The sequence below is a fragment of the Sarcophilus harrisii genome, chromosome 4 (genome assembly GCF_902635505.1).
Source record: "Sarcophilus harrisii chromosome 4, mSarHar1.11, whole genome shotgun sequence".
In the NCBI taxonomy this organism is placed as follows: Eukaryota; Metazoa; Chordata; class Mammalia; order Dasyuromorphia; family Dasyuridae; genus Sarcophilus; species Sarcophilus harrisii.
Genome location: NC_045429.1, coordinates 104697077 through 104769165, shown reverse-complemented (window position 1 = coordinate 104769165; position 72089 = coordinate 104697077). Strand labels below are relative to the sequence as shown.

The 72089-nt window shown below is 37.7% G+C and overlaps 3 protein-coding genes across 7 annotated transcripts in view; 2 read left to right on the top strand and 1 right to left on the bottom strand.

The window, feature by feature from the left end:
* Nucleotides 1-8670, top strand: part of IRF6 (interferon regulatory factor 6) — a 25158-nt gene extending 16488 nt beyond the window's left edge. For all 3 annotated transcript variants that reach the window (XM_031937295.1, XM_031937293.1, XM_031937294.1), the window contains exons 6-8: nt 1074-1463; nt 2335-2453; nt 3462-8670. In XM_031937295.1, the coding sequence (XP_031793155.1) occupies nt 1074-1463; nt 2335-2453; nt 3462-3686 (734 nt within the window). In that variant the 3' untranslated portion in view covers nt 3687-8670. The remainder of the gene's footprint in view (nt 1-1073; nt 1464-2334; nt 2454-3461) is intronic.
* Nucleotides 8671-23866: 15196 nt separating this feature from the next.
* C4H1orf74 (chromosome 4 C1orf74 homolog) lies at nt 23867-29191 on the top strand. The gene is made up of 2 exons (XM_031937292.1): nt 23867-23925; nt 27865-29191. Exon 2 carries the CDS (start codon nt 27951-27953, stop codon nt 28746-28748), a length of 798 nt encoding a protein of 265 aa, XP_031793152.1. The 5' UTR covers nt 23867-23925; nt 27865-27950; the 3' UTR covers nt 28749-29191.
* Nucleotides 29192-29664: 473 nt separating this feature from the next.
* Nucleotides 29665-65799, bottom strand: TRAF3IP3 (TRAF3 interacting protein 3). Of its 3 annotated transcripts, XM_003767665.4 has the most exons (16): nt 65569-65799; nt 61112-61506; nt 58120-58261; nt 57858-57921; nt 57488-57512; nt 56982-57011; nt 56795-56890; nt 44940-45011; nt 43274-43414; nt 43047-43184; nt 41400-41535; nt 39960-40022; nt 34576-34635; nt 32885-33021; nt 31283-31396; nt 29665-29936 (listed from the first exon to the last, which is right to left on the bottom strand). In XM_003767665.4, exons 2-16 carry the CDS (start codon nt 61448-61450, stop codon nt 29844-29846), a joined length of 1650 nt encoding a protein of 549 aa, XP_003767713.1. In that variant the 5' UTR covers nt 61451-61506; nt 65569-65799; the 3' UTR covers nt 29665-29843. The 3 variants fall into 3 exon arrangements, with proteins under 3 accessions (XP_003767713.1, XP_023357711.1, XP_023357712.1); XM_023501943.2 differs by lacking the exon at nt 34576-34635; XM_023501944.2 differs by lacking the exon at nt 29665-29936 and having other exon boundaries at nt 31308-31396; nt 32831-33021.
* Between the last annotated feature and the right edge of the window lie 6290 nt (nt 65800-72089).

The following is a 72089-nucleotide window of genomic DNA, read 5'->3' as shown; positions in this document are numbered from 1 at the left end:
ATATTAGACTGATTAGTAGGTGTCTATCTGTATTGGTAGAAGGAGTTTATTTACTGGGAGTTCCCTGCAACAATGACATCATAGATCTAATTTAAAAAAATACAGCAGTTAGATGCTTAGATGTGTATGTTAGCACATGCGTGTCTGGACAAATGTGTGAGCTTGTTAATTTGATCTCCGTAGTCTCTACAATGTGCTTAAAGTGAAATAGTATGTGCAAGTTTATATAAACTAACTTCCTAGTCCAAGTCTGTTAGTAAAAGAACCCAGTATATATGAGGCAGAGATAACAGGATAGAGCTAAGAAGAGGTCCAAGCTTTTAGGATTTGAGCTTCAGAGTAGTCTTTAAAAATTGTTTTAAATATTATTTTTCAGTTGACAAGCATTTATTTTTTCCTTGCTCGCCCATTCCCCTTACCCCTAACTGAACAATAACAAAAAAGAAAGAAAACTCTTAAATAAGATTACAAAGTGAAACAAACTCTTACACTGGCCCATGTTCAAAGGTGGATGTCTTCCTCCCCCTCCCCCCATAATTATAACTTTTTATTGACAGAACCCATGCCTAGGTAATTTTTTACATTATCCCTTGCACTCACTTCTGTCCCAACTTTTCCCCTCCCTCCCTCTGTCCCCTCCCCAAGATGGCAAGCAGTCTTATACATGTTAAATATGTTATAGTAGATCCTAGATACAATATATTTGTGCAGAACCGAACAGTTCTCCTTTTGCACAGGAAGAATTAGATTCAGAAGGTAAAAATAACCCAGGAAGAAAAAGAAAAATGCAAACAGTCTACATTCGTTTCCCAGTGTTCTTTCTTTGGGTGTAGCTACTTCTGTCCATCATTGATCAATTGAAACTGAGTTAGATCAATAGAGCCTTTTTAAAGTCAATATCCAAGGATAATCTTAATTCCTTTTTTTATTCATGGTACAGAGGAATGGGAAGGTAAGTTATTGATGCCAGCCTGGGATAAAATTCTTGACCCTGCTGGTTTTGCATAGTCTCTCTGGTAAGGGGGTGGAGCAGTCGGTAATATTTTCCTAACCATACCCTCTCTATCTTTTAGTGACTGATTTGGACATTAAATTCCAGTACCGTGGGAAGGAATTGGGGCAGACAACGGTGAGCAACCCTCAGGGCTGCCGACTCTATTATGGTGATCTGGGGCCCATGCCAGACCAGGAGGAGCTTTTTGGTCCTGTTAGCCTGGAGCAGGTGAAGTTCCCTGGGCCAGATCAGATCACTAATGAGAAGCAGAAGCTGTTTACCAGCAGGTTGCTGGATGTCATGGACAGGGGACTGATTTTGGAAGTCAGTGGCCATGCCATTTATGCTATCAGATTATGCCAGTGCAAGGTATACTGGTCTGGGCCATGTGCCCCTTCACTTGTAGCCCCCAACTTGATTGAACGGCAAAAGAAGGTCAAGCTATTCTGTCTGGAAACCTTCCTCAGCGGTGAGTTTTTCTAAGCAGTCAAAAACTCCCTAGAGATTTCTGTCCCTGAGCTTCTTCTCTCCTCACTAATTTGAGAATGTTGGTAGGAGTGGGAAAGAACATGAAATTTTATTAAGAAGGCTTGTGTCAGAGGTAGAGAATGGAGAAGAATGGAGGGATAAAAAGCAAAAATAAAAAGAGAGAGAAACATAAATGATAATTTTGTCTTAAATGTCAGAGGGAAACACAGGCTAGTTGAAAACTCCTAAATCTCACCCCAGGTCAAGTGACTGGGAATGTCTATGCTTCTATGGAATGATGGAAGCAAATGGATTGGAGGGGTGGGAAAGGCTTGTGATCCTAGTATAGAGAATGAATCAATTAATGACTACATGGGAGATTGCTAAATACCCCATGCAATTTCATTATGATCAGTTCTTCTCTCTTCCCTTGGACTTCTCTGTCCTAAAGGAGAAAAAGAAACTGAAATCTCTTTTTAAAATTCTGTCCAGGTCTAAAGTGTCGGGGCTTTGTATCTCTGCATCTGTAATGGGGAGGGAAATCCTCATTCTGATTAATAAAAGTAATTTAGTCACTCAGGTAACTTAGCTTATAAATTCCGATTGGGATCTGACTTGTGTCTTGACTTTCTGTCACATCCCTGACTGTACTAAAGAGGTTAGAATGACCTTTTTGCCAATATGCTACCCAAAGCTATGATTTATTTCATTCTTAGGAATTTGATATAAGTGGTAAAAATGGCTGGTTTTTTTTTTTTAAATTCTACTAGGATTCTCTTAATTTGAATTTAAAGCCCCATCCCCTACCTTTTCCCCCAGTCTTCTCTTCTTTTCCCTAAAATGCTGAATTTGTTTTATTTTACTTTGTGTAGAACTCATTGCCCGCCAGAAAGGACAAATAGAGAAACAACCTCCTTTTGAGATCTACTTGTGCTTTGGGGAAGAATGGCCTGATGGGAAACCTCGAGAGAGAAAGCTCATTGTGGTTCAGGTGAGGAAATTTGAGCAATTGTTTGGGTCCTCTCTCTAAACTCTGAGCCTGGGAAGACAATTTGGGCATTCCATTAAATCTTCTGAATTGGTCTTGTCAGGGCCCAAAAAGGCCCAGCCATGCCAATTAATTTAACGCCACTATATAGTAGCAGATTGAGAGTAACAGACAAGGGGTTAAACTTTTGGACTGCAGGAATCTGAAAATAAGTAAGATCAGAAAGTAAGAACTGCTCAGAAAAGACCAGTTTTACCTTCATCAACACTAAAAATAACATCTAATGAGTTCTGAGCTTGCCTTCTGGTACTGTAAGAGAGCTTAAAACAAAGGTTTCTGAATTGTTTTAAGGAGCAGGGAATACTGAGGATAAATTCAGAGATAGGTGACAGAATTATCCCCCAAGAGTTGATAGGCAAATACTTAATTAGTAAAAATTAGTTTAAAAATAGTAAAATTAGTAAACTAATTCATAGCATGTCCTAATTTTAGCCTTTAGCATTATTTGATTCCTTCTAGGGCTGAATGTTTTCTTAAAGTCCTTTGCTTCTAGGCAGGATAACACTGAATTAAGCTCAAATACTTGGCAGCATCTCTGCCTTGAAGGTGATCTGTATAAACGAGGCCAACTGTTAGCTAGTCTTTCCTAGTGGAAATAAAGTTCTTCCTTTAAATCTTCCTACTATAATTTAAAAAATATTAATAAAATTTTTCTAGTTATGAGCTTAAATATTAAACATAAATGTTTCAATAAGAAAGGCTAGAAAAGAGTGTATATGAACTAGTGAACTTCTCTTGCACACAGTTTTTTTTAAAGTTACATATTAAATTAAATAACAACAAAACTATCCTGGTTGAGACACCTCCATTTCCAATTTTCCAGATGCTGTCTTCTCTGTAGTTGAGGCGCTTTCTTTTCTTATATCGCTATCATTAATTCTCTCCTTCTCCCCTTTTTGCATTTAAAAAGCCCATTTCCTCAAAAGACATGGTCTTCTGTTTCCTGAGCAGGTTATTCCAGTGGTTGCAAGGATGATCTACGAGATGTTTTCTGGCGATTTCACCCGGTCCTTTGACAGTGGCAGCGTCCGCCTGCAGATCTCAACTCCAGATATCAAAGATAATATTGTTGCCCACTTGAAACAGCTATACCGCCTCCTCCAAACCCAGGAAAGCTGGCCTCCCATGAACCCTCCCCCCAACATGCACATGACCCCAGCCCTACCAGCTCAGTGAACTTGGTTGCTGCAGCCCTCACCCCTTTTTCTAAATATTGTACATAAGGATATTTTTTATTATTCAGATTTGTTAACTGGCTTTTAACTCTATTCCCCTCTCTATAACAATGTTAATAGTTTCTGTATGTTTCTTACTCTGCCTAGCTTTTTAAAAAACTCGATTTTAATTTATATCAAAAATCAGATTGTATAAATTTCCTATTTCTTATTTTTGAAACATCCATTGGAGTTAACTGTAATGGCCTAATATAAGGGAAAGAACCTAGAATGGAAATCAGGAAATCTACCTTCTAGAGTAAGCTCAAGTTATTGACTTGTTATTATGTGACTTTGACCATGCCCCTGGGCCTCTATGAAAAAGGAGGTGATTGATCTCAATCATCTTTGTGTTCCCTCCAACTCAAACATTCCATGACTCAGTGACTGAATTCCCCCTTGTAAAAATATCTCAGAACAGAATGCCCTCCCTTACATTCTCTCCCCACCCCCGCCCCCACCAGTGGTTTAGTAGAATTGGGATTGGGAGTTATTGAACCTCTATTTGAATATCTGGCTCTGTCACTTAACTGCTTGTGTATGGAACCCAGGGAAAATTATTTGATCTCTCCACATCTCAATTTTCTTATTTAAAAAGAAAAGGATTTGGAATACATGCCATACAAAGTCTTCCAACTCTAAACCTGTTTCCCTACATTGCTTTGTCCTTGGACCACCAAAATCGTCTTTCATTAAATTTCCCTCAAGTGCTAATTGTTCAGGATGGAGCTCTGTTTGACCTGCTCATCTAGAAAGCAAATTGCCAAGTTGGGGGGAGCTAGAGGGAGGGACTAGCTGTGGTTGCTTAGAAACCTGGCTCAATATTTAAATAGAAGTGGGTGCCAAAGTCTGAAAGTCACCTGTGTGTAAAGTCTCATAAATTGAACCTCTAAAGGGAAGCTGTCGACAATAGCTAGCTCAAGGATTTGGTGGAAGAATGGGTTATGTTTACCCTGTCATCACTCAAATGTATGTGTGTGTATATGTGTGTTGTTGATATATAGATGGCTCAGGGTTATTCTTTCTAGAAGAAGGATGGAGGTTTTGTCTTTTTGTCCAAGGCCACCTTGGGAGTGGGTGGGTTAGGTTGGGCTTCTGCTATTTGAGGATTAAATTCCCATGGTAACAGAGGGGCCCTTTAGAATTCCTAGTATTCTTTATAGTAGGAGGCTTAATGTTAAACCAACAAACATTTCTAAGGCATCTATTATTGTCAAAGCATTGTGTAAGGGATGCTATAATTGAAAAATAACAGTCCTTGCCTTCAAGAAGGTTTTTGTCTTCTGAGTATATACAACATTTTGGGTTAACTAAATGGGCCAGGGACACAAAGGCATAACAGTATTTTAGGGTTTTCAAATGGTTTTATATGTAATATCACTTGATTCTTACCATGTGAGGTAGGTGCTATTATTATACTCATTTTATATATGAAGAAACTGAAGTTGAAAGGATATTTATGTGACTTACTGATCTGACATAGAATTCAGACTCAGGGTTTCCTAACTAATGCCAGTGCTATTCAATGTGACACCTAGCTGCCTTCCTTGAAGAGGATGAAAGACAGAATGTAATGGCTTCCAGGTGAAATCATCCTAATGGTGATTTGAACTGTATGCAGATGGGAGCTAGCATATATTTTATGAAAAGTATTAAATGCCAAAGAGAAAGCTTTACATTTGATCCTAGAGGCAAAAGGAAACCACTGAGTTTAATGAGTAAGGCAGGGTAACATAGTTGAACCTATAAATTAGAAAATTTTCCCTACTGAGTGGAAGATGTATTGAGATAAGTATAGACTTAAGGCAGAAAGATCAATAAGAAGGCTAGAGCAGGAGTCTGTATTTGAAGTGATGAGGACCCAAGATCATCCCCGTATACCTGGAAGAAAAGGGTTGCATGCAATGGATGTTGTGGAGGGGAAGACAAGAAGATTTGGCTGTGGATTGAATTTGAGGGGTAACAAAAGGGGAGGGTTAGGAATGACACCAAAGTGGAGTTTGAGTGACTTGGGTGTTTCTCTTACCAGATTTCCTAAATATGTAAGCTTTGGAGTGGGCACAGTTTGGAGGAAAAGATAGTGACATATTTTGGACATATTGATTTTGAGACAACTTTAGGATATGCAGTTGGAGATGTCCAGCAAAGGAGCTGATGCTGAAAGAAAGGAAGTAGCATGGAATAGGACTGGGCCATCTTTGACAATCATCTTCATAGAGATGATCATTGGACCCATGGAAGCTGAAAAGCTGAAAAAAAGAGGACCCAGGATGTTAGGAGGATTTAACACCTAAAAACCAGGAAAGGCCACTGGGAAGGAATGGTCAAACAAATAGGAGAACCAGGAGAGAGCAGCATTATGAAAACCTAGTGATGAGAAAGTATCCCGAAGGTGATTGACAATGGTAGAAGTTGCAGGGATATCAAAGGTTAGAAATAAAGTAAAGGCCACTAAATGTGGCAATTAGGAAAGGACTGATAATTTTGGAGAGATCAATTTTGTTTGAATTATGAGAGAAGTCAGAGAAAGGAGACACTTATTCTAGGTGACTTTCCCAAGTTGTTTAGCTGATAAAGGAAAGGAAATATAGGATGATAGCTAGCAGGGATAGTAGGATCAAGAGAGATTTTAATGATGGAGAGATTTGAGCATGTGGAGAAAATGGGGAATATAGTAGATAGTATATAGATCAGGAGTAATTGAAGGTAAGAGAAGATAATAAAATTCCTCCATTTACTGGAGAAATCGAACAAGGAGATTGTGTGTGTGTGTATCTGTAGAAGGATCACACACACATATATATGAAGGAAGAAAGGAGAGTGAGCTCTTAGTTAAAGGTCTTTCCTTTTTTTCAGTAAAGTATATAGAAATCATTGGCTGAGAGGATGGGCAAGGGGTGTGGTGGAAGGCTTTTGGAAAGGTAAGAGTTTGAAATGGCCACTGTCAGAGAGTGAAATATAGAGAGTCAAAGCGTAGAATTGAATGTTTACTTAATTGCAGTAAGGATCCAGTTGAGGACTGTTTTTTAAGCTTTTACAAAGGGATATTTAATGAGATATAGCAAGAATAGGAGTGTTAATGTCCTCCCCAGACTAGGGGGGGTATACTCTAAACTGGTCAGAGGGGGAAGAGTGGGCTCAAATTTAAAGTAGATGAAACAATTGTCTCATCAAGTTCACTTTAAAATGTGACATGGATTAACAATAGATGAATTGTTATTACCACTTCTTGACTGTCTTTACTTCACTGGGTCAAGCAAATTCCTTGGAGCTTTATTCCATATTATTTATTCCTATTCCATATATTTATTCCTTATTAGGCTTTCCAAATTCTGATTACTCACTCCCTTGACCTTTCAAAGTTCACTCAGTCTGATATCCCTTCACTAAGAAGAGTAAGAAAGAAATAAAGACTAGAGACTTTTATTTCTTGGTTATTTGTTGACCTGAATAGAACAGCTCTAGGGCCCTCCCTATACAGAAGCTTACAGAATCTTTCTCATTCAAACCAGCCAGACTGGAAAAGAAGGCCCAGTTGAGATTAGATAACATAAATTGTAATGGGCCCAGTCCACCAGGTTTTGTGATTTCTTCCAGCTCTATTCAGCAGTATATGAATAGGATTAAAAGAGACAGATGGTGAGAGCAATCTGGATTTGATACTTGCCAGGCTTGATCGATGATAGGAAAAGTAGGCAAGGGAAATAAGCATGAGAGCTGAGATGGTTCACTAAAGGGTCCAGATAAAAGAGAGCAAAAAATAGCCAATGCAGGGAAGGAGGTTTAATAGCTTGGAAAGATCTGAGGGCTGGAAGGAATGGAAATCATGGTAAGCAGAGTTAGGAGTCAAAAAACTTGGGGAAAGATGGAATAATAATAGATTATGATGAGATGAAGTGATTTCTGAATTTGTGAACAATGAAGCATTTTTGGATCATGACTGACCATCCCAGGGTACTTGAGGTAAAGTAAAGGAGTAGATTATAGGGATCAAATAGATTGTGGTATGAGTATCTTGAGGCAGTGTCAATATGTGTTATATGGATATCAGTGGATATGTTGAATTCTCTTTATGTAAGGGCAAGCATAGGGGAGGAGAAAATGACCTTGAGTCAGTTGATGAACTCACTGAAGAAGGAAGAAAAAAGTTATAGGAGTCAATAGATAACATCTGGACCACAAAGGAGAGATTACTTGATGGTCAAGGTGAAGGGGAGTCTGGAAGTAGCAACAAAGAAGTAAGGAACATTCCTCACATCCAGTGGAGGCAGGGGAATAATGTAAGAGAAAGTGTCACCAGCCATGGAAAGGGTGGCAAGGGAAGCAGTGTCATCAGGAAGGAGCTACATCTCATTGAGGGCTAGAAAATGGGAAGGCTGAAAAAGAGATTTGAGATAAAATGAAGTTTATTAATTACGCAACAGGCACTGGAGCGGCACTTTGTGAGGGCAGGGTTGAGGCAGACTGAGGAAGCAATGAGTAGATGAAGAACAAGGTTTATACCTCAGCTACTAGAAGTTCAGGATTGCAGGGATGGGGTGTGAGTGTAAGGGGATGTGAGTATGATAACCAGCAAGCAGTGAGTTTAGGTGGAGTAACAGTGGTTGTAGAGAAGGGTGGAGAACCAATGGGTATAGAGAAATTTCTTGAGGGCAAGACAAGATTACAATGTTCAGGGTCCTTTAAGATTCATCCCCCGGCTGATGAAGATGTAGGATTTTTTTAAGACCTAAGGAGCTCTAGCTCTTAACAGGCAGGAGTGAGAGAAGCTATAGCAGCCCAGGGAGAAGGCTAAGGTGTTTTGCTTGTCAGGGTATAGGCCCTGGGGATGGGATGGGGCAAGAAATGGAAGAGGTCCTGTTGAAAGGGAGCAACCCTATGCTGGAGAATGTCCTCGGGCAGTGACCTGCCTCCCATTTATGATGAAAAATAAGATCCAGGATCTGGCAAGGTTTCTTTTTTTTTTTTTTTTTTTTTTTAATTTAATAGCCTTTTATTTACAGGATATATGCATGGGTAACTTTACATCATTAACAATTGCCAAACCTCTTGTTCCAATTTTTCACCTCTTACCCTCCCACCCCCTCCCCCAGATGGCAGGATGACCAGTAGATGTTAAGTACATTAAAATATAAATTAGATACACAATAAGTATACATGACCAAACCGTTATTTTGCTGTACAAAAATAATCAGACTCTGAAATATCGTACAATTAGCTTGTGAAGGAAATCAAAAATGCAGGTGGGCATAAATATAGGGATTGGGAATTCAGTGTAATGGTTTTTAGTCATCTCCCAGAGTTCTTTCTCTGGGCATAGCTGGTTCAGTTCATTACTGCTCCACTGGAAATGATTTGGTTGATCTTGTTGCTGAGGATGGCCAGGTCCATCAGAACTAGTCATCATATAGTATTGTTGTTGACGTATATAATGATCTCCTGGTCCTGCTCATTTCACTCAGCATCAGTTCGTGTAAGTCTCTCCAGGCCTTTCTGAAATCATCCTGTTGGTCTTTTCTTACAGAACAGTAATATTCCATAATATGCATATACCACAATTTATTCAGCCATTCTCCAACTGATGGACATCCATTCAGTTTCCAGTTTCTAACCACTACAAAAAGGGCTGTCTGGCAAGGTTTCTGAGGCGTCCTTTGTCTAGTATTTCTGTCCTGTCGTTGCTTAAAGCGGCTCTGGCTCTGGGACCAATGAAACAATGTCAATAGTACTCTGGGAGCCTCAGTGACACACTTCTCCATAATCCCTGCACCCGGCTCGCTCTGTTGGAGCCAGAATTTCCCACTGAAATTGCTTCAGGGCAGGGCTAGCAACTGGCATCTGATTGGCATGGAATATGCTACTACCAAAAGTGCCCATTGCCTTTTTGTAACAAAGTCCTGGCTCTTCACAAAGGAGTAAAGAGTCAGGTCTATGCCTAAAACATCTGGCATAAGGAGCAGAAAAGGCAAGGCTCATCATCATATTCCCTCCAGCAAGAGTTGGAGTGAATTTACTGAATGGGTCTCCTGTGAGCTTTGATTATAATTGTATCTGTGTAATATAAAGCAGTTAAAAAAAGGCAATTACAGGGAAAGCCCAAGAAAACTACCCCGTGATGCTGGTTTTCTCCCCATTTTCTTAATCTTTCCTTTACAGATCTGACAATCACAGGTATCTACAGATACCCATATCTAGATGCTTAAATCTTGTAGTATAGTGCTTTGAACTTATAATAAGAAAGACTTTGGTTCAAAGCTTGCCTTGTGGATTGTATGAATGTGGGAAAATTAACCTCCCTAAGCTTCATTTTCTTCATCTGTCAAATAGGTATTAATAATAATACCAAAGTTTCCTGTCTTTTAGGGTTGTATTGAGGCTCAAATGAGAAAATATATGTAAAATACTTTGCAATCTGTATAAAATTTAGTTATTATTTGTATTTGAGATGGCATAGTATGCATGGAACATTGTGCTCTGCAAGTGCCCCCAAACACCGATCTGTAGTACGTGACTGGAATTGAAAACGTAAAGAAAGGCTGGAGTTCTGCATGAATGGTTTTATGTAGCCTTAAGTAGATAAAACTAGAATTCTTTCCTCCTCTTGTGTTTTTTGGCAATATTCGGAATTTTTTTTTTTTTTTTCAAAAAACTTGAAGCAGGAACGCTGATGTTTTTAAGAGGCTAAGAATAGTTTTCCCTCTCTCCTTGACTCTTGGGTTCCCAATTCCTGCTTAAGCCAAATCATTAGTGACTGACAAATTATCCCCCAAACCCCAGCAGCAAGTGTAAATGCCTCACATTTCTTTTGTTTCTTCTGCTTGAGGATGGAAGCTAAAAGGGTTTTCCCAGGATCAATTAGTCAACAAATACTTGTTAAGTCTATACTACTTCCTAAGCACTGGGTTAAGCATAGAGGATACAAAAACAGGGGGGAAAAAAAACAACCCAATCCCAAACCCAAAAAATACTACTACAAAAACCCAAATAAACAAAAACCAGTCCCTGCCCCTGAGGAGATAATATGTAAATAAATTCAAATGGAGGAGACAAAGTGTAAATAACTAGGTACATACAAGCTACATACTATGGATAGTATCCTTAGATGGGAATGGCATTACCTAGCACCTGGGGAAACCAAGAAAAGCTCCCTGTAGAAGGGAGTATTTGAATCGAGCTTTGAAAGAAACTAAGGATTCTAAGAAAGAGAAATGAAGAGGGATACCATTCCAGATTGGGGGTCTGGAGGGCTAGCCTTTGCAAAGATATAGAGAGGGGAGATATATTTGAGTGAGGACAAATAGGACAAAATGTCTGGATTGTAGAATGGGTGGAGAAGAGAAATGTATAAAAATACTGGGAAAATAGGCAAGTCCCAAAGTTGTGAAGATCTTTAATTGCTTAACAAGGAAGTTTGTGTTTGAACCTAGAGGTAACTGAGACCCACACTAGAGTGTACTGAGCAAGGGACAGGGAAGTGACATCAGCCTCTCCTTTACTTTAAGAAAATCCCCAGGAGCTGTGTGGAGAATGGATTGGAATGGAAAGAGATTTAAGGCAGGAAAACCAATTAGGAAGCTGTTGCCCAAGTCCAGATGAGGGATAAGAGCCTGAATGAGTGTAGTGGCTATGTGAATAGCCTCAGGAACTTTAGAGACCATCTAATCCAACTGTTTCATTTCATTTTATTTTTTTTAATTTGAAGCACCAGACTTTAATCAAATAGAATAGCAAATTCAGAAATAAGAAAAGATCCTCCCCCCTTTCTCCTATACCTACAGGGGTACAGTTTCTCATAGGTTTTTTCCCACCACCTGTCGCAACTGTCTGCACACAATAAACACAAGTAAAAACAGCAAGATGGTGCAGTGGTCAGAGTGCCTGATTTGGGGTCACACAACTCTTCCTGAATACAAATCTGGCCGTAGGTACTTACTGACTTTGTGATTCTGGGTAAATCACTTAACCCAGTTTGCCTTAGTTTCCCCATCTGTAAAATGAGCTGGAGAAGGAAATGACAAACAACTTTAGTATCCCTGCTAAGAAAACCCCAAGTGAATCACAAAAAGTTGGACATGACTAAAAAACGACTAAACAACAACCAAAAAAACACGGATAAAAGGGATAGATGGGGCACAAATGTAAGGAACAAGGGTGGCCAAGAGCACATATCTGTCTGGGGCACTTGTAGAGCTGCTGACATTCTTTGGTGGTATTAACATGCTGCTCCCTTCTGCATACCAAGCCATCTTTTTGGGGGGCCTCTGGTTTTGCTCTTCATTGTATACCTTTCGGGGCACTACATCCAGGACATTTCCAGTCGCTCTGATCTATGTATGGCCAATGGACCCAGATGGCTCTGGAGGAGAAAGTGAGCAGGTGATCACCCTCCCTTAAATCCAACTTACTTGCATATCATGGCATCCCTGAAGTCCAGGTCCTCTTTGAGAAGGAAGGGCAAACAACAATCACTGTTGGGCATCTTGGCTGCTCTCTGCTGCCCTCTGCTGTGGTGCAGCTGCTGCTAAGTCACTCCCCTGTGAAGAGGTTTTAATTTCATTTTGTCCGTATCACAGCTGGGCATGTTTGGTAAGTCAACAAAAGCCAAGAGAAGCCTGGAGGCTAAAATTTATATATATATATATATATTTTTTTTTTTCCTTGACGGCCTCTTCTCTAGCAATTGTTTAGTCCCAAGCCCACCATCTAACTTGGAGCTCCTTAAATTTAGAACTGAGGAAACTGATGGTGAACATTATTAAATGACTTAACATTACCCAGGTGTTAAGGATCTGAAGTAGGGTGCCAATTCTAAGGTCAATGATCTTTATACTATGTCTCCTGTGTTCTCAGTTTCTTAGAATAGATATTACTTTTTTATTTTTTTGCATCGTTGATACAATACAACAAAATAGCCAATTCAAATATTCCTTGCCCTTACAATTTTGGTAAAGTGGAACCTTGCTTCAAATCCCAGAGAGAGGTTTATTTGCTCAAAAAACAATTTTTAAGTACTTATGGTATAAAGAGAATTTCTAGGCACTAGGAAAGGGAATTCAGTTATTGCTTCTGGGATAAAATACTAATATTATTGCTTGACACCAAAAACTTTTTGCAATTTGGCTCCAAACTACTCCTATTATTTTCCTTTTTATACCCTAAGATCCAGCTACATTAGTCTTCTTGCTATTCCCCAAACACAGTGTAGACCACGTATAAGGAGACTGTTCATTCTTAATCTTTGGGCTAGTTCATTCATCTAGCTAAAGTTCATGTCAGCAGGTTTGGGGTTCTCAGAGAAGAAAAAACACGGGGCTCAAACTTTCTCAGAGGAACTCTATTGAGGTGCAAGAAAAGGGGAAGTGTTGGAATACACTCATACTACCCGCTGTTGTAGCTCTTGAGCCTCTATCAATGCACTTCCCATTTTCATAAAATCAGTCATTCACAGTGACACCATTAACCTTTACTTAATGATAAGGTAAAAGCAAGAATAATCATAATATCATAGTTATTCAAGGTAAAACAAATATAAGAATAACTAAAACATAACCAATAATCTGGGTCACGCTTTCCTACCCACATGCACAGTGTTCATGGGAGAGACTGGGTACACCCTTATTGGAACCTAAGAGGATGATATATGAATGGAACACACCTGTACCTTGGCACAACTCACAACTTTGCGGTATAAGGCCTTGATTTTCTTGGGCTTTTCAGGAACAATATGCATCAAACATAACTACTCTTCTGTTAACTGCTCCTCCTTTGGTTCTCAACCTCTCTACTGTTGCACAAATCTGAACACCTTTTGCCCTAAAACTGAGGAAGCAGTGTGTGGTAGGAGGAATATCCTAACTCTTGCTCTCATCCAAGTTAGGCTAGCCTTTCCTTACATGGTATTGAAACCATTATTGTGACTTGATTGGCTCAGGGCACTGACAACTGATTAGTACAGATGGTAAGAATACTAGATTTGGAGTCAAGAAGAATTGGGTTCTGACTCTTCTCTTTTCTGACTCTTCTTAGCCATATGACTCTGAGCAAACCATTTAATCTTTCTCAGCCTCAGCTTCCTCCTCTGTAAATAGAGATAATATTATTTGCTTCATGGTGTTGTAAGCATGAAATGAGATAACATTATCTCAAAGAAAGAGCACTTTGCAAACCATAACTCACTATATAAAGGTTAGCTATTATTATTATTATTACTATTCATCATTATTCACCGAAGTACAAAACAGTTATCAGGAGCTTAAGGATTTTTCTCAGATGCTTGGCTAGAGTTAAAAAAAAAGACAACTCAGGCAAGCAGCTTCAATCAACTGGGTCAGTACAATGTCACTCAAGGTTGATTGATGTTTGTTCCTAAATATCCTTCTCTTGCTATGGCTAAGGGGATTTCTTTTATTATTGATAATTATTATTAACTACTGAATGACCTATGAGTGTCTCATTTTGTTACAAATATCCAAAATAAAATACCTCTTTTATACCCATCAGGTGTGTCTTCCTGGGTCTTCAAGCTTGATAACTTTGGTCTTTTCCAAGTTCTGTTAGAGGTTTGGATTCTCCTCAGAACTCGATTTACTTTCATAGAATTTAGGAGGAATTTAATTTTAATTTTTTTTTTTTTAGAATTAAAAGTAATTTTTCCATAATAGAAAAGGATAAATACAGAAGAATAAGTTGTGTGCTGCCTTTGTCTTGTTAATGGTCATCATTTAATTACCTTTAGAAGACTCTGTGGAAAGAATGCCCCTCCCAATTTCAAGAGAGTTTAGTCATCTTTTATGTGTGAATGAGGAAATAACTGTTTGCTTTTGAAGGCTTTTTGCAAATGACATTACAGAAGAACAAGCAATCTTCAGTCCAATCATCACATACAGACATGTACTGCCTTTGAACAGTGCCATAATGTACCTGACAGGAAAAGAATGCAAACAAAGGCAGATCCCTGGAATTTTCAGATTGTCTAACTACTGTGCTAAAGGAACTGTTTGAACTTTCTTTCTTTCTTTCTTGAACTCTCTGTCTCTGTCTCTCCCTCCCTCCCCTGGGCTCAGGCTACTATGGCAGAATTGGGTATTATTTATATAATGTAATTAGGACTCGAGCAGTGTTTTGCTATTGAGCACTCCCTCATTCACTATGCCCTCTCTTTTAATCACCCTTCCCCCTTTCCCATATTCTATTCCTCACCTATTTTCCTGCAGGGTAAGATAAATTTCTATACCCCTATTTATTATGTATGTTATTCCTATTTGAGCCAATTCTGATGAGAGTAAGGTGTACTTACTCCCTCTTGTAAAAGCCTTTTCTTGCCTCTTTTTTTAATGGCAGATAATTTGCAGCATTCCATTTCTCCCTTTCCCTTTCTCTCAGTACATTCCTCTCACCCTTTAATTTCATCATTAAAAGAAAAGATATCACTTCATATTCAACTCACACATGTGCCCTCTGTCTATACATACTTCTAACTACCATAATAATGAGAATGTTCTGAGTTACAAGTATTATTTTCCCATGTAGGAATGTAAACAGATAAACCTTATTAAGTCCCTTATGATACCACTTTCCTAAATCCCTTCTTATGCTTCTCCAGAGTCCTGTATTTGAAAATCAAATTTTCCATTCAGCTCTGGTCTTTTCATCATGCTTGAAAATCCTCTGTTTAATTGAATGACCACCTTTTCCTCTGAAGGATTATACTCAATTTGGTTGGGCAGGTAATTCTTGGTTGCAATTCTAGCTCTATTGTTTTCCAGAATATCCTATTCCAAGCCCTTTTATCCTTTAATGTAGAAGCTGCTGAATCTTGTGTTATCCTGACTGTGGCTCCATTTTACTTGAATTGCTTCTTTCTGGATGCTTGCAATATTTTCTCCTTGATGGGAGTTCTGGAATTTGGCCATAATATTTCTAAGAGTTTTCATTTTGGGATCTCTTTCAGGAGGTGATCTGTGGGTTCTTTCAGTTTCTATTTTACCCTCTGGTTCTAGACTATCAGGACAGTTTTCCTTGATAATTTCCTGAAAGATGATGTCCAAGCTCTTTTTTTTTTCTTTTTTCTTTTTTGATCATGACTTTCATGTAGATCACTAAATTTTAAATTATCTCTCCTGGATCTATTTTCCAGGTCAGCTGTTTTTCCAATGAGACGTTTCACATTTTCCCTTTTTTTTTTTTTTGGTTTTGCTTTAATGTATCTTGATTTCTCACAAAGTTATTAGCTTTCATTTGCTCAATTCTATTTTTCAAGGAATTATTTTCCTCAGTGAGTTTTTGTACCTCCTTTCCCAATTGAACAAATTTGCTTTTTAAGGCATTTTTCTCATTAGCTTTTTTGTATTTCCTTTTGCATCTCTCTCAATTCTTTTTCTAATTTTTCTTTTATCTTTCTTACTTGATTTTTTTTATTATACTTTTTATTTACAAGTTATATGCATGAGTAATTTTACAGTATTGACAATTGCCAAACCTTTTGTTCCAATTTTTCCCCTCCTTCCTCTCACCCCCTCCCCCAGATGGCAGGTTGACCAATACATGTTAAATATGTTAAAGTATAAATTAAATACAATATAAGTATACATATCCAAACAGTTATTTTGCTGTACAAAAAGAATTGGACTTTGAAATAGTGTACAATTAACTCATGAAGGAAATCAAAAATGCAGGCAGACAAAGATAGAGGGATTGGGAATTCTATGTAGTGGTTCATACTCATTTCTCAGAGTTCTTTCGCTGGGTATAGCTGGTTTAATTCATTACTGCTCTATTGGAATTGATTTGGTTCATCTCATTGCTGGAGATGGCCACGTCCATCAGAATTGATCATCATATAGTATTGTTGTTGAATTATATAATGATCTCCTGGTTCTGCTCATTTCACTCAGCATCAGTTCATGTAAGTCTCTCCAGGCCTTTCTGAAATCATCCTGCTGGTCATTTCTTTCTTTCTTTCTTTTTTTTTTTTTTTTTAAATTTTATTTAATAGCCTTTTATTTACAGGTTATATGCATGGGTAACTTTACAGCATTAACAATTGCCAAACTTCTTGTTCCAATTTTTCACCTCTTACCCCCCCCACCCCCTCCCCCAGATGGCAGGATGACCAGTAGATGTTAAATATATTAAAATATAAATTAAATACACAATAAGTATACATGACCAAACCGTTATTTTGCTGTACAAAAAGAAACAGACTCTGAAATATTGTACAATTAGCTTGTGAAGAAAATCAAAAATGCAGGTGGGCATAAATATAGGGATTGGGAATTCAATGTAATGGTTCTTAGTCATCTCCCAGAGTTCTTTCTCTGGGCGTAGCTGGTTCAGTTCATTACTGCTCCATTGGAAATGATTTGGTTGATCTCGTTGCTGAGGATGGCCAGGTCCATCAGAACTGGTCATCATATAGTATTGTTGTTGAAGTATATAATGATCTCCTGGCCCTGCTCATTTCACTCAGCATCAGTTCGTGTAAGTCTCTCCAGGCCTTTCTGAAATCACCCTGTTGGTCATTTCTTACAGAACAATAATATTCCATAATATTCATATACCACAATTTATTCAGCCATTCTCCAACTGATGGGCATCCATTCAGTTTCCAGTTTCTGGCCACTACAAAGAGATGTGCCACAAACATTTTTGCGCATACAGGTCCCTTTCCCTTCTTTAAGGTTTCTTTGGGATATAAGCCTAGTAGTAGCACTGCTGAATCAGGGTATGCACTCATAACTTTTTGAGCATAGTTCCAAATTGCTCTCCAGAATGGCTAGATGCGTTCACAATTCCACCACCAATGTATTAGTGTCCCTGTTTTCCCACATCCTCTCCAACATTCCACATTATCTTTCCCTATCATTCTAGCCAATCTGACAGGTCTTACTTGATTTTTCAAAGTTCCTTTTGAGCTCTTCCAAGGCCTGAGGCCAATTCTTATTTTTCTTGGAGGCTTTGGATATAGGATCTTTGATTTTATTCTGAGTGTGTGTTTTGATCTTCCTTGTCACCATAATAACTTCTAATAGTCAGAAACTTTTTTTTTTTTGTTCATTTTCTTAGCCTATTACTCTGCTTTTAACATTTTGTTAAAGTAGGGCTATGTTTCTGGGATGGAGGGTGCCCTCTTCCAACACTCAAAGGTTTTGTGCTGCTGTTTTCAGAAATCCTTCTAGGAATCTGATTACGAGCACTCTTTTTTTTTTTTAATGTTATTATTGTTATTATAGCTTTTTAGTTACAAGACATATACATGGGTAATTTTTCAGCACTGACCCTTGCAAAACCTTCTGTTCCAACTTTTCCCTTCCTTCCTCTTACCTCCTCCCCCAGATGGCAGGTTGACCAATACATGTTAAATATGTTAAAGTATATGTTAAACACAATATATGTATACATATCCATACAGTTACTTTGATGCACAAGAAAAATCAAACTTAGAAATAAGGTAAAAATAACCTGAGAAGGAAAACAAAAATGCAAGCATACAAAAATGGAAGGGTCAGGGCTGGGGCTGGGCCTGTTCTGGGACGGGCTTCCAGGAACCCTTTTTAGGATTCTGCTCAGGTTCCACAGACCTTTTCTGCTGACCTTCAAGATCCTCTTTGCTGTCTCTGAGTTGAGAGATCTTGAAGTCACCAGTACTGCTGCTGATTCAGAGGTCAGGCCCCAAATTTCTAACTTTTTAAACTAACACTTGTAGTAAAATTTCTTTGCTATACAGTTTATTTCCAGTTTCTTTCCTTGCTTTAAATAAATGTGAAACACTTTTACAAATGGCTGCCCATCAGAATATTCTGCTAAGAGTAATGCATATTGAATTGCCTTTAATTTAGATAGTTAAAAGATTGGTCATTTCTATTACTGTAATGTGTCCAATCCTTGTAGTTGTTTGCAATCACAAAAAATTGGACACAACTTTTTATTTCATCTGTGTATCTTATAATATTTGTACTCTAGATTCAGATTCTCTGACATTTCATTCTATTTTTGAATGAATAATAACAATAATAATAAAGACAGAAACTAGAATTTATTTAACAGCTACTATGTGCCAGGCACTGTGCTAACCGCTTTATAAAATACCTCATTTGAGCCTTACTGTGTGGGAAAAACACAGTTACTGTGACCATGTTCATGTTTTTCAATTACAACAGATTTTTATTCTAATGTAATATTTTTTCGTTGTGGTATTGTTTCTACCTTAAATATTCTTGCCTTTGTCTATTTTGTTTTTATTGTTGTTCACTCATTTAGTCATCTTTGATTTTTGCAACCCCATGTATAGCATACCAGGCCCTTCTACCATCTCCTGAAGTATGTCCAAACTCATGTTTGTTCCTTCCACGATACTATCCATCCATCTTATTTTCTGCAGTCTCTTTTTCCCTTTGCCTTCAATATTTACCCAAATCAGAGTCTTTTCTAATGAGTCCTGACTTCTCATTAGGTGTTCAAAGTATTTAAGTTTCAATTTCAGTATTTAACCTTCTAGTAAATGGTTTAATTAATTTCTTTAAATTATCTCCTTACTGTCCAAAGGAATCTCAAAAGTCTTCTCTAGTGATACAATTCTAGAGTGCTCAGATTTCTATAGTACAACTCTCACAGCCATATATAATAAGACGTGGGCTCAGGCCTTGGAAGATAAAAGATAAAAGTGTGTTTTGATCTTCCTTGTCACCATAATAACTTTCAATGGTCAGAAACTTTTTGTGTTTTCTGCTCATTTTCTTACCCTATGCTTTTAACATTTGTGGATATTTCTAGGTTTTAGTATCCAGTCAGGCTCTTAAAAAACATGACACAACTTGGTAATATTGTATGCAGCAACACATCACAATCACACACACAATAAACAAGTGCAGACTTTCAACATAGCATGTTAAAATCTTGACTGGCTTGCATGCTTCACATGAATTTAATTTTGGCTGTATTAAATACAACCTTATAAATCTACACTAAATCAAATTTCACATTATTGGAATTTACACTAAGACCTAACAGCAAATCTTTTTTTTTTTTTTAAACTGCCGAGTGACTTATCTTATTTTGTTTCAGCATTAACCCCAAACTACTGAGGTATTGGCTTGATTCAGGCATAGTAAGAAAATAGTGACAAGCTCCTTTTTCATCATTTTTCTGTGTACCAAAATTCTTTTTCTAACCCTTTCAGCAGCTAAACTGTTCATAGAGGAAAGTGCTAAAGTTAGTAGTAGCTCATTTCCTGATTCAGTGTCTTTGCATACATCATCTATGTTTAGAAAACACCTCCTTTTCACTTCTGCCTCTTAGAATCCTGTTTCTTTCAAAAAACCAGCTTACTAACCACATCCTCTATGAGGCTCTACTTTTTAAAGCTCTCTCCTTCTCCAAATTGCTTTGTGTTTATTTACATATTTAGTAACTACACTTTGTATGCCTTAGTAGAATGTAAGCTCTTTGATGGCACAGCCTGAAATCTTCCCTCCTCCCCCCTTTTGTATTGCCAGCTGGTATCACAGTGTCTTGTTCATAGTAGGTGCTTAATTGAATAGATCATAGATTATAGTGAGGTGATTAAAGAAATCCTTGTTGTTTTTCTTTTCAAAGACACTTCTTGATATGCTACTGAATCAGTAGAAATAGCTGCATCTCAGTACCATTGGGACATTCAGGGGTTGATAGCCTCTAGCCCACAACATCAGTTTAAACAAACATTTTAGTTCCCTTCCAGCAACAAGTTCCTTAATGGCAGGAGGCTTTTTCAGCTCCTTTGTATTCTCCACCATCTTGAATATATCTAAGAATAGAGGGCTAAGAATAGAGTTAAGCAATAAAATTACCCCATCCTACTTAACTCAAATAATAAAATAGCATGCCCCAGTATCTTAAACTGGTGGGAATTCAGCTTGATTGAATCAGAGCAAACAAAGGCATTCCAACTAAGTGTGTAAAGGCTTTAACTAATTTAGATGTTTTCAGCCATTATATAAGCAGGAAGTGATGTTGCGTGGGGAGAGTTCAATTTGGTTAAGGAAATTTTTAAATCACTTTTTAGGAGAGTCTTCTATAAAATATCAAGACAGTTTAGACAGAGGGAAATTTGACATATAGCAAAAAGTAGAATTGTGAAAGTGCCACTTCTAAGAAGAATTTTTTTTGGGAGGGTGAGGAGAAAAACATCTCAGGATTTAGTTTTAACCTTCTTCCTTCATTCCTTCCACTTTCTTGGTCAGAGGAGAATTTTGTGAACTTTGGAGGTCTGAAGGAATTCCCATCCTTTCATCAGCATCCTAGCAGCATCTTTGTTAGAGTTTGGCACTGAAAGCCAAGGACAGACTGGACAAAGATTTTCAACTCAATAAGGAGGCATATTATGCCTAAAGAGAACTTCTTGAGCATTCAGTAAAAGGGAGGACCCTCACCCTCCTTTTCAGTCTAGTAATGATGAGGACAATACAGCCTCGCCCAGAAGAGCATCTACATTCCCTGGGAAAGACTCTCTTCCCACACATTATCTCAAGTATGCACCTTTTGGATGCAAAAACTACATTCCCTAAGAAAGACTCTTTTCTCACACCCTATCTCAAGTACGCTCCTTTCGCATGCAAAACCCAAATTGTTTTGTTTCTGTATATAAGTAAACCCTGAGAAAATGTCTCTTTGCAATTCTTTGACTTTGCCCACTAAGAGAACATCTTGGTGTCTCTCTCTTATATAATAAAGTGCCTTTTCTTATCACAGTCTTTTGTGTAGGTTTTGATGTGAACCCGCCCTAACTTGATGTTTTGGAGAACTAGGTGACCAACCCATATTCCTGCCACGATCCATACCTCATCATTAACATTGGCTTCCTCACTGTTTCACTGGTCATTTTTTCCTGGCTGTGTCTCATGCCTGGAACTCTCTCATCTCAGCCTCCTGCCTTCCCATAAGTCTTCACTAAAATCCTACCTTTTACAGGAAACCTTTCCTGATATCCTTTAATTCTAATACCTTTCTTTGTTCATTATCCTAAGTCCTATTTATCCCATCTTTATGTTGTTCTAACATTACTGTTTACATGTTGTGTCCCCCATTAAAATGAGAGGTCCTTGAAAATAGGCACTTTTACCTTTTTTGTTGTTGTTGTTGATTGGTTGGTTGTTGTCCTTTGTTTTCCAAGAGGACCAAAATATCATCATCATGTTAGAATTTGAACCAGATGAGGTGAGATCTTTCAAGACAGTTTTGGAAATCGAGTAAGGCTTCATCCATTTCTAAGTTTTGAGTAGGTCTGAAGGACTTTAAGCATTAAATCAAGGGCATACTTAAGTCCCCTCCCTGCTATCACCCTAAGGGCATACTTAAGTCCCCTTCTTGTTATCCTCCTATGACATCAGTGTCTTTCTGTTTCGGTCAAATATGGGTAACTATGTACTTATTGGTCAAGTTCAGTTTCTTGGGTAGCTCCCGAGTTTAGAATGTAAGATCCTTGGCCAATAAGGATGAGGGTCAGTGGTGGGAGGGGGTATTTGCTTTAGGGATAAAAAGTGTTGACCCTGCCCCCTACGGTGCCTCCTCCCTTCGATTGTCTGCTCCATGAGTGGGACTAGAGATCTCTCCAGCTTTTTATTAAATGGTGTCTGAACCACACAAATTGAGTTACAATGTGTCTTAACTATAGTTGAAACAGATCAATGTGAGCTCTGCCACAGGTCTAACACAAAAAGTCCCAATGAACATTTGGAGTGGATTCTTTAACTTTGTTTCTTTTGAGCTAATTCAAATCTGCTTTGCTCACAGGACCTTCTCTGTTGAGGACAGGCCACACCTAGGCCGTCCTGTGTCCCTGTCCCAAAGCATACAATCAATTCTAAAGTTCTCAAGAAACACATTGAGTATTCTTTTCAGAGCTATCCAAGGTAAATGAACTTATCCACCTTTCCTGTAAATACTGAGGCAGTTAGGGGATACAGTGGATACATCGCCTGGCCTGTAGTCAGGAAGATGTGAGTTCAAACCCAGTCTTAGATTCTGACTAGCTGTATGTTCCTGGGCAATTCACTTTACCTGTTTATCTCGGATTACTCTTCTATAAAATGGGAATAATAGCATCTACCTTTTAGAGTTATTGTGATTATCAAATGAGATAGTATTGTTGTAATGCCGAAGAAACTGAGCAAGACAGAGATCAGAGACCAATTCAATAATTTATTAAATGGAGAGAAATACTGGGACCAATGGATCCCAGGGCTGGACGAGACTGTCATCTCATAGAGTCTAGTCCCGAGTAGGGGCAGCAAGCTTTTTATGGAATAACAAGAACAATGACATTACTGATATTCTAATGACATCTGAAATGGATAAACCTTTATCTTGTCGAACATTAAGGAATGTCTATACCACCTTTATCTCAACCATTAAGAGGGGATGGTTATAACCTAGGGCAGAATTATGAAATAGGACAAATGGAGGAACTGGTCACCCCATTAAAAGGGAACTTTGGCATAACATTGTATAGTACTTAGCACAGTGCCTAGTACAGGTAGCTGCTCTATGTTTCCCATTTTATATGGAAAAATATTTTGCATGACTTTGCATGTTTAAATAACACTATATTACTTGCTTCCTCAGTGGCTGAAGGAGAGGGAGAAAGGAAAAGTATTTGGAAAATAAAAAAATGTTTTAAATGAATGTTAAAAATAAATAATAAAAATTTTAAGTCAGAAAAAAATTAAAAAATGCATTAGCTATTATTATTTAGCCTAATAAAACTTGATTGATTTTCTTGAAGCAATCATTGCCATTCTAACGCAAATTTCCTCCTTCTTTATCTTTCAAAAAACGGAGAAATAAAGGCTGCTAGAATAAAAATAAAAATAATGAAAATAGCCTTTTTGTAGGTTCGCAAGGGGCTTTGTAAATATGATTAAATTATTTTACATCCATTTTATGCCCCGGTAATCGCACCTTTCCAAAAAAAAAAAAGGGGGGGGTGGGAGGAAGCTTCGTAATTCTGCAGGAACTTAATAAAAATACGCTTCATTTCCTCAGTTTTACTAAATTTCATAATTTTCATTGGGAGCGGGTGGAACGGCCGCATTTTAAAGGCCGAAGGAGTAGCAGTGGGGAAGCCTGGCGCGGAGGCGGGGGCGGGGCCCGGGACGGGGAGGAAGGGGCGGGATCACGCGGCCGCCAGTACTTCCGGCGAGCCGAGCGTGATGCTCCGGTACCAGGTGTGTGAGCTGGGAAGTGGGGGAAGGGCGCGGGAGGGAGAAGCGGGCAGCCCGTTGGTACCCGCGCGTTGGCCCATGCGCGCATGCGCGCTGCAAGGCTCCGGCTCCCCGGTTGAGCGGGAGGGGGGAGGGGAGGGGAGGGGAGGGAGGAGAGTGCCGCCCAGCCTGGAAGCGGGGCTGGATCCGGGAAGCTAGGGGTGGGGGAGGAGCATAGTTACAGGGATCCCAGGCTTAGAGCGGGGGGAGGGCAGCCTTCTACAATCCTGGTACTCCGCGTACGATAGACTGGATTCTAACCCTAGTTTTCAGCCGTTTTTGGTGACCCCAATGGGCGTTTTCTTGGCAAAGATTCCGGGGAAATTTGCCATTTCCTTCTCCAGCCCATTTTACAGATGAGGAAACTGAGGCGAGCATAGTTACGTGACTTAGCCAGGGTCACGCAGGAAGCATCTCTAGGAATAGGAGACTTCCAGATTCCCTGTCCCTAATCCCGAATCTGATGTTATTTTTCGGTTGTACCTGACCTTTGGCGATCCCATTTGGGGGTTTCTTTCCAAAGGCACTGGTGCTTTGCCATTTCCTTCTCCAGCCCATTTTACAGATGAGGAAACTGAGGCGAGCATAGTTACGTGACTTAGCCAGGGTCACGCAGGAAGCATCTCTAGGAATAGGAGTCTTCCAGATTCCCTGTCCCTAATCCCGAATCTGATGTTATTTTTCGGTTGTACCTGACCTTTGGCGATCCCATTTGGGGGTTTCTTTCCAAAGGCACTGATGCTTTGACATTTCCTTCTCCAGCCCATTTTACAGATGAAGAAACACATGGGATTAAGTGACTTGCCCAGGATCATCCCGCTAATAAATATCTGAGGCTGTATTGGAACATAGGAAAGTGAGTCTCTGACTCCAGGCTCTGCCTGTATCCACCAAAGTACCTAGCTGTCCCCTTTTCATAGTTTCCAATGAATAGATTTGATCAGATTATCTCCTGAGACCTGGTTGAAACCTGAATTTTGATCTGGGAGAAGGAAATTTGGGTATAATGACTAGGGAGCTGGTTTTGTTAGTCTAGAAGATCTGGGACAAAGGAGTCCCTTCTTTGACAATGAGTCACCAGCCATGACCTCTGCTCTGTTACTTCTCAGTTTCCCCAGACCATTCTCTAAAACTGTAAATTACAGAGAAGTGGCCAATCCTGAGAAAAATCTAACTAGGAATGTTAGCAATGAAGCCTCAGGCTAGTGTACACAAGTGTGTGTGTGTGTGTGTGTGTGTATTTTTGTTCCTTTGCATTATTATTATTATTATTATTATTATAGCTTTTTATTTACAAGATATATGCATGGGCAATTTTTCAGTATTGACAATTGCAAAACCTTTTGTTTCAATTTTTCCCCTCCTTCCCCCCACCCCTTCCCCTAGATGGCAGGTTAACCAATGCATGTTAAATATGTTAAAAGTATATGTTAAATACAATATATGTATATATGTCCATACAGTTATTTTGCTGTACAAAAAAATCGGACTTTGAACCAGTGCACAATTAACCTGTAAAGGAAATCAAAAATGCAGGTGGACAAAAATAGAAGGATTGGGAATTCTATGTAATGGTTCTTAGTCATCTCCCAGAGTTCTTTCTCTGGACGTAGCTGGTTCAATTCATTACTGCTCTATTGGAGCTGATTTGTTTCATCTCATTGTTGAAGAGGGCCACGTCCATAAGAATTGATCATCATATAGTATTGTTGTTGAAGTGTATAATGATCTCCTGGTCCTGTTCGTTTCACTCAGCATCAGTTCATGTAACTCTCTCCAAGTCTTTATGAAATCATCCTATTGGTCGTTTCTTACAGAACAATAATATTCCATAACATTCATATACTGCAATTTATTCAGCCATTCTCCAATTGATGGGCATCCACTCAGTTTCCAGTTTCTGGTCGCTACAAAGAGGGCTGCCACAAACATTCGTGCACATACAGGTCCCTTTCCCTTCTTTATGATCTCTTTGGAATATAAGCCCAGTAGAAACACTGCTGGGTCAAAGGGTATGCACAGTTTGATAGCTTTTTGAGCATAGTTCCAAATTGCTCTCCAGAATGGTTGGATGTATTCACAATTCCACCAACAATGTATCAGTGTCCCAGTTTTCCCACATACCCTCCAATTCCGCATTATCTTTCCCTGTCATTCTAGCCAATCTGACAGGTATGTAGTGGTATCTCAGAGTTGTCTTAATTTGCATTTCTCTGATTAATAATGATTTGGAACATATTTTCATATGGCTAGAAATAGTTTCAATTTCTTTATCTGAGAATCGTCTGTTCATATTCTTTGGCCATTTATCAATTGGAGAATGGCTTGATTTCTTATAAATTAGAGTCAATTCTCTATATATTTTGGAAATGAGGCCTTTATCAGAACCTTTGATTGTAAAAATGTTTTCCCAGTTTATTGCTTCCCTTCTAATCTTGTCTGCATTAGTTTTGTTTGTACAAAAACTTTTCAATTTGATATAATCAAATTGTATTTTGATTAGTATTTTCTATTTTGTGATTAGTAATGATTTCTAGTTCTTTTTTGGTCATAAATTCCTTCCTCTTCCACAGGTCTGAGAAGTAAACTATCCTGTGTTCTTCTAATTTATTTATAATCTCATTCTTTATGCCTAGGTCATAAATCCATTTTGACCTTATCTTGGTGTATGGTGTTAAGTATGGGTCAATGCCTAGTTTCTGCCATATTAGTTTCCAATTTTCCCAGCAGTTTTTGTCAAACAGTAAATTCTTATCCCAAAAGCTGGGGTCGTGTGTGTATATTTTTAAGAGTCATGGCAAAGGTAATGGGTAAATTTTGAGTTTGGTCTGTTTTGGAGATTTAGCTTGGGGTGGTTGGCCCAAGTGGAGAGCAGCTCAGAGGGCATCTTGGTAGCTAGCAGAGTAGGTTGAGAAAGGGAGGTTGGTATACAAGATAACAGCACCTTTGAGGCATCTTGTACACCTCTCATTTTATAGGTGATAAAACTAAAGCCAGCGAGATCAGGTAACTTCCTTAGGGTCACCTAAGTCATATTGTCAGCAGAATACATTAAGATTGGTAAGCACTTCAAATTGGGGAATGGTTGAACAAGTTGTGGCATGTGATTGTGATGGATCACAATTGTTCTGAAAACACCTGGAAAGACTTACATGAAACTATGCAAAGTAAAGTGAGCAGACCCAGGAGAAGAAATAGATGTGAAAATTAGATAAAAGCCGATTCCTTCTAGCCCTCTGACATTGGGATATTTAACTCAATCTTCCTGTGTACTCTCTCCTATCTGGGTTTTTAATACACAGTTCTTTCCTTGTTCTCCTTTTTCATTTCAGTCTCCTTTGTTTTGTCTTTACCTGCATTCTGCCTCCTATGGAGCAGATGTTATTTCAGGGCTCCATTTTGGTCTTTCTCTTTACAGTTTTTCTCAGAGGTTTTATCAAAAATTCTGAATCTAATTATCATTTAAATATGTAGAAAAATAACATACACACATCCAGTCCCATTTTCTCTCATAAGCTCCATTTCCTCAATCACTGTTTAACCAGGACATATTTCCATTACATATGTCTTTTGCCTATTTATTTTTTTCCTTAAACCCACCCCTCTTTTCTTGACATCTTGGTTTCCAACAAGGGCAACTCTTTCCCCCTTTGATGCTACTCAGTCAGTTGACTAATCTTGTCATTACTTCCACAGCATATCTAGTATCTATTTTTCTCTACTCATATTTCCTAGACAACTGCAATATCCTTCTTAAGTTTTTCTGCCATTATTTTCACCCTTCTTAAATACATCTTCTATATAGCTATCAAAATAATGTTAAGCCAATGAGAATACTATTAGAACAGTACTCAAGTGTTTTATTGGTTCTCCATAATTATCTTCTGTTCATTTGTTTTTCAGGTACTTCCTCCAGTGCCCAATTGAATTGTTAGAGCTTGGCCCAGGGAAATTATATCAAATCATTTTAGATTTTGTCCAAGGCCCTGATGTCAGCACTGAATCCTCAAACTTTGGTGTCAGTAGCTCAGAAGACCCTGGGTGTGGGGAAAAAAAGAGGTCCACCCCGCACAGTCTGCCTACACCTAGCTGGAGAGGTCAGAGCTGTGGCTGGGGGACTGAAGCCAGCAGTATTATATGATTGCAATGCTGCAGGGGCTGATCAGGTTCAGAGATATGTGGGAGAGCTACAGACACTGGGCTTCTTACCGCAGACACTACACATTCTGGAGCTGGGGGAAAACATCCTGATTGTCAATCCTAGGCAAGTGTGTCAGCATATACAGCACGTGCTGCTCAGCCCTATGACCTTCGTGGATATTTCAAGCTTCAGATCTCACCCTGCCCTCTGCCTACTCGATGAGCTTGGAGATTTGAAGGACCACTTGGTTGAGATCTTGACCCACTTACAGAGTCTGGACGGGAATCCCCTCTTGCCCATCTCTCGAAGTGAACTCTCTTCTGATGGCTGGAATCTTTGCACAGTATTTGGGATTCTCCTGGGCTATCCTGTTCCCTATTTTTTCCATCCAGCCCAAGGAGACAGCAACTGCTTGGCCCTGATCCCACTGCATGTATTTACTGCTCAGACTTCATGCTGTTGGCTCACAGGCCTTCCCCAGATTCAGCTCTATTCTTTCAGCGTCCCAGAGAGTTTGTACCCAGCCTTGAAAGACATACTGGACATGTGGGGGGAGGACCTCAGGGCCCGATGTGGGGCTCAGGGCGACTTTACTGATCTTACCATTTCTACTGATATTGTCACATTGCCTTCAGTGGTACTGTGATTCCTACCCACTTTCACTTGGTGGGCACTCAGTAAATGGTGATGATTAGCTGTGGGATCATAGACAAGTTATCATTTCAAACTATTAGTCCTTATGTGTAAAATGGGAATAATAATACTTGTGCTTCCTACCTCACAAAGTAGTTGTCGGGGAAAATGTGGTGTTATGATTATGAAGTATAGACACTTTAAGGGGACCAGGTGATGATGGCAGGTACTGTCTTTCCTTTGGTGACTTGTTTCTTGTCCAATAGAAAGAAGGCAGGAGTGATGAGATTGTGGGGAGAACAATTTTTGACCCAAAATATTTTGCTTTTTTTATAGTAACTTGGCAAATTAGGTTGCTTTTTGGTGTAATCTTTGGGGCAAAAAGGCATAAATCTAAATTTTTTTTTTTTTTTTGGCTGAGGCAATTGGTCTTAAGTGACTTGCCCATAAGTGTTAAGTGTCTTGAAGTCAGATTTGAACTCTGGTCCTCCTGACTTCAAGACTGGTGCTCTATCTACTATGCCATCTAGCTGCCCCTTTATCTAAATTTTTTTTACTATGGAACTGCGCCAATGTCTACCCTTACTGGTCTCTCCCTTTCCTTCTTTCCCTCTCCCCTCATCACTCCAGTATTTTCTTCTCTTTTTTTTCTATTTTATTCTTTAATTTATTTTTTTTGGGGGGGGGTATTTTCTTCTTTAGGGTAAATATCTCCAGTTCTTTTGACTAATTCTTATTTGGTATGAATCCAAGGACCTTCACCATCCTAGTATCCCTTTGGATACTTTCCAGCTCATCATTATCCTTAAAATGTGGTTCCCAGTCATGGACACAGTACCACAGATGTGGTCTGATCACATCTAGTGAAGTTACTGGTTGAATGTTATCTGAGAGTCAGCAGTACATATCAGACCCCCAAAAACTGAGGATATACAGTCTGGTTGAATTTATTGATATATCCCACAATTAGCCCCCAAAGTAAAACAAATCAGGATCTTGCCCTCAGCAGCATGAAAAGGAACAATAATAAAAAAACCTCTTTGAATCTTCTGATGCTTCACTGTCTCTCATCTCAAGGCAATTTTCCTTTCCAGATGTTGCAGGTCACTCAAACCACTGGGGTGTTTGTGTTCATCAGAAATGCTGCTAGTGCTATAGCAATCATCGCTGTTAGCACAGGGAGCCAACAACCGCATTGTCTCTGAAATGAGGAAAAGAGATAAATTAGCTGGAACTTGGATCTTCCTCTCCTTTGGCACAAGGCAATCTTGGCCCCATCCTGTTACCCAACACATTGCAGTCTGACTTGTATTTAAAAAAGAAAGTCTTGCAGATGGCCACCAGCCCACAGGCCTGGGCAGGAGCAGAGCTGGGCTCAGTTGATAGAATACTCATGTGATTTATCTCATTAAAGCTATGCAACATTTTATAAAAAATAGACCAGTAGCATTTACTTCATTCTCATTCACATTTCCCACTTTTTCTTACTTCTATTCATTTCCATCTCCTTCTGGTTAACACTTCCTGTAGAGGACCGCAGATATTGGGGAACTCTGGATAAAGTATACTTGAAGCAAAGATATTTAGAGCAGGCTGTTAACTCAGTGTGATTGATGAGATAATGGATTTCTAGTTCACATATACTTAGTCCTTAGTGTGATATAATGGTTCTACAGTTGTCACATGCTCGGTGTGCTGTAGTGATGCAATTATACTAAGGTATTTAAGGGCTGAGAGGACTAGAAATAAGCAGACTCGAGAGATTCAAGTGAGAGTGTGCTTGAGCTCGATCTCAGAGTCTGCTTATTTCAACTCCTCTGAGCCCTTAAATATCTTAGTACAATTACATCACTACAGCACACTGAGCATGTGCCAGGTATAGAACCATTATATCACCATACTAAGTATATGTGAACTAGCGAAACATTATCTCATCAATAAACATCCTGTTGTAAGTATCCTTGTTTCCAGTATACTTCTCCAGAGTTCCGGCCCTCTACAACTTCTCATGTTATTGGTCTCAGAATATGAACTTAAACCTGCTGTGGGTAGGGACTGAGCCTGTGATCTTACTGGTAGAGGCAATTTATAGGTGAAGAAACTCCTTTGACTAATGCAGTTTGGCCCCTTCAATGCATTTTGAAATCTGAGAGTGCTGCTTAGAACACTGAGGCATTTAGCAACTTGCTGACAGTCACACAACCACTATATTAGTGGTAGAACTAGAACTCGGGTTATAACTTCAAAGCCAGGAGATATGATGGCTTTCATGACTGTAATCTTTTCTTTTCTTCTAGTTTTGGAGTCTCAAGAAATTTAAATGCAGAAGAAACAGAAAGGACCAGTCAGTGAGATTTTAAACTTAATTTATTATCTAATTCTTTTAGTCTCTTGGTACCTGGGCCAGCCTTACTCTTTACGTAACACATGGTAGAGATAGTGGGGCAAAGTAGTTAGATAGTGTGGGCTGCTAAGTTCTATCTGCAGGGGGTTACAGCAGGCATACTAGGGCTGGAAGGTCAGTGGGAGAGGGGTCCTTAGGCTTACTCTGTGGGTTGGCTGTTGTCCCCGGTTCAGCTCCTCCCGACATTGCTGGAGCTTCCGCTGGCAGGAAAGGTACTCATCACTCAGGCTGTCCAGCTCCAAATGTAACTCTCTACACTGAAGGCAATAACATGACCATAGTCATTGTTACTTCCTTTGCCACCCTCCCGGATGTAATTCACATAGTTTTCCTCATAAATGGCAGCTACGTCATGACTTTAAAAAAGGATCTGTCTAAATTTGAGTCTGGTAATAATGAGAACAACATGGAGCCTTAAGACCTGTGCATTAGATATTACTTTTAAGATTTATTATTTTCTCTAGCTGTGAGGGGTGTGTGTGTATACACATATACATATGTGAGAAACACACCAAGGCATCGCAGCATAGGGAAAGAAAACTGGACTTGGTGTTCTAATATAGAGGTTTATGTTCCAGCTTTGCCACATAGTACCTATGTGACCTTTGATTCAATTCAGCAAGAACTTATTAGATGCTTGTTGTATACTATGATTAAAGGATACAGATAGGACCAGAATCTGTAATTTCATTGCTATAGGGACTACCCAGTGATGAACTTGTAATATTACAATATCAAGTTAAGTGAGCTGTCTCTGGTCATTCAGCCAGTCAGCATTAGAGGGGCATATCTTGAACTCAGGTCTTCTTGGCTCCAAGTACATCCTGCCAGGTTGCCTGGTGTTGGGATGCAGAAACAAAACAAATGCCAGTTTCTGTTCTTGAGGAGCTTATGTTCAACTGGGGGGAGAATTGCTTAATCTCATTGACCTTGTTTTTTCCTTGGTAAAATGAGGATAATACTCATTCTGCCTACCTCACAAAGTTGCTGTGAGAATCAAAAAAAATCAAAATCAATAACTAATTTATATAGAGACTTATAATTTATAAAGTGTTTTCCTTACTGGCAGGTGGTTAGGGCAAGGAATATTACCAACATCATTTCGAACATCTAAAATAAGTGGCCCTCATTAAAATAACTTACCATGATCACACTGTTAGCAAGGGTCAGAGTAAGAACTAACCATATTCTGTCCAGGACACCATAACTGCCTCTTAATGGATCTTGAAGCTTCTTGGAAAACTGTTACTATGCAAATGTGAGGCATTCAATGACTTAAAGCAAAGGTGTCCAAATTTGTTAACAAAATAAATGAAAATACAATAAAACGTGGGTAACATTACATCAAAAAAACTAAGTCAAGATGAGGCTTGCAGGGATCATTATATATGATTTAGTGGTCTTTGTTTTTATTAGGAATTAAAGAACCACCCATACAATATAGAGACTTTTATTAGATTAAGACATATATTTTTGGTCAAGTGGGAAATTAACCTACTTCTGAATTTGGCTGTGAAGAGCCAAAAGTTATTGTTGAGAAAAGTCTGAGCAATGTATCTTGTGTCCTGACAAGGATATGATTCAGGAAAATGTTAAGATGTTCATAATCCAAGCAAAATATGTCTTAAATGACCATCTTTGGGAAGATGTGGGTATGATATTTGAGTTTGAGAATTGTTCTTTTGACTTACATTGTTACAGAATTAGCTGAATCTCCTCCCACACAATAGGAACCCTCTTCTCACCTCCTCTTCTTTGGCTTGGAGCTGCAAAGTCTTCTCTTGCAGCTGGTCCCTGAGATTCTTTTCTCTCTCCTCCCCTGAACCCTTGGATTTCTCTTCCAGATGGGTGGGAGTTGAATTCCAAGTAGGACAAATCTGACCTAAAAAATCAGCCAGACTATCTATGAACATGCAGTTCATGCTTTAGAGCAGGAGAGGGCTGATTTGGGGGCAAGAAGAGCCACAAACTTTGTGACTTGTTCTCATCAGGATTCATCTAATAGACACTTCTATATTCAAAGATATCTACGAAGGAGACGCCGCGTCCTTTATGGTGTCTAGCTGGAGTTTTGATGCTTTTGCTTGAACCCATTCCTTTTTGTTCTAAATTTAGCAATGATGGCAAATAACTGGTTACCTCTAAGAGGCAACAACTAGTTGGCAAGTCATTTGTGCCCCTTGGACTTGTGTTTTCTCAGGAGGTAGCCAAGATAATTTATAAAGTCTTTTCTAGTTCTGACTCTCATGGTTCTCAAAACAAATCTCCACATATAGGAAGATAGTTATTCTAACATCTCTCTGCCTTCTCTTTAGTTAATTTCAAAAACAAAACAAAACAAAACAAAACAAACAAACAAACAAAAAAAAAACAACTCTCAAGATTACAGCATAACATGGTAGAAAGAAGTTTCGGTGTCTGGTTGATTTCTTATACACAGGTTTTGCCACCAATAATCACTTGATTAGAAACAAGTTATTCTTTTCCTCAGTTTCCTAATTTGTAAAATAGCTGTACTTTCTAGCTGTCTGCCTTTACACAGGTCATTTAACCTTTTATGCCACTGAGATATGAAAGCAACTGGAAAAAAGTTAGTGCCATATGGATTTAGAGAAAGGTCCTGTGACTTTCTTGGTCTAGAGACTCCCTCTACCAATGCACTTGGGTACTTTCTCTGCAAACAGAGTATTAGAGTAGCTTAGAGCATTGAGAGAAAAGTTAAATGATTTGCACAGGATCACACAAGCTAGGATGTGTGAGAGGCAGAACTTGAACCAAAATCTTCATGACTGAGGACAATTTGCTCTCTACCACACCATCTTGGATATCTGGCTGTGAGACCTAGTAATTGATTTCTACTCCTTCCTTATCTTTGCCAAAGAACACATACTTCACTTTCCAATTAAGTGGTAATGGGGAACAGAGTACACGGATTGATCCATGAGGATTCTGTTGCCGATCCCTAGGAATATTTTAGGTATTCCTGGGAAGCAAATATCAGCAAATCCTTTAAGATAAGGGAAGGGTTGCTGTGGAGGGTTTCCTGGTGTTGCTTGGTAATATGGGGGCAGAGAAGCAGAATTATGGAAGTGGTTTAAGGAATCACAATCACGACTTTGGTCAAGGGTGTAAGAACTGACATAGGAATCCTGAGTTCAAAATCAATTTATTTTGCATGTTCACCATCACAGATACAAGTATTTGTTTTTGTTTTTACAGAGAACGGATATATCATTTCACATTCTCATTTAGCAACAAAAGGCTTCCTGAAGAGCACACTAGCTCACTGATGCACAAGTATAGTTTGGAAATTCTGTTTGTTTAGAATCCCAGGGGTGGGTAGGGACCTTAAGTAGTCTTCTAGTCCATACTAATGCCTCTAAGCAAACAAGACAAGTGCAGAAGTCTTAGACTTGGGTGTAAGAAATTGGCTGACCTTTCTTTAGCATAAGTTCCTCTTGGATGTGAAGCTGGGTGGATTGGCTCTGGAGAAGACCTGTAAAAAAAATCAGGATGCTCTGATCTTTCCTACACTGAGTGTGCTTGCCCCACTGAGTTTCATTCAGGCATTTTCCTTTGTCACGAATAAAATTCTTTTATTTCTAAATGAAATCTCTAGATGACACTAGAAGCCATCTAGTCCAACCTCTTCTCTTTATAATTGAGAAAGTAATCGTCCAGATTTGGTCTTCTGGCCTTGCAGAAAACTACAAGGTCCTGTTCCTAAAATGTTTATAATTAATAGCACAGCTCTTTGCAAGTGATGCATTTGATCAAGCTCCTTTTAAGCATCTTGACTTTTTTTTTTCTTTTTTAAAATCTTTTTTTTTTTTTAATTTTTTCATCATATCCTCACTGAACATATCACCAGTATAGTTTTTTCTAGATGAGTAGATCTTCTGCCTCTACTCCCAAGGAAGCCTCTAAATATCTCCCATCTTTTTTCTTGTGTCAGCCCTATCTCTATTTGATTCATTGGAAATGGGATCAAAAATGGTAATGGGGGAGGAATACTGATTTACACATGTTCTCCAGTTGCTGCTCAGGGGCATCTTGTACTCACAGCCTTAGAAAAGTACTTCATAAGGGAAAATATACATATGTAATCAATTAGTAAGAGGAATCTATTTTATCCAACAGGAAAGAAAGAAGGGAAGGTGATAAAAGAAAGGGGGAAGTAATAACAGGGAAGACAGATAAAAGAAGGTAGTGATCAGAAGCAAAACAGACTAGAGAAGGGATAGGACAAAAAGAGAGAGAAAGATAAGCAGAAGATGGATAAAAATGCACAATTAGTAATCATAACTATGAATGTGAATGGGATGAATTCACCTGTTAAATGGAAGTAGATAGAATGTCTTAGAAACCAAAATCTAACAATTTGCTGTTTACAAGAAATAAAAATGAAACAGAGAGACACACACAGAGTTAAAATAAGAGGCTGGAGAAGAATCTATTACTCATCAGCTGAAGTAAAAAGGCAGGTATGGTGATCCTGATCTCAAACAAAGTAAAAGCAAAACAGACCAAATTAAAAGGAATAAGCAGGGAAACTACATCTTGCTAAAAGGAACAATAGACAGTGAATTAATATCAATATTAAACTAATATGCACCAAATTGCCTAGCATTCATATTATTAAAGGAAAAGAAAAATGAATCACAAGAGGAAATAGTAAAACTGTACTAGTGGGGAGCAAGATAATTCTAAGTAAAATAAATAAGAAAGAAGTTAAGGAAATAAATTGAATTTTAGAAAAATTAGATATGATAGGCCTCTGGAGAAGAGAAGGGGTTATACCTTTTTCCCAGTTGTACATGGTACCTTCACACACACAAAAAAAAACTGATTGTGTATCAGTGCATAAAAACCTTACAATCAAATTCAGAAAAGCAGAACCATTAAATGCACCCTTTTCACCCTTTCACATTCTTTTTTTTAAACAATAATAAACATTTAATAACATTTAATAAACATTTAATAAAGTACCATTGAAACATAGATTAAAAATTAATTGGAAACTAAACAATCCTAAAGAATGAATGGGTTAAAGAACAAATTGTAGGAACAATCAATAATTTGTTGAGACAGACAACATTCCAAAATTTGTGGGATATAGTAAAAATAGTACTTAGGGAAACATTTATATTTCTAAATGTATATATCAGTAAAGAATTGGGCATGCAACTAAAAGAATTAGAAAAAGAACAAATTAAAAAACTCCAATTCAAAACCAAAATAGAAATCCTGAAAATCAAAGGAGAGATTAATAAAACTGAAAGAAAAAACCAAATTATTGGATTAATAAAATTAAGATATAATTTTATGAAAAACAACAGCAAACCAATAAAATAGATAAACCATTGGTTAGTTTGACTGAAAAAAAAAAGAAAACCAATTTACTAATATCAAAAAATGAAAAGAGTAAACAATACCAATGGAAATAAAAGTAGAGCAATTATTAGGGGTTATTTTGCCCAATTACATGACAGTAAAACTGCCAATCTAAGTAAAACAGATATTTATAAAAACATTAACATTCCAGATAAATAGAAGAGGAAATATAGTTATGAAATAATCCTATTTTAGAAACAGTATCAATTAGCTCCCTAACAACCACTACCAACAAAATCCAACAGAAAAAAATAGAAAAATGAATTTCATGTAAACTAACTGCAGACAATATAAAACACTTGTGAGTCAAAGCAAATCCTGGAATTATATAAATACAACTTTGAAACACTTTTCACACAAAGACAAATCTAAACCATTATAGAAATATGAATTACTTAGAGGTAGACAAGCCAATATATTAAAAATGACAATCCTACTTAAGTTAATTTACTTATTCAGTGCAATACCAATCATACTACCAAAGAATGATTTCATAGAGCTAGAAAAACAAAATTCATCTGGAAGGACAGAAGATCAAGAATCACAAAGGAATCAATGAAAAAAAATGTGAAGGAAGACAGCCTAACAGTTCCAGATTTTAAAACAATCATGTAGTGGCTAAGAAATAGTATGGTGGATTAGTGGAATAGATTAGGTACATAATATATAGTAGTAAATAACTACAGTAATCTAGAATTTAAAAAACCAAAGACTCCAGCTTTGGGGGTAAAAGCTCATCATTTGTCAAAAATTTCTGGGAAAACTGGAAAGCAGTTGACAGAAACTAGATATAGTACAATATTCATACACATATACTAGATAAGGTCAAAATGGATAAATAATTTAGACATAAAGGGTAACATAGGGGAGTGTAAAAAACTGTATCTATCAGATCTATTGACAAGGGAAGAGTACAATACCAAAGAATAGATAATTTTGATTACATGAAATATAAAATTTTTACACAAACAAAGCTAATGCAGCCAAAATTAGAAGGAAAACAGGAAACTGGAGAAATTTTTTTTACAGGAAATTTCTCTGATAAAGGGTTTATTTTTCAAATATATAAGGAACTGAGCCAAATTTATAAAAATGAGAGCCATTATTGAGTTGGCAAGTGGTTAAAGGATACAAAAAGTTACTTTTCAGAAGAAGAAATTAAGGCTATCAATAGTCACATAAAATTCTCTAAATCTGATTAGAAGAAATACAAATGAAAGCAATTTGGATACTACTTCACATCTGTCAGATTGAATAACTATAGAAAATGCTGAAGGGGATGTGGAGAAATTGAGATATTAATGCACTCTTAGTAGAGTTGTAAATTAGTACAAGCATTCTGGAAAACAATTTCAAACTGTGCCCAAAAGGCTATAAAATTGTGCATACCATTTGACTCATACTACTAGATCTATATCCCAAAGAAAAGAGAAAAAAGACTTATTTGTACAAAAATATTTATAACAGCTCTTTTTGTGATGATGAAGAATTGGAAATGGAGAGGAAGCCCATTGTGGAATGGCTGAACAAGTTGTGATATGATTGTGATGGAATACTATTGTGCTATAAAGAATGACAAAGAGGATAGTTCCAGAAAAACCTGGGAAGATGTCTAAGAACTCATGCAAAATAAAATAAGCAGAACTAGGATGACATTGTACATAATAACAGCAATATTGTGATAATAATCAACTGTGAAAGATTCAACTGCTCCCATCAAGACAATAATCCAAGACAATTCCAAAGGTCCCATGATAAAAAAAATGTTATCACCTACAGAGAAAAAACTGATAAACTCTGAATGCAGATTAAAGCATACTTTAAAAAAAAAAACTTTATTTTTATTGTTTTATTTTATTTGTGTTTTCTTTTGCAAAATGAATAATATGGAAATGTATTTCGTACTTTACATGTATAATCACTATTGAGTTGCTTAGCTTTTCAAGGAAGGGAGTGGGGCAGAAGGGAATGAGAGAATTTAGTACTCAAGATTTAAACAAAGATTGTTAAATTTTTTCATTTAATTGGGAAATATTTAATGAAATAAATCAAAACTTTTTTTTTTTTTTTTTTTTTTTTTTTTTAAGAAAAGTACTCTCTAGATGTGAATGAAGTTATCAGGAGAAGCAAAAAACTGAACTCATGTTTTTTTTTTTGTTTTTTTTTGTTTGTTTGTTTGTTTGTTTTTCCTCTGAGATTTCAGGAGAATGCAAGTGAGGCAATGAGGTGAATAGAGTGCCAGGCCTGGAGTCAGGAAGACTCATCTTCCTGAGTTAAAATTTGGCCTCAGACATTTACTAGCTGTATGATCTTGGATAAATCACGCAATCCTATTTGTCTCAGTTTTCCTCATGAGTAAAATGAAGTGGAGAAGGAAATGGCAAACTACTACAGGATCTTTGCCAAGACAATCTCAAATAAGATCATGAAGAGTCAGAACTGAAAAATGACTGAACCACAACAAAGGGAGAGTATGGGAGAGAAGAGGGATAGGGACAGGGACTGGATTTGTGATTTCTTTGGTCTGAAGAATTGAAATCTGGATGAAGAAATTTGTCTTCTCTGCAGTTTGCCTGGAATACTTAGAAGTGAAACTACTTGTAGGTGTCAGAGATAGCACTTAAACCGAAGTTTTTCTAGTGAGAAGGCCAGCTCTCTACTAATGGGCTTGGGCAGTAGATTTAAAAAGCAGTCAAATGTATCACTTGTGAAAACCTGTGCCATTAATTATAGGGGAAGGATCTGGTAGCTTTCTGTTATGACAGAAGGCCTAATTCTTGAGCTCAACTTTTTCTCTTTAAAGCTAAGAAGCTGGACTAGAGCCGAGCTGCTTAATTTTTTTTTTCTACCCAGGATTTCTTTTTGCCTGCGAAATTTTTATGCAACCCCAAGGATACAAGCATATAAAATAGCATACAAACTAAACACTTGCTGATTATAAATCATACTTTTGCAAAAGCCCAGGTGAAGTTGCCACCCACATAAGCTTTGTACTAAAGGACCTCTGTTAGATGATATCTCTTATCCCAACATTCTAGTTGGGACCCTGAGGTTGGTGGAATCTATAAGCCTCTGCTTATTTGGGGCTACCCCTACCTTATCAATAGTAAATCTTCCAATTCAGTTGTCATTCTCCTGCATCCCTGGTTTCTTATTCCTGTCCACTAATACCTGCCCAGGCACAAAATCTATTTTCTAGCTACTTCTCCCAAAAATGATCCCACCCATGCCATTCCTTTTCTCCTAGTTGTCTTTTGTTTCCTTTTTTGTTAAGGCCACAAACTCTCTCCTACCCTCTTAAAGTGGGAAGCTCCTGATTACTTTCCAGATTGTTCCAGCATGTATGGGTTCCCATCAAGGAACCAGTTGAAACCTTGCTTTAAAGGAAATCATTTTGTACAGGAATGGGAATCAAGAAGGACTTACTGTGCAAGTGTTCAATTGTTGCCTTCAGGGCAAGTTTTTCCTCTTCTGACCTTTGTAGTTGACCTGGAAGTAGAAAAGCATAAGCAAAAAGAGAAACATCTTCAGGGCCAATATATTCAGTTTATGAAGTTAGATTTGCTGGAGTATAACCTTCTTGTGAGCAGGGACCAAGGCCTTTTTTCCTCAATCTTCCCCCAAAGTTGAGCACCATGTACATGTATTAGGTACTTAGTAAATATCTGATGAATTGAATTGAGAATTTACAACAGTATCTTTCCTGTTTGGGAAGTGTTGCACTAACTAAATTTAATAGATGCTGGCTTTCTCATTCTCTTGTCACAATGTAAGGGATAAAAGAATCTGAATAACTCAGATTTAATAAATAATAACTAACATTTATATAGAATTTAAGATTTTCAAAGTGCTAGTGTTTTCTTATTTAATTTAGCAGCTTCACACTGGGCTAGTTTTATGAATTACTGTATATATATATATATATATATATATATATATATATATCACTCAGAGTTTGGTTCTCACAGCTAGCATAGCTGGAGTGGGTTCTGAAACTTCATGGTAAGGACTTTAAAGGACATTTTATTCAACTTCTCCATCAGTATAGAAATCTCTTCTAAACTGAGGGCCCTTATAGCTTCTATGTCTTATTCTTTCCTTTTTATGCTGAGATTATAGGTAGTCGTAGGAAGTCATGACAAGTTAAGCAAGCTACTACAACAGGGCATCCAAAAAGGTGATTGGGAAATGGGTGGAGAAGAGTGAGGGGAGCAAAGGTGAGAACTATGGGGGAGGGAAGGCAAAAGAAGGATAAGACTTCAAGATTGTTCAATATAGTGAAACTGCTTTTAAAACTGAGAAAATAGCCCCACTGTTTTTCCCTAATAAAGTTCTGGAACAATAACAATTTAGATTTATATAGCAGCAGTGATATAGTGAATAGAGTGCTGTTCTGGTGATGATGACTTTAAGATCTGAGTTCAAATCCTTTCTCTGACATGTAGTTACTCTGCTTACATTAAGTAACTTGACCTCTCTGAGCCTCAGTTTCTTCATCTGTAAAATGGGGGATAATGATAACTGTAGTATCTACCTTACAAAGTTGTTGTGAGGGTCAAATGATATAATATATTTTTATAAACTTTATAATCATACATTAAATCTCATAACTATTCACAATGACTTTTGAAGTAGATAGTATAGTATAGGTATTATTATCCCAACTGCACATGTGGAAAAACTGAACCTTGGAGAAGTGATCTGTCCAGCATTAAAGTGTCAGAGATAGGATTCCAATGCAGCTTGTGTAATTTCCAATATTAGAGTTCAAATGTTATAGTATGTTGCCCTCCTATCACAAAGTACACAAAACTAATGAATGGTAAGTAGTCAGTCATGACTCTCAGCTCTGGACTGGAATGGTACCTTGCAGGTCACTGATGTTAGAACAGCCCAGTTCTTTGTCCCCCTGCAGTCGGTCGATCTGCGTCTGGAGGTCTTGGTGTTCACGCTCCAAAAGATGCAGGGCCTGATTTAACTGAAAATCTCGGCTGTCTGCTCCCTGCAAGGAGGAGGGACCCCCTCCCAGAGATGATGGTCAGTGCTGGGAGAGGATGAAAAGCTCTGCCTTGACCTGTTCTCATGTTAGATAATCAAAGACTCTTACAGATGGAAGAAGTTTTAGCAAAATTAGCAATTCTTATACTTAGAGCAAAGATAAAATCTTTTGAGAGTGGTGTGGAGAGACTAATGAAAAGATATTATACTTCAGCTCATAAGGGTCTTTGGAAGAGAGATCCTGGATGCTGAGGAGGAGACAGACTTCAACACACTATAAAGCTATAGGCCTATGACTATGGGGAGTGAGAAGGATGGGGTACAGCTCTAAGGGCTAAATATATTTACTAACTTGGTATTAAAGTGGACGATTTTTACCTCCTGTAGGATTATAAGTGCTGCCCTCCAAATTTTGGCACTTTAGAGCAATTTTCACTTGCTATGCCCAAGTTTTAGAAAGCTATGGAAAGAGTAAAACATTTCCCTATATTACTAGGAAAATAATCCATGTCACATTGGAGAGAATTAGTTGTTATACATTCCTTGTTTTCCTTACTTTGCAACCACTACTATTCTGCCTTAAAAAAAATTAGCACAATTTTAAGGTTATACAGAGTTAACATTTGTTGAGTATGAACTATGTGTATAGTATTGTCTGTACTAGGTTTTGTGTGAGAGTGAGAGAAATACAAAAGAGAACAAATTTTTCTCTGCCTTTGAGGTGTTGTCAGTCCTCAAAGACAAAGACTATGTAGGTAGAGAGATAGGGCATGCACATAAAATAAATGAAAACTTATAAGGAAATCTATCAATAACTAAAACAATATTTGTGGAAAAGTTGTATAAACACAAAATTTTATTTGAACACACTTCTAGGATCTGTGATTTTGTTGTTGTATTACTTCCTTCATTAAAGCTGTATCTGGGTCAATATGGCTAGGATTTTGTGGCGGGATGGCTGGGATTTTGTTCCAGGATGCTGAAATTTAGAGGGCACAATACTTACACTTAAAAAGCACAGGACCAACTGAGGTCAGCATCCAGTTAGTTAAAATAGGAAACTACCAGATGGCAAATGTATCCCCTCTCTGATCATTGCACAGCTCCACATTCTCTGATAACTTCATTTCTTGGCAATAAAGAACTGTTCACATATATCATTATGAAAATGACAACAGAATCTTATATTCATATAGTGCTTTATAATTTTTCCTCCCAGCAGTCCTATGAAAAGGGCAATTATCAGTTCCATTTTGCTGATGATGAAAGGGCTAGTAAGTGATAAGGTTGGGGATTCAAGACTCAGATCTTCTGGATTCATGTTCAATGCTCTCTCCCTATAAAGCCATGATGTTTTATTTCTGAACTTCTTTGGTCAAATAAAGGGCTAAGTGGAAAGCATAAGAACCTAATTGTGGGACTGAAAACAAAATTTATTTAGTTCAGATCTGTGGTCCCTAGCTTGGGTCCTCCTCTTTTCCTCCCGTCCTTTCCCCTGCCATCCCTGGACTGTACCTGCAATTTGGATTGTAGAACATAGAGCTGGCTCTCCAGTTCACTGTGCTTGGCCCCTAGATCTCTCCAGTCTTTCTTTAATGTCTCGTACTGTTCCTTCCACTGATCACACTTGAGCTCAGCCATGGCCAGGGACCTCTGGGGGGATGCAAAGGCAGAAAGGATGATACCTCAGGATGGTTGCCTCACCTCCTGTCTTGTGCCTCAAGCCAAGTCCTGCTTCATACCTGAGTGCTCTCTAGCTGCTGCTCCACTGCTGTTTTTTCCTCCAGCAGTTTCTGCAGGGTCTCTTTTGCCTTTTGCTCATAGGTCTGCTTCTGGTCCTCCATTTCCAGAAGGACCTTTTTTGCACCTTCTTTGGAGTATTTCTGCAAGGGGAAGAGCAAAACTGCCACTGGTCACACATATATAAATATAAATACTCCCAGGTGGTGAGAGCTGGAGTGAGGATGGGAAAGACTACTTTAGATTAAAGTTTTTAAAACTTAGATCATGATCCCAGATGGGTTCATATAATTGAATGTGGGGGTGACAAAAAAAATTGGCAACAGTAAATAATACCAAATATTTCACCAAGATTTAATTCTTTATGTAAAAATAAACACATCTATCTCATTAGTATGCAAGTTTGCTTTCATCTTTAATAAATGGTAAAATTATTTATTTATGATTTTTTAAATCAATAAATGTTTGATTTGTATACCTCTTTTATATACCTATATACCAGGAGTCACATAAAAATTTCTTAGGCAAAAAAAGGGTCACAGGTGGAAAAAGTTTAAGAAGTCTTGCTTTAGCTGGTTAAAAGATGGTGAATGACAGAGAGAAGGCCTTTTTTATCTGACATCTCAGTATAGGCATAAGAAAAAAGGAATTTGAGTCAACTCAGTCTTACAAATCTATGACTGACATATAGTAGTCATAGTATACACCATGAATAAAGAAGATGAATTGTCTTTAGGTCAATTTTTTGATATTTGCCTTAATTGGGTAGTATAGTTATATATAATTTAAAATGCAAGATAATCTTAAATCCCTTTTTCCCCCAACTTTGAGCACTTACATTAAAAACTGGGTGTGTCTAAGACTTCATAGCATATCAGATCAAATTTTGAAATCTCATTGTGAAAAAGCCCTCAGGAAGAACTGTTGAGTTGTCTGCTTTTTCCTTTCTTACCCTTTTCCCCTTTCCTCACACCTAACATCCCTACTCCATGTGACTCCTGTCAAGTACCAGTGTGAATGGAGTGGGACCATCCCTTTCTAGCTTTCTTGTTATATGATGATTTAAGTACTTTAGATCATGATCCCAGATAGATTCATATAATTGAATGTGGGGGTTGTATATGAGGGAAACTTCAGTTCTTCTTCTCTTGTACATCAGCCAAGGAGTTACTATTGTTGTCACAAATGAGTTGAAAGAAAGATTAGCCATAGATACACTGAATAATGAATAATTTGGAATTAACAATATTTTGTTTCCTTCCAGGACCTAGGGCTGGGGACAGCATCCTAGTGAGCCAGATATCAGTTTGTCAGACTTCATTAAGAAGATGCAAACAATATAACCATGCCTGGTCAAAGCTCAGGGCCTAAAAATTGTCTAGTTAGGATCTGTGTTTACCAAGTGCCTCTTTTTGCATTTCCAGTTAGATTTAAATTTCTCTTGGGTCCATAATATGGTGAATATGAGGTTCATTGGGAAAAAAAGAGGGAAGGAGTAAAGAGTGAAGCTAGAGGAGATGAAAACTACAGAAGAAAAATGCCATCACAGAGCTAGGTCAGCTGGAATGAGTGTATTTCTATCACATTGGCCCTTCTGGGGCACAGGTCTGAGCTCCCAGGCAGGCTTCTTCTTTTACCTGTTCTTAAAAGGTTCTTCAAGCTCATTACCTGGGTACAGGTGTGCAGCTGGTTTTCTAGGGATCTCAGTTTGCACTTCAGCTTGTCCTCATTCAGCTGTCCCTGGAGAGAGTGTGGGATGAATAAATGTGAGCTTGGGTTAACCTAAAACCAGCAAAGAGCTTTTTACCACTTTGTCACAGCCTGGGAGGATAGGGGACAGACCTGCAGGATCAAAGGATCACAGGAATTAAGTGGATAGTTACTTAACTTTGAAAGCATTAGAGTTGAAGGAAATGTTTAGTGAGAAATGACTGGTGTCAGACATATTAATAAAAATTAAAAACATGTTTTAAAAAGAGATCTTAGAAACTAGAATGATCCAAAGAGTCTTTTCTAATGGCACAGATATCCTAGGATCCCAGACCTAGAACTGGAAGGGAGCTCAGAAACCATCTACTTTAACAGAGAAAATGACCAAAGTCTAAAGAATTTTAGATCCAAAATCAGTATAATGCCATCTGAAAGGCAGCAAAATTGTAAATTAGGAACCTAGAGGTTTGTCTGTGGGGGATGATCCTATTCCCTCTTTCCATACACCTTTTCCCACTTCTGGTCTGTTGTTCTTTCCCACAGGGTAAACTGAATTTCAGCTGTAACTTCTGAGGATTTAATCTTTAGCTAATGTATGAGTTATTAACCTCAGTTAATGCTGAAGATATTATTCCTCCTAAAACAATTTCAATTTTATTAGGCGGTTCTTGAGGGGGCAGCTAGGTATAGCAGCTGTTAGGATAGGGAGTGAATAAGTTCCCCGCAAAAGGCAATTTCCCTGCTAGAAACCCAGTGTCTAGGTGGGCCCTAGAGAAGGGCAAGTGACAGGAGAAGGCTTTTGTTGAATTTAAGTGAGTCTTTGTTGCAATAGGCCCTGAGGCAAGTTGAGAGTAGCATTGACAGGATTACCTTGTATCTCCCTGTCAAATTTCTAGCCTTGACAAAAGTATCATGACCCCATAGTTACTGTATCCAATCAGAAGGCCAAGTTATGATGTCAACCCCTGAGGTTATTTTTCTCTTATTAAAAAAAAAAGCTACTGGTACTTTACTTCTTCCTAAACTCCTTTTAGCCTGCTTACTAAGCATCACCATGGCTTGTTCATTAGGAATTTATGCTATCTTAATAGCATCTTACCCCTGGTTAATTGTGAGTTCCCTAGCTTCATAGTATTTCCTCTTCTTAATTGCTAAAAGTTTTTTTTGAAAATTAGCCTGCTGTCAGCAACATAATAAAAATCTTTGCCTCTTGATTTGGAGATGGTTTAAACCTATACATTCTTTTATTTTTTATTATAGATTTTTATTGACAAAACATATGCATGGGTAATTTTTCAACACTGACCCTTGCAAAAACTTCTGTTCCAACTTTACCCCTCCTTTCCTCCACTCTCCCCCTCCCCCAAGGTGGCAGGTAGTCCCATACATGTTAAATATGTTAAAGCTATACAGTCTTTTTATACACCTTGCAACACCAGTCAGAAACCCCAATATATATTTGGAGTCAAACCCCTGCTCCCCAACATTTGGTGGGCTGTATGGGGAAAATCCTGGAATTCTAATATATTGGGGAGGGGGTTGGCATTTCTCTTCTCCTATACTCCATCAGATAGAGGGTCCAGTCTGGAGTCTGAGTTCAAATCTAGCCTCAGACACTCATTAGCTATGTGATTCTGGGCAAGTCATTTAATTCTGCCTCAGTTTTCTCATCTGTAAAATAAGAAAAGGAATTGGCAACCTACTCCAGAATCTTTGCCAAGAAAACTGTAAATAGGGTCATGAAAAATTGAACACAACTGAAAAAACAACTGACCACCACCACCAGATAGCTCTTAGATTTTAAGCCTTTATGAACTTTCTAAATGAATTTTTCATCACTGGGGGAGACACAGGTTTGGGACCTCTCTGAAATATATTATATTAGAGCAATTGTGGCAAACTTAAATAGAAATGGAGCATGCAGGCCACATATTTATTTAGAAAACAGCAAATCAACATTATCCATGTTTTGTCATATTTTCAATTATTTTGTTAAATAGTTCCCAGATTCATTTTAATCTGGTTCTGGCTGCACATGAGAATTTTGCAGGTTTCAGGGAATTTGGTACGTCTGTATTAGAGGTCTCCTATCCCATCTGTTCATAGAGTGGCAGATCTGACAATTCATTAGAAATTCAATGAAAAAAGTTACTTGCCAGGATGGGAATAGAGATGAGGGGAATGTATATCCATTTCATGAGAACTATTTTTATCTAGCATCCCTTAATGATGTTGAATACAATTTTTAGAATTTTCACAACTAAATTATGAATCTAGAGCTATATGGGACCTTTAAAGATAATTTAATCTACCCCCCATATTTTACAAGTGAGGATATTGAAGCCCATTGAGGCAAAGGGACCTATGTATGGTCGCATAGATGGCCTTAGGGGTGGGATTCTAATTCAAGTCCTCTGACTTTAAAGCCAGCACTAGTGTCCCACATTGCCTCTCTCATGATCCCTATTTTGGGCTCTAATGAAGTAGTAACCTTTTTGGCAAGTTGGTTTTTGGTCCTGTAGATTTCCCTACATCTTGTGATTTATTAGTTTTATCCCTACTAAGGATTTTTTTTTCTTTTTTAGCACTGGATGTTGTCTCTGGAAGGCTCTGAGATTGGACAGACTAATGTGGATTAATGATAAGGCACTGTGGATAGAGTGCCAGTCTTGTAGCAAAAAAACTGGGTTCAAAACCTGATACAACCAACCTGACAAAATCTGACCTGGACAAGACAAAACCTTTCTCTAAAACCATAAACCTGTAAATTGAAGAGCAATTTGGTTAGTTCCATCATCAGGAAAAAAAACAAAAACAAATCCCAAACCCCAACAAAACCTTATTTTTCTTAGAAAAGGCTATCTGTGTTATACATGTATGATTGGTATCAGATTGCTTGCTATTTTGTGGAGGGGATAGGTAAGGGAGGGAGGGGAAAAACAATTTGGAACTCAAAATGTTACAAAAATGAATATTAAAAGCTATCTTTACATGTAATTGGAAGAATAAAATACTATGTGTGGGGGGGGAGGTGTGTGTGTGTGAAGAAAAGGCTATCTCTGGTAATTACTAATTTACTGGTCAAGGTTTCCTGCTCTAGCCTTTCCTAGCCCACTCTCAACTGTACTTCTAAAGAGCCCGTGGAGCTATCCATCACATTTTCAACCTTGACTCCTGCAGTTAACGTCTCCAAATAATCTAGGTTTATTTATTATTCATAACTCATCTGGCTTTCCTGGTTTAGTCCTAGGCTGGGGATGTGCTAGGAAATGGGGATCTCTTTTCAACCTTAGACATTCCTTTCCACACAAATCCTTCTTCTCCATCTCCACTTTCATCCAAAATCAGAACACCAAAACATCAGTGAAATATTTCATATTTCAGTTGAGATGTTCTTCACCTTTCTACTCTACTTCAGGGGTAGAGAAAGCAGCATCATTCATCTTCCATTTTGATCTTAGCTAGTAGTCCCTCTTTTAACCAAAAGGGACTCCACCCTCTGTCCTTCCTGTCTTACATTTGTAATTTTCAACAACAAAAAGTGAGTTGTTGAAACAAAGCAAAATAAAAATCTCACTTCTGTTTTTTTTTTTTTTTTTTTTTTCTTCTAAAAGCTTCATCCAGGCAGGGATAGATAAAAGAATGAGCAAGGAATTTTTACTGTTTCAGGCATTTTAGGCTTCTCCAAGAGCAACCCATCAGTAGAGTCTAAGTCTTTTGAGAATTCTTTTGTCTTTTGTAGGATCAAATGCATTTATGGAATCATAGGTTATTAGTCCCAGAAGAGAAGGCAAACATCATGTGGTTCAAGCTCCTCATTTTATGGATGAAGAAACCAAATCTTAGGGAATGAAGTCCAAAGCCACACAGCTTGTTAGAGACAGAGCCAGGCTTTATTTTTTGCAGTCTTGGATTTTTTTCTACTATTCTCTAGTTGTTCTGTTTCTGACCATGTAAGATACTCTCAAACTGGACCAAAGTATAAAGTTTATTAGGAAAACAAAGTTGGGATAGACAAATTAGAAATAGAGGACAGAGTGATAGACAAAACAGAAAACAAAGTGAGGAAAAAGGAGCACAGAGGTGAGCCTCTCTACTCTCTTTGACCCTTGCCATGTACCAATTCAAATAGAGTCCATATTCTGGTACTCTATCCCTCACTATTTCTTTAAAAAAATAAAATTTTTAATAGTTTTATATATATTATATATATATACACATATATTTATACATATCTATAGCTATATTTTGTTTTACATTGTCTAAATGTGACTCACTGACAGCAGCATAATAAAATCTTTGCCTCTTGGTTTGGAGATGGTCTAAGCCTACAAATTCTTTTGAGACAACTCATCTAAGACACTGACCCAAGACCCCAATATAATTTTGGGGTCCAACTCCGTCCCCAACAAATGCATCTAGAAGAGACATTCTTATAAAAAATTCCTTGCATCAAACATCTCTGATAAAAGTCTGATATTCAAGATGTATAGGTAATTAACAGACACATATAAGATCAAAATCATTCCTTAATAGACAAGTAGTAAAAAATATAGTTTAAAAATAAAAAAGGAATGAAATCTATCAATAATATATGAAAGAATTTTCCAAATCAGAGGTGTCAGACTCCCACCCCATAAGTTGTTGCCTTCAAAACTCTCAAGTACTGCTTGAACCATATTAAAATGTTATTGGGACATGTTTAACAACATAAATAAAATATAATACAATAACAGAGAAAATGTTAATTTGAGATTTTCTCAGGCATGATATTGCCAGCAGCGATCCATTTTTACCACTCCTCTAAACCACAAACAAAAAAAAAAGCAAATTAAAACAAGCTTGATATTTTACCTTACACCAGCAAATTGGTAAAAATGATAAAAAAAACCCCAAACCCCAGAAATAGTCAATATTGGAGAAATTATGGAAAGATGGGCATACTTATTAATTGTTGGTAGATATTATTTGGAATCATGAAAGAAAAATTATTTAAATATTCTTATCTTTTGATCTATCAAAATTCATACCCTTTAACCAAGGAGGCTGAAGACAAAAGGAAAGGTCCCATATATATATATACTAAACTATTCATCCTTGCAAAAAAAACTATGCATTCTTTTGGCAAAGAGAAAAATTAAGCAAAAAGCAGCTCCCCATGGATTGGGTAATATGGAAATAAATGTAGTATAGGAATGCAATGATATATGTCCTTGCACTGTAAGAAGCAATGAATATGGAAAAATTTATAGGAACATGTAAGACTTGCATGAATTGATGCAACTAAGAAGATAGAATCAAGAGAACCATATACCCTGTGACTATGGTAAGCTAAATAACAAAGTTAAAAGGTATCTCAACTCAATTAAATGCAAAGACCAATTTTACTTTGTTTAGAGAGAACAGATAATAAAATTTATCTCATACCTCAGTGTGGGGATAGAGTGGCGGAATAAGGGAAATTGAGGCTATGGGTGTAAAATGTTGCCTATAATGTCAAATGGGGTAATTTTTTCTTTTGTTAAAGGAAAGGTTTGGTGAGAGGTAGGAAGAAATTGTCCTAAAAAATGTTTTCCTAAAAGTTGTCTCCTTAACTATTCTAAGGAAAAGTATATATTATTAATTACTTATTCTGAATCTGAATTTAAGTTAATGAATTAACTCTCCCACTCTTTATTTTCATTTAAAAATCTTATCTCTCTTTTATAGGATTTTTATAGGATCATAAAACTTAGCACTAGCAGGTACCATCTTAGATGAGGAAACTGAAGCCCAAGGAGGTAAAAATGTTCAAAGACCACATAAGTGGTAAATAGCTGTGCTATCATTCAAACTTAGATTCTGTCCCTCCAGGTTCAGTGCTCATTTTGCACTGATGTTGGGGCTAGAAGAGACTGCAGAATTCAGCTTGTCTAATTTCCTTTTTTTTTTTTATAGCCAAGAGAACAAGGGCTCACTTACTCCAATTCAGTGTCCTCACTCCCAGCTCTTTGCATTCCTTAATTCACAATTCAGAGCAAATCAAGACATTAAATGGTACCAGAAGTCATACTTCAACTCATGGTTTAGGAAGATCTCAGACCCAAAAGTACCTGGGAAAAGGACTGATAGGACTCTGTGTACCACACACCTGCCAGTCACTTACGGCAGTAAGAGGAAAAATAGAGGCAAATTATAAGGAAGAAAGTACAAGCCAAAAAACAAAACAAGACAAAACAAAAATCTGTGGCTTTTAAATAGATTTCCTGAAAAGAGTGTTTTGAAGAGTCTCAAAAAGTATATGAGCCTAACAGACTTGTCAAAAAGGAATAATTAGTGAAGTGCATTTGATTGAATCTGTGGAATTAAAATGCAAATTGAAGTTTGACATCTTTCTACCTAAAGGTGGAAATTTCAGAGTGCCCTGGATTGTCTGGCTTAACTTGCTCAGAATAAAATGTTATTTCAAAAATGGGTTTTCAAAAGGCAGTAAAACATGACCTCATTGTCATTGCTCCAGATACAAGTCCATGTGACTGCAATATTAAAGAAGAAGATGGCAAGTAGGATTTTAGTATTGGTGCTGGCTTCTATGTGAATGCTACTGAAAAACCTTGAAAAACCAACTGCAGAATGCATTCATGTAAATAGATGAGCTGTTCTTCCAGATAATAAAACACTGATTTTCTAGCTTCGTCAAGAAAGAATGCTTGTTTTTTTGGCCATTAAAATGTAAAAAAAGTTACATTTTGTGTTAGTATTCTTTTCAATATGTTGTCCTTGGTGGGGAAAGGAGGGAGGAAGGTCTTTACCACAATTGGTAACTAGTCAAAAGTATGAACAGCAGATTTTTAAAGGAAAAAATCCAAGTCTTAATAGCTAAATGAAAAATTACTATTAGAGAAATTCAAACTATGGCAACTCTGAGTTTCCACCTTATTCTTATTTGATTGGCAAAGTTGACAAAAGGAAAATGACAGACTTTTGGAGGATCTTTGAGAAAACAACATTAAAATGCACAACTGGTGAAGTTGTGAATTTGGAACCATCCTCAAAAAGTTAACTAAATTGTTTATACCCTTTGAGTCAAAGATACCATTCAGTCTATACATCAAAAAGATCAAAGAAAGAAGGAAAGAACCTGTATATACCAAAATATTTATAACAGTTCTTTTTATAGTGGCAGACAAGTAGAAACTAGGGGATTCTTGTGAACTGAAAAAAGGCTGAACAAATTATAGCATATGATTATAATGGAATGCTATTGAACTATAAGAAATACTCAGAGAGACAATTTCACCAACACCTGGGAAAGCTTGTAAGAATTGATGCAAAGCAAAGTAAGCAGAACTAAAAAAACAGTTTATGCACATGACAAAATCAAACAGCTATGAAAGAATTAAGAACTCATATCAATGAAATGATCAACTATATTTCTAGAGTATACTTATGAAGAACATTACTTATGTCCTGTCAAAGAGATAATGGACTCAAGATACAAATTAAGACTTATCTTTTCAGACATGACTAACATGGAAATTTGTTTTGCTTGATGATCTATATTTGTTGCAAGGTTTCCCTGCCCCTAACCCCTGTCTGCCAATCCACCCAAGGTAGGAGGAGGTGGGAGGGAGAAAAAATGACTGCTTGTTATTGAAGAAAATAATTTTTTATACAAGGCCTCAATAGATATTTAAGACAAGACCAAAGTATTTAGGAGGCTCATGCTGCATTCTTCTTGTAAAGATCTTTTAAAATTCTTAGTTGGATTTAATAGCTGATCAAGGCAAAGATGGCCAATTAGTTCCTTATAGCAACACAGTTAACTTCTTGATAACTTTATAGCTGCCTGAGCAGAACAAAAAAATTCAGATTGGATTCAGATCACAAAACTGTCTATTACTTCACTGCAACTTTTGTTAATGATCATATCAGACATCATCCCAAATACCTGAATGCCTAAAAAGTTCATTTGTGAGAAATCTCATACTGATAATAGTTAACATGTAAACAAAATATTTTTGAAGAGAGAGGATTATGTATTAAAAATTATCGTCTGTGAAAAATTCTTTTCAGTTTTGTCCAGAAGGCCCTTAACCTTCTGAATGTATCAATGAATAAATAAATACATAAATTTGTTTTTCAAGAGACAGTGACCCATGAGGAGAGTTATTTTATATGAGGTGATTTTCTTTCTGAGTTAAATTGTTCTGAACATCAAAACTTCATTGTTTTCACAACAACCTCCAGTATTCCCACAGGGTTCTCTTCCCACAAACCCTTCACGACCTACCAGTGTTCAGCCTTGTGGATGTCAGTTGTTCAGGGTGCAATGGGCGCTTCATGGCAGAGGGACAAAGATCAGTCATACACACCTGATATGGTTGCTGTTGAGGAGTATGGGCTTCACGGCACCTGATTCTTGAAAACGTTTCAAATTTTTCCCCACCTTTGTCCTTGTTCTGTTCACCAGAAACACCACCACTTCACCTTACGGAAGTGTTAAACCACAGCTCGTTTCCTCATATCAGTGAGCCTGTGCCAGGGCAGCCAATCCCCTGTCTCCCCACTGGCTTCTGTTCTCTACTCATCAGCATCTGGAGATCTCAGCTCATGGCCTTTTGGAGATACCACCAAAGAAAACAGCTTAGCTCAGTCTTTCTTTCTTCAGCTTCATATTCTCTGTCCTTTCCACTCTCACAAGTGGGTTCCGCTTCAGGAGTACTGAGGAACTTTCCAGATGAGCCCCGCTTGCAAGGGTCCTCATTAAGAAAAACTAATTAGATTTTGGCTTCCTCTGATAGCTAGTTCATGGGAAGGTATTTTGTATATATGAGGGGACTCACCTCACCCAGTAAAAGATGATAAAACAAACAGCTTGGAGTTTGAGGATAGGTCAGACTCTTAAAATTATTGTTTCTTTCCAAGCCATGGAAACCTCTTGATAGATTACTCATTTTCAGTTAAGCTGAGACCTCTGAGGTAAAAGGCAGTTGAGTGGGAGAGCAAGCACTCTCAGAAGCCTAATAGACGAATCTGAGAATGTTCTACTGAAAAACAGGAAGTTGGAGGAGGGGTGTTATGGGGACTCAGACAGAGGAACCACTGCTCCCTCTTTTTGAGTCTGGAGTGAAAGCTTTTTCTTTTCTTCCTTTTTCCGGATAATATTGATAGCTTGTCCAGGGTCACAAGATTTCTGCTCACCCTTCTTGAGTCTGGAATGAGAGCTTTTTCTTCTCTTCCTTACTGGATAATATTGAGGGTCACAAATCTTATGAATGACTAAAGCTGGGTATGAATTCTCGTCTTCCTGACTTCAGGGCCAGCACTCCATCTGCTTTGCCACCTACCTGCATCTAGACTGACTCCTACTCATTCTTTAAAACTCAGCTTATCACTTCCTATAGGAAGCCTTCCCAAATCTTGATAATGGTGACATTTTTCTTCTTGGATTTCACACATCCCTTTGTTTATCACTATCTTCTTAATAAATGTTTTTATACTTTTCAATACATATACAGCATTATCCAGGTCTTTTTTTTTTTTTTTTTTTTTTTTTAGGCATTTATCTCTCTTCTCTCTTGTAATTAACCTCAGTGATGAAACTACATCTTGTTCAATCTTTACATCTCCTCCAGTATCTAGTATATAGCCACAAGGATGCTGCCTAAAGGAGTTGAATTGAATTTGTCTATCCCAGCTCAATCCAGGAATTTAGGAATCTAATGTGTATATTATTTTACAAATGTTATCTCATTCAGTAAAGATCCTCAGGGGGTGATAGGACTGCTCTAGCTTTAGCTTTACACTTTGAGGAAAAAAAAAATGGTTTCATTTCAACCCAACTAAATAAAGATGACTTCGCAGTGTAGTTTATGGTCAAGGGGACACAGAATGAGGGGGTGGCCTAAGTAGAAAGCCTGGGACCCTTCCCCTAGGCTTGGTGCAATTGTACCCTTTTTACAACAAATTTAACTATTCAGATGTCTCATCAGCATGCAGAGTCAACTCTTTTGAGGTGAAATATTGTGGAGTCAGAGGACTTAGTTGATTATAACTTGCTTCTGATGCTAGCTATGCTATTTTAGCTAAATCACTTAACCTTGCCTTTGTCACTAACTTCTGGGATGGCTTTGTTGGGTAGGCACAACTTTTGGCTACAAGTGTGGTGGTTGTTGTTTGTCCTTCATTCTGGAACTATGACATCAGGGAGGTGATGCCATGAAATGCAAGTGAATTGGATCTCATCAAGGGCGGCTGTGTAAGGTCACTACCTCACTTTCCCCTCCAGAACCATCTGGGTCCAGGAGCCAGATATAGATCAGAATGCCTGGAGATGGCCCTGGATGCAATGGGAGACCTTTGACTAAGGTAAAAATCTTAGCTTAAAAAGTCTCAGTTTGACTGAGGCTATACTCAGTCAGTGATTAAGGCTAGGTGGCATTTGAAGCAAAGAATGGCCTCTTACACCTAATAGAAAAAAAATCAGAATAAATGACCTCTGTAAAATGAAAGCGATGGACTAGGATTGTAAATTGTCCCTTCAGTGTCAGATAATCTATGCTCTTCTAAATATTTGAGTAGGAGGGCAAGGGATGGAACTAATCTATGGTAATTTTGACTTTGTCTGAGCTGGAAATCAGACTCATTGTTCCATATGGGGATACTTGAAATGTAATTGCATTCAATGTTTAGAAAACTTAATTCATTTATTTTGCTAAAAGAAAAAAAAGAGGAGATTCTTTTTTTTTTCTTTATTTTTGAGATTCTTGCTCTTAGTAGATCCTCAAATTTCTTTTTCCATGACAATATTACCTTGAGTTGGGACTCAAGAGGAGGATTCTGTTCCCCTTAATTGTGGGGGATGGTGTTGCTTTACCATCTGAAAAGCTATTTAGCATCTCTGGACCTTAGCTATGACTTGGGAGATGCTGTGATAGGACCATCCAGCATGGCATGCCCTCACCAGAGAAGATGCTGTACTTTATGAACAAAGCAGAATTGACTTAGTCCAAAGAAAATGTGAGATGTGCAAAATTAAAGAAGTTACTCCAAAAGTTCATATGGATTATTGTGTCTGACTTGTGGCAGAGCACTCGGAGCTAGTATTGGTTTGATCAGCCACAGCTGGATAGATACATTGTAACTGGACTCTCATAACATTTTGATCCTTTTCAAGAACAAAGGACAACAATCAACCAGCCAACCAACTAACTAACCAACCAATCAATTCCCTACCCCTATACTTGTCTCTTTCTTTTCTTTTTTTATACATCAGCATTTTATTTTTTCAAATACATGTAAAAATAGTTTTCAACTTTCATTTTTGTAAGATTTTGTTTTCCAAATTTTTTCTCCCCCACTTTACTCCTCTAAGACAGCAAGCAGTCTGATATGGGTTATACATGTACAATACTTTTGAACTTATTTTCATATTTTTCATGTGTACCTGCCTTTTCCAAAAATGGTCTTAAACCTCTTAGCTTGACTTACAATATCCTTTAAGGTCTGTCTTGAGTCTAGTTTATCATTTCAGATATTTCACATTAATCTCTGTCACATGCCTTTTTAGAATCCTTATCTGCTTTCATAGTTCAGATCAGGTGTCACCACAAAACTTTTAGTTCTTTTAATTATTCTTTCCCTCTTCAAGTTTTTTTTTTAGACTTATCTATGTATATATTGGATGACTCAGTAGAATGTAATCCCCTTGTAGGCAGAGACTGTTTCCTACTTTGTCTTTGCATCTATCACAATGCTTCACATATAATAGCTGTCTAATAAATACTTATTGAATCGAATGGGTCATGTACATGCAAAGGACTTGTCCTTACCTTCCAGGACCTGTCAGAAGCTTGAAGCAATGTAGACAAGAGCTCTTGTAGAAGTACCATTTTATGCTTCAGAACCAACTCTCTCTGTAGGGCTTCCTGGAAGTGATATGAAGCAAGGGTAAATTAAACTAAGAGGGAACATAGGTCTGACTGGCAGCTATAGATTGGGTACTGGCTTATTACTTACTTTGAGGTAGTCAGAAAGCTGGATAATTTCCTAAGGAGAAAGAGAAAGATATTAAAAAGAACTTAATACCTATGACTATGTATGTCACCAGGATGGTGGAAGTATATGTATATAATAATTTGTCCATGTATCTAGCACATAGTATTTACTTAATAGATTATTTGTTGATTATGTGTGACCTTAGACAAGTGATGCAGCAGAAAGGTCATTGGATTTGAAATAATTACATAATAAAACCTTTTCCAATCACTCGTTCATTAATTTGGATCCTGACTTTATTTTCTATTTGTATGATTCTGGGAAAGTCACTTAACCTGTATCAGTTCTTCATTTGTAAAATGAAGGGGTTAGATCAAATGATCTTGTAGCTTCTTTTTAACTCTAAAAATCCTATGGGGTTTTGATATCCATCCTGGATTTTACCAAGGTTGTATTTTATCCAACTCCCTCATCAATTCCTCTACTCTGTAAGGAATGTCTCCTATTCCAGCTTGGGTCTCTCTTACCTTATCCAGGACTGCAATTCCGCAACTGAGAAAAGAAAAAGTAATAGGAGATAGCTATTGGATTTGGTCAAAGTTCTGTGCATCAATGAATTAATCCCTTCCATTCTATTCCCATAGTCTATGATTCCCTCCTCTTCTAATACTAAAGGAAAAGAATATTACACACACACACACACACGTATATATGTGTATATATACACACACACACACACACATACATATAGACACAGAACACACATATAAATACATACACACACACACATAATCCCTATCCTCTTCTTTGGGAGCATATAGGGTATAGAAGGAGTCTGATGAGGGGAATAGGAAAGTGAGAAATTTGGGATCAGGAAATAATCATTGAAATACTCACTCAGTTTGCTGGCTGGCATCATTCTTAATTGTCAGTTGTATTCCTAATGATTTTGTCTGTGTACCTGAGGAAAAGAGAAGAGTAGGGGAGAAGACTTGTCGAGGTGAAGCTCTGACTCTGAATCTATCAGAGGAATAGGAGAGAATGGTCTTGGAGAAAAATCAGTTGGGATATAGTAGTATCTGTTTCTAGTAAGTTGGGGTTATTGCTGGATGTCTCTGTGCATGGCCCTATACCAATGGGGGAAAGGACCTCTTCATACCTTGATGAAGTGTAAGTGGCTTTTTGATTAGCACTTTCTCTGGTAAGAGTTTTGAAGTAGAACTGTTATCAGAGGGATCCCTGTAGTTTTCTGGGGGAGGATGGTATTGGACTGAAAGGACTTTGGTGCTGGTCTCAGATTCCTGCAAAGAAATCAGATGATGATAAAGATCAATTTCCAAACTTCAGGAGACTTTCTAATCTGCCATGAAGAACTGAATTAAAAATTTGATCAAAGTGTAGTTCCAAGATTTTAGCAGGCTGAAGTTTCTGTCTCTCTTTTGAAAATTTTATTTATTTAATATTTTCCCCCCAACTTACATTCAAAACAAAAAAATTTTTTTACATTTGTTTTAAATTTTTTTTGAGTTTTAGGTTCTCTCTTTTATTCCCACCCAAAATTAAGAAACCACATATGAATTATGCAAAACATTTCCATAAAAGTCAAGTTGTGATAGAAAACATAGATCTCCCATCTTTAATGAAAATTAAAAACCCTCAAGAAAAATTAAGTTAAAGAAAGAGAGAGACAGAGACAGAGAAAATGCTTCAATCTGCAGTTAAACACAATCAATTCCTTCTCTGGGTATGGATAGGATTTTTCATCATAAGTCCTTCAGAGTAGTCATGGAGAATACAGGCTGAAGTTTCAATAAGACTTAACAATGTGCTAGGACAAAAAGAAAAGAAGCTAACAAAATCTTAAATTGCAATTAACAATGGAGGTATAGCATTCAAAATTAGGTCTTATATATTATATTCTGGCCAGACCAAATTGGAAGAATATGTCCAATTCTATGTTCCACATTTTAGGAGGAACATTGACAAGTCTTTTATTCAGGGAAGGGTGACAAGATGGCAAGGAGCTTCCAAACCATGTTATGTAAGCATCAGTGAAAAGAACTGGAGATATTTAATCTAATGAAAACTAAATGCAGGTGGCAGTGGAGGAAGGGGGAGAGGCCCAATAGGATAGTTCTTTTCAAATATTGGAAGTGCTATCTTTTGGACAAACTCAAGAGGACAGAACTAGAATCAATAGATGGGAGTTATCTTCTTCCAGAGGCTTACCATTTTGGTACTGGAATTAATATGGACACCTGATTGGTTTCTCTACTTCAGTTCAAACTTTTGAACTCAGTGATGCAGCCGCCTCAGCCTCCCTGATAGCAGAGCTTACAAGTGTGTACCAACATGCCTGTCCAACCCTGTTTATTTAAAAATTTCCCAAAGGTCTTCCTTGGGAAGGACAATATAGAATGAAATATTATATTATTTCTAATAATCTGGTGAAAATATTTTCATTTTTTTTTCTTGTTTGTTAGATGACCTCATGGTTTCCTAAGGCTATCATTCTGAACCATATCCAAGGTTCTTTCAATGACAGTCTATTTTATTAATTACAAATGAATCAATCAAGAAGGACTGCTATAGGGGCAGCTAGGTGGGTCAGTGGATAGAGCACCAGCCCTGAAGTCAGGAGGACCTGAGTTCAAATCTGCCCTCAGACACTTAATACTTCCTAGCTATGTGACCCTGGGCAAGTAAGTCACTTAACCCCAACTGCCTCAGCACACACACACACACAAAAGTACTGATAAAGAAAAAAATTGTAACCTGGATTCAATGCTTTTCTAGCCATAGTGGAGATGCCTGAGAAAATAGAAAACATTTTTAGTGCCTTCTCTAACCTCATAAAATTTCCAGTCTATTTGGGAAGGCAAGATTAACACAAATGAAACAAGGAGAGAATGATACAAGGACTAACCTGTAGTATCAATTCTAAATACTAGAGAGAAGAACTTGAACTAGGTCTTTAATGGTAGATAGGATTGGAATATGTAGAGAAAAGAGGGGCTGAAATAAGAAGTCCACAGGTTTGGATGGGGCGATGAACATTCTATGTTTAGGGGATATCAAGCAGGCTAACTTGACTGATATGAGGGTTTGTATGGTGGAGTAATGTAGATGTAAAAGGACGGACTATCTACTGTAGGAATAGTTTTATTGTGTTTGAACATCAATGTGATACAGTAGAAGGAGGACTAACTTTAGAGTCAGAGGACCAGTGTTCATATCTCATCTCTGACACTACATTGTGACTGTACAGGCCACTTAATATCCCTGAACTGCTTTTCTCATTTATGAAATGAATGAGTTGGACTAGTTGACTTCTGAGTTGTCTTCCAACTCTAGATCTATTATTAGCCACCTCCCCCTTGCTTTTCCTAATTCTCTTAGCTAGAAGTGATGGCTTCTTCCATGGAATGCTTATTTCTCCTTTGCTTTCCCACCTTTCTTATTTACTTGTTGTGTTCTCACTTATATTATAGTTACTATAGCGCTCATCCCTCTAGTAGGTTGTTGGTTCCTTATAGGGCAGACACAACCTCATTTTTCATCTTTGCATCCTATTATAATGCACTAATATGTAGCACATGTTGAAATGAATAGGAAAGTGGAAGGAAAAAAAATCTTATGTTCAGAATGATAATCCTAAGGACCCACAAGTTCCTCAGTCTAAACAATAATAGCAACTACAACAAAACTCTTCCACCTGTATTATTGATATGATCTTTCACTCTATGTTATCCTCCCCAAGAAAAATATGTATTTGATATATTTTAGGAAGGTCTTCAAGACATTTTGAAATAAAAAAAGAATGGCCAGCCATGCCAATGTACACATCCTGAAATAAGCCCTGCTATCTAAGGCTCCTACATGGCTTGAAATTGGGAATTCTGAAGTGCAGTAGATGTAAAGCCAATTAATGTCTGTATTGAGTCAAACACCAAAACAGAAAGCCCCCAGAAGAAGAACGTTGATTGAGGACGCTGATAAGATTAGTCATGTTAAAATGCAGCTTTACAATAATGCTGAAGGAAAAGGGATTGATTTAAAAATCTCTTTTAAGGGAATTTATTCTCTTTTCTTTCTCCCCTAGCCCCAGACTAGTGCAAGTACTGTGGAGAACATCCCTCAGTAGTGGCTACCTGTTGTTCAAATGATGACTCCCCGACACTGCACAGGTTAGATACTTTGAGGTCATCTTCCTGGTCTTCCTTTCTTAAGAATTCCTGAGTCTTGGAGAATGAGCTTTTCACTTTCCCTTCTTCTACTTCCAAGTTCCTTCTCTTAAAAAATTGCTGTTGACGAGGGCTCTGGGTTTGCTCACTGTGGAGTCTTCTGGTCCTCCTCATCTGGCGGCATGCAGTCACGTTGGGGCGGCAGCGAAGGCTCTCTCGGGTCTCCTGTCGACGTTCACATTTGGCCTCATAGGTCTCAGCACCCCGGCCCAGTCTAGATGATGGTTTGGAGACTGGGTAGATCATGATGCTTTAGTGTGCTGTCCGGCTGGGCTCTTGACTTCTAGGACAGCTCTTTTATCCTAGGACCAGAAAAGAAGCAGAAAGAGGAACAAAGATTTTATATGAATGGAGCAGAAAAATCAACCTAACTCAATCCCCCAAACCCTTTTCTTGTAAGGAAGAGGGACAAACATGGAGAGAGTGGAGTTCTGTTCAGGAGCCTAACCTCTTGAGTCCATTGACATTTTCTTTCTCTGAGGCAAGCTCCTATTCTCTCTTACCTTTAGTCTGTAATTGCAAAATGGGAAGTCTTATCTTCCCTTTTGCATTCTTTTTAGTCAAGAATGCCATGAACATGGATTAAATAAAAATTCTCATGAGTTTTCATGTTTTGGGGGATATGAGTCTTTAGGTGAGGCCAAACTTCATTTTTAAAAATAAGTTTTTATTCATATTATTAGTTTTATATCTCTTAGATTTCTTAACATGTCTCTGCTCCCCAAAGTCATTTCTCATAACAAATAAAAAAGAGGGATAGAAATTCTGCAAAAAACCCCCAAAAAACCTAACTTTAAAAAAGTGCCATTATATGCAATGTTCCAAATTCAGAGTTCCTCACTTCTGCCATGAAGGAGAAGAAAGACGAGAAGAAACTCTTATTAAACACCTACTATATGCCAGTCACTGTACTAAGCAGTTTACATTTGATTCTCACAACAACTCAGGAAACAACCCAGATAATGTTTTATATTTTACAGTCGAAGAGAAGAAGGCAAACAGAAATGCTCAATTAATAATTGTCCTAAGTCACATTTAAACTCAGGTCTTCCTGATTGCAGACCCAGTATTTTATCCATTAGGTCCAGATGCATTTAACTGTAGTCGTCAAGTTTCATTTTTCAAAACCTTCATAAGATTTACTTGAAGTTTTTCTTTTTTATTCTCTGGACTATATAGCATTCTGACTTGAAAAGGGAGTTAATACTTCACCCATCTCTAGAATAAAAGTGTCATTAGAGACTGTCAAGGACCATGCTTAAGGCAAGTAAGCCTTGTCTGAGCCAAAGTTCTAGAAGGAAATCCCACTGCAGTCCCTCCATGGTTGAATCTAAATCAGTGTTCCTCTTATGTCCCAAACTCCAGTCTCAGTTCTCGAGTCAGGAACTGACTTTTAGCCATATTTCAAGTAATCATTAAGCTTTAACATTACTGCTATGTGCGCAGAAGGGTATAATTCAAGCTTTAGATTTCTGGCTCAATAACATTTTTTTTTTTTAAAGGCAATTTGCTAACTAAGGCTGTGCCTATTTCCTAAATCTGTGTTAGAACTGCCTATAGACTCTCTCTGGATTGTATATCCTTAGCATCACCAAATTTCATCAGATCACATAATTATAGATATGGAACTAACTTTGGATTTTTGCCAGAGGCAATGGTCAAACTTCTGCACCTCTGCATGGTCTCACTTCTGACCTACTGTCTAGCACCCAGAGTGAAGGCTCTTGGTTTTTTTATTTTCTTTTTCTCCCCTCCTATTTCCTTTCCTGCACCCCTACCCCTTGCCCCACCTACCTTCCCTCTACATCCTGCCTGCGGTTATTATACAGCCCTTTCATTTCCCCCTCTGGCAGCTGCTGAAATAGAAATAGATAGACCCCCAATAAATTAAGCCTTCTGTGGATTAGGGGAAATTGTATATTTTGTCCTTTCCCCTCACTGGCTGCCATAGGATGTGGTATTCAGTAGGCTGGGTAGGGAATGGATACTTGTCCAAAGTTTGAGGTGGCCTGTAATCTTAGGTCAGGGTGAAGAATAGGGAATGTTCCTCTTTAGTCTGGGTATAGCTGCTGTCCAGACTAGCACAGACAGGACTGGGACAGGAAGAAGAGGAATGGGAGGTGGGGGACAAGCCACCTGATACCCACTTTGTCTGAGGTGGTATTCTAGACCATCACCTTATTCTGCTTCTGATTGTTATCAATTCTTTTGCCAGTTGACTCCCAGGCTCTGTAATTAGGGTAAATAAGCTGATCAATTGAGAAGATTCCCCTTCCTCCAACTATGGAGATTATAGAGCTATGGTGGGACAGGGGGAGATGACACAATACTGGAACTCACTTGGCTGCATCGAGCCAATTAATTACTCAGTTCTCCACTTCTCAATGGGAATGTTAAGAGAGGCTTAACATGGTAGGATAAGATTCCCCCAAATGGAGAAATTCTTAGATTCCTATAATCTCAGAACTTTTTCTAGCTTAGCCCTGTTTCCATATCATCATTGCTTACATATAAGTAATATCATCATAACTAACATTTATATAGGCTGACTCTGTGCCAGGCAGATGGACAGGTTGTTTCTTCTGATAAAATGTAAACTCTGACTCATTGGGGACAGAGACTTTTTATCTTTTTTGTTTGTTTTCCTAGTGCCTGTCGCAGTGCATGCCATATTAGAGGAGCTTGTGGATTGATTGATTAACATATGCAGCCTCTCAGTTGGATTCTTTTAGACAATAATAAACAGAGTTATCTTTGGCCCTAGAGAGATACTTCTGGCCCTGTAGTGCAAACAATAGGATGACCCAAGTCTTGGGGTTTCCCAAGAACAAGAAGCCTGCTAGTCTAGGAACTGGAGACATAGGCAAGGGAAGACAAAGAAAACTGAAAGTTTATGGTACTCTGTATTCTGACTGGTTCACAGAAGTATCGGACTGAGAAGATACTCACTCTTGGTTAAATGGCTAGTTTGTGGCTCCTAGAAGGAATACCTGATGCTTATCTACTAGTGTGGGCTACAGTGAGCCCAGGAAGGGAAGCTGTGGTATTATTATTTCCCTTCTTCCTAAGAACTGGGTCAAGGGGAGGTCCTCTTGGAGAGTGGAAGTTTTTATCTTTAGGCTGACTAGCATCTGCCCCTCACCTGGGTCACTCCACTGATTTTGCTCTTCCCCTGGGTTGGCACTCCCAATTTCTAAGGGATTTTATGCTAACAAGGCAGTTTGCTGAATCATCCGGGCTTCCTGCATGAGTAAGAGTTAGAGATAGGCAAACATGGAATGAAAAATAGAATGCCCAATTTGGAGTCAGAAAGTTGTTATTATTGTTACTGTTATTGACAGTTATTTTAGTACTGCCCAACTCTTTATGACCCCGTTTGTATTTTTATTTTTTATTTTGGCAAAGATTCTGGAGTTGTTTGCCATTTCCTTCTCCAGCTCATTTTACAGATGAGGCAAATAGATCAATTGACCTGCTCAGGGTTACACAGTTATTAAGTGTCTGAGGACAAATTTGAAATCAGGAAAATGAATCTTCCTGAGGACAAATTTGAACTCAGGAAGATGAATCTTCCTGATTCTTAGCCACTGTGCAATCTAGCTGTCCAAAGTCAGGAAGGTTAGGGTTCAAATATTGTCTTAAACGCTTACAAACTGTATGATCCTAATAACTCAATTAATCTTTCTGGGTTTCAGTACCTTACCTATCAAAATGAAGGGATTGAACTATATGGTCTCTGGGATCACTTTTAGCTCTAAATAGGAATTTCCACGATTCCTCCATCAGGATATATAGAATTCAGGCTAGAAGGAGGCCTCTAGAGAGCACCTACTTTATTTAATGGCTTCAAATAACCTGATCCCTAAACCTTTCTGGAAGGATGACTGTATTTCATTCATTCATTCATTCATTCATTCATTCATCATAACTGAGTGCTAAATTTGTAATCAGAAGACTTAAGTTCTTGTCTCTTCCATTTATTACTTATTACTCATTGGGCAAGTTATTTAATCTCTCTAGGTCTTAACTGCCTTATCTTTAAAATGAGAGGGTTGGACTAGATGCCCTTTAACGTTCTTTTCAGCTTTAAATCTGGGATCCTATGAGATTCTGTAAATATATATTTGTTACCTTTCTTACATATCATTTTAAGGAGAGATGGAAATAACCTTTGCTCCTACTGACTGGAGCTTTTGGAATTTAACTCTTTTTTAAACTCTTCAGGTCACCCAACAGTATTCATTTTAGTGTTTCTTTCTTCTGCCCCAGGCAAATTAAACATGAAAGCTTCCTCTGACCCACCCCAAAGTCAGAGACCAAAATACAGATATGGGCAAAAACACACCAACTTCTTCCCCAGTTACCTTTTGTCCCAGATGCTTTCGGGCCAGCAAGCAGGAGGAAGTATTCTTAGGAGCAGCAGTGTTGGGGCCTTAACATTCCTGTTCTCTAGGGGATCAAGTTTGATTCTGGTCTCAGATGGGGCAAGAGAAATGGTTGAAGTTTGAGATTTTCAATCCGCCGTTTCAATCCTTGCTGACATTTTCCCTCCTCCACCGACCTTTCTTTTTTCACCAGTCCTGTTGAAACAGGAAACAGATGAAGTCACAGCACTTACAAACCCCAGTTCCTCTCTTACTTATATTGGTATGTACTTCAAGGGGGAACCCTTAGCCCTTGAAGCCTTGAGACTGAATTTAGGAGTCTCTCATTTTCAGTTGTTGGGTCTGGGATTGTCCTTTCACTGTCTATCCTCTTCGAGGTGCAGGGAATTTTCATTCTGGGAATGGGAGGGTGATTTTTTAGGTATGGATTAAACCTTGTGTTTCTGAAAAAAGACAGATGACTTAAAATATTTTAATGGAAATCTTTTGTTTTTGAATCGTCATTTTATATACAACCCTTTTTTCCTCCTCATCATAGAGAATAAAAAATAAAGCTAAAAAAGCAGCTGAGCAAAACTAGCACATAACTGAATCTGACAGCATGTGATTGTTCCATTATCCACAGTATCCCTCCCTTTCAAAGAAGTGGGAGAGGCCCCCTTTCTCATTTTCTGGAACCCACACTTGGTCATTATCATTATATAACATTCAGAGTTGTTTTTTTTTTTTTTTTTTCTTTGTAGTAGTTATTAAGTAACTTGTTTCCCCCATTCTTCTTGATTCCTGTTTTCCCATGCTTTCCTGGATTCTTTATGTTCATTGTTTCTTATGATGCAGTACTATTGCCAGGATTATTTTGGCTAGGAATTATTCCCAGTGCAGGTCTCTGTTGAGCAACACATTCAGATATGTTAGGAAGAAATTAAATAGGAGATATATCACTCACACAAAAGTATATATCCTCTATTAGACTGTGAGCTCTTTGAGATCAGGGACTACTTTTTGCTATTTTTTGGTATCTTCAACATTCATCACAATGTCTGGCACACAGTAGGCACCTTATAAATATTTATTGACTATACTCACATAATTGTTGTGAGGATCTAATAATATATGTAAAGCATTATATCATATGTCAATAAAAGCCATTATTACATTTAGAACTGCACATATAAACACACATACTATTTGGCCATCATTAGTCAAGACTTGATATATGAATTTATTCTTGCAAGAAACATATGAATGTACCTTGAGCAAGGCACATTCTTGCACCTTTAGCTCACCATACAGTCTTATGATTTGATTGAGGTGCTTGATTGATTGAACTCTTGATTTTCAAGAATTGAATTGTAAAAGTTTGAGCATAAAATAAAGAGGTTGCTTTTCTTGAAGGATGGATAAATAACCCTGCAGGTGACGCATAACAGGGAATCCTAAAAATGCTTGAACTGTAGGAAGAGGACAAAATTTGAAGTCAGAGGTTGTAGGTTCAGATCTATGTGACCTTGGGAAATTATTGACCTTTGTGCCTCAGTTCCTCAATTTGTAAAATAAGAGGATTAGACTAAATGGCCTCTAAAGTCTCTTTTAGTTCTAGATCTATGGCAATATGATCTAGATGTAAGAAAGCATTGATTGCCTCACTTAAAAGGGACAACTCTCATGTAAAAGCTCAGGCCTATTAAGGAAATATTCTCTTTTAGGTAGAGAATCCTAGAAGCTCAAAGTTGAAAATTGAACTAGAGGTTCATCTAGTCCAATCTCTCCTCAAACTCCTGACCCAAGTCTTCCATAACATTTCCAATCAAATTAAATAATTAAATGTAATAATATTTGTAAAGCACTTAGCACAGTTCCTGGCATATTCATGTGTGTGTGTGGTTCAGTCATTTCAGTTATGTCTGACTCTTTGTGGTTCTATTTGGGTTTGCTATAACTTTTCCAATTCATTTTCATAGATAAGGAAACTGAAACTGAGGCTCACAGGGTTAAATGACTTATCCAGGGTCACACAGCTAGTAAGAGGCTAGATTTGAACTTAGAAAGATGAGGCTCCTTGACTCCAGGCCCACCACTCTATCCTCTCTACCACCTAGTGCCCATCTGGAATACAATAGATGGTGCAGGGAATTTTCATTCTGGGAATGGAAGAGGGTGATTCTTTAGGTATGGATTAAACCTTGTGTTTCTGAAAAAAAAGATGACAAAATATTTTCATGGAAATCTTTTGTTTTTGAATCATCATTTTATATACAACCCTTTTTTCTTCCTCATCATAGAAAATAAAAAATAAAGCTAAAAAAGCAGTTGAGCAAAACTAGCACATAACTGAATCTGACAGCATGTGAATAGTTCCATTATCCACAGTACCTCTCTCCTTCAAAGAAGTGGGAGAGGCCCCCTTTCTCATTTTCTGGAAAGCCCTCACTTGGTCATTATCATTATACAACATTCAGAGTTGTTTTTTTCTTTGTAGTAGTTATTAAGTAAAGACACAGGACACTTTATTATCGTACCACTTTTGGGTGGTACTAATCATTAAGAAGTTTTCCCTTCTGTTAGCTGAAATCTGCCTTTGTGCAGCTGTTTCTAGATCTGTCTTCTGGTGACAAGCTGAATAAGTTTTACCCCTTTTTCAGGTGCCAGTCTTTCAGATTTTTGAAGGCTGTCATGTTTCTCAAACAAATCTTCTCTAGGTTAACTATCTCTAATTCTCACAACCAACCAAGTTAGTGTTCTAAGGCCCCTCACTACCATCTTGATTGTCTCTTTCTGGATATGCACTAACTTGCCAATGATCCTCCTCAAATATGACACTAAGAGCCAGAGAAAATATTACACATGAGCTCAATAACCCATTTTGAGCTTAAGACTCAGTTCAACCATTCCCTATGACATAGAACCTTTTCTGGTCCCTCCCCACTATTATCTACTCAAACTACCTTGTATTCATTCTATACATTTTTTTAGGTGCATATGGGGTCTTTCCTTTTATAATGTAAGCTCCTTCACTTCAATGCTTCATTTTAGATTCCTCTATCTCATACCTCCCCCATCCCTCCGATATCCATTCAACCTGTTGCCAAGATGTGTTGATTTCGCATTTCCAACATCTTTCTAAGGCATCCTGTGCTTCCTCCATACTATCATCTTGTTGGAGGCTCATATCACCTCTCTTTGGAGCTAGAAAAAAACCTATTTTCTTCATTACCAACCTTTCCCTCTGTCTTCTGATCACCATCCAACCCACAGCTCATCTGGAATAGTCTGAAACTATCCCACTTGTTTCTCTGTCACTGCTTCTTTGACTCTTGGTCTTTGAAACTGACCTTCCACAAAAAAGGACTTTTACCTTCTAGCCGATAAGTATTGAAAAACTGCTCTAGCTTTTCCTATTTCCTCCAAGTCATAGAGGTCTTCACAAATATCATTACCCTGTGATCTCAGGATCCCATGATTTCAAAGCTTTATATGATATCAGATACAAGTCTCTGTGTCCATTAATTGCCTCTCATTCAAGCCAATGCCCTGCTACTGTCATAGTATGTGGGGGCATGTTCTACCTAGTTTACAAATACTTCATCCAAGGCAGAGCATGGATAGTATCCCGATAAGCTTTTTAACTTGGCTGTAGAGAGTTCTGCAAATATGTGCTGACAACTGTGAAAGTTATTCATTATTTCTTTCTATTTCTTCCATATGTGCCATAGTGGCTTTTAAAATAGTATTATATTTTTTCCAGTTACATGTAAAGATAGTTTTCAGCACTCATTTTTATAAGATTTTGAATTCCATATTTTTTTCTCTATCTTCCTCTCCTTCTCCCTAAGATGGCAAGCAATCTGATACAAAAGGGAAAAAATCATGAGAAAGAAAAACAAGTGAAAATAGTACAACTTGCATTCAGACTCCATAGTTCTTTCTCTGGATGTGGAAAGCATTTTCCATCATGGGTCTTTTGGAATTGCCTTTTATCATTGCATTGCTGAGGACAGCTAAGTCTATCAAAGTTTGTCATTGCTATTATTGTGTATAATGTTCTCCTGGTTCTGTTCACTTCACTTGGTAATCAATTCATGTAGGTCTTTCTAGGTTTTTCTGAATTCCATCAGCACATCATCTTCAATAGTATTTCACCACATTCATATACCACAGACTGTTTAGCCATTCTCCAATTGATGGGCATTCCCTCAACTTCCAATTCTTTGCCATCACAAAAAGAGCTGCTATAAATATTTTTGTACATGTGGGTCCTTTCTCCCTTTTTATGATATCTTTAAGATACAGACTTACTAGTGGTATTGCTGGATCAAAGGGTATGCAGTTTTATTACCCTTTGAGCATAGTTCCAAATTGCTCTCCAGAGTGGCTTGTATCAGAAACTCCATTAACAATGCATTAGTGCCTTTGTTTTTCCACATTCCTACCAATATGTATCATTTTCTTTTTCTGTCATATTAGCCAATTTTAGAGGTGCAAGGTGGTACCTCGGAGTTATTTTAATTTGCATTTCTCTAATTAATAGTGACTTAGGGTATTTTTTAATATGGTTATAGATAACTTTAATTTTGTTCATCTGAAAACTGCCTATTCACATTCTTTGACCATTTATCAATTGGGGCATGACTTGTATTCTTATACATTTGACTCAGTTTTCTATATATTTGAGAAATGAGGACTTTATCAGAAACATTGCCTGCCATAATATTTTAATGCCATAAATATAGAGACAGAAAGGACCATGTAGTCCACATTTCTAATTTTTCAGATGAAGAAACTAAGGGTTTAATAGGTTGAGTGACTTGCCTAATTTTCTCCATACCTTACTGCTCACAATGCATATATCTTATGGCATTTCTAGACAATCTCTCCTTGTGCAATAAAGTCTTGTCTTTTATTTCTATTTTTTCATATTTGGTACTGAGTAACCAGATTCTAAGTACTCTCTCTCATATTAGTCCCAACTTATCACAGACTAACCCTATCAAAATGTCTGGAAACATTCAAGTCTAATTTTTTTTCCCTTTACTCTGGGAGATGTAAGACTGGAGTAATGATTTTATTATCAATAACTCTGATACCTCAGTCACGATAATTGCCTTGTGAGATATTACTATAATTGAAGAATTTCTGTCACTTTGTTTCTTTCTGTCTCCCTCTGTCTCTGTCTTTCTGATTCTCTGTATGTGTGTCTCATGAATTTTATTACTTTTGTGGCATTTAAATAATAAAATACGTAGACTAGTAATGAATAGTTAGCCACATTTATCATATATAAAATACAAAAGGAAAAAAAGAAAATCAATTCATTCAGAGAATAGGGCACTTCTCTTTTGGAATGGGAGAGGCAGGTTTCCAGGGAGAGGAAGCAGAAGGAATCATCAGCCTTGAACTAGACAGCTGCAACAGTTTCAATAAATCCAGTCTGTTATGTGCTTTTGCAGCAGTTCCTGCCCATCGATAAGTTGTAGCAGAAAGTTTCATTCCTAGTTCTCTGTCTTCACAGCTCTGGGGACACACCTCTTGATTCCTGGAGCAGCTGGCTGATCAAGCAGCCACTTCTTCCTACCTCTGCTATTGGCATGAGCACAACCCTGCTCTCCTTGCCCCCACCTCCTCATTCTCCTTTTGCTCAGATTCAGCAGCATCTTTCCTCTCTTATCATCAGAGTAATTGATAGATCAGTCAAAGTCTGGATGCAGCAATCCAGTCAGGGACAAGTGCCTAAAGGTTGAGGAGAGGAAATGTTGAAGGATTTCCACTCTGACCAACAGACCATTCAAGTAGGGTGCATGTCTCTTTGGCAACATCAAAAGCTGCTGTCCCAACTAAGTTCCTGCCCTTGGGCCATCTCTGCAACCTTTCAGGTGAGGTCTTTTGAAAATATATCACTACATTATTTTATAGTCCAGATCTGAGATTTCACTGGTTTGCAGTGAAAAAAATCTTTCTGCTAATGCAGATCAGCAGCTCTTCTGCAACTTATATAAACATGCATTCCTACCTATATCTATGTTATATACATGTATATATATATTATATATATACACATACATATATATGTACAGGATTATATGGGGTACTGACAAATTAACTAATTCAGGATCATAAAAATATTTGTAAGAGGTTTTCATGAGCTAGAGGCTAGATTTGTAGATCTGTACTGTCCTAATGTTTCTCAATCACAATGTTAAGAATGAGTAAAAAACATCATATTGCTTGCTTTCTCAATGGCTAAGAGGGGGAAGGAGGGAAGAAGAGAATTTGGAATTCAAAATTTTAAAAAAGAACGTCAAAATAAAAATTTAAAATTAAATTAAAAGAATTATATATAATACACACACACACACACACACACACACACACACTCTCTCTCAATATGTACATCTTTTAGCCCATGTGATCCTTTTGTTCAGACCCAATCTTTTTTCGTGTAAGCAAACTAAAAATATTGAAACTCAATTTTTCCTCTTAGTTGCTTTCACAGAGAGATAGTC

Coding starts and splice junctions, on each gene's coding strand:
- TRAF3IP3 (XM_003767665.4), bottom strand. CDS start 61,450: ATGATCTACCCAGTCTCCAAACCATCATCTAGACTGGGCCGGGGTGCT. Junction 41,536..43,046: donor TTCTACAATCCAAATTGCAG/GTACAGTCCAGG, acceptor TCCTCCTTGCAG/GGAGCAGACAGCCGAGATTT. Junction 40,023..41,399: donor TAACATCAGTGACCTGCAAG/GTACCATTCCAG, acceptor TTCTACTTCCAG/GTCAACTACAAAGGTCAGAA.
- C4H1orf74 (XM_031937292.1), top strand. CDS start 27,951: ATGTCAGCACTGAATCCTCAAACTTTGGTGTCAGTAGCTCAGAAGACC.